Source organism: Scomber scombrus, chromosome 7, assembly GCF_963691925.1.
Source record: "Scomber scombrus chromosome 7, fScoSco1.1, whole genome shotgun sequence".
Lineage (NCBI taxonomy): Eukaryota > Metazoa > Chordata > Actinopteri > Scombriformes > Scombridae > Scomber > Scomber scombrus.
The window spans coordinates 16,450,616-16,522,228 of record NC_084976.1 but is presented as its reverse complement, the minus strand read 5'-3'; the positions used below and the strand labels follow the sequence as shown (position 1 = coordinate 16,522,228).

Below are 71,613 nucleotides of genomic sequence, written 5' to 3'. Positions count from 1 at the left end.
CTCCCATACTGAGACTGTTATTCATCTGTTTTGGAAATGTCAATATACCCGTAAACTGTGGCAAGATATTTGTAGATTCATTTTAGATAATATCTGCTATGATTTTGAGCTCCTCTGGCAAAATGTCCTTTTTGGATTTATAAAGAGTGACGCTCCAGCTGAAAAAGAATATTTTTTAATTAATCTCATTTTAATTCTTGCAAAGTTTTATATCCACAAGTGTAAATTTGCCAAGGTAAAACCCATTTTTTGTGTTTTCATGAAAGAACTGGAGGTGTATTTCAAGTCAGTTTCCTCTGCTAATAACAAGAAAGCTATCAAAACTATAAATCTGTGCTCCCAATTTAATATCTTTAATTCAAGTTAATTTCCATTGCTCATATCCCCTGGTGTGTCTTACTTTTTTTCTTCTCTTTTTTTATTTTATTTTATTTATTTATTTTACTATTATTTATTTCTATTTATGTATGTTTTTATTTTATTGTCACGTCTATTTGTTATCCAATTGTTACTAATATGATGCTCATATGGTTGTATGCACTGTTATTTTGTAAAGCAAAAATAAAGTTGTTAAAAAAAAAAAAAAAAAGAACATGAGCACCGCCTCATGAAAGTTCTTGATCGGCTTGAAGAGGTTGGCTTCAAAGTGTCAATTGACAAATGCCAATTTTGTCAGCCGAGAGTCAAGTATGTAGGCCACATCGTATCAGAGGCAGGTATCGCCACCGACCCAGGAAAAGTGGAAGTGGTAAAAAAAACTGGCCGGAGCCAACAGACCTCAAGTCTTTGAAGTCATTTCTCGGGTTCTGTGGCTATTATCGAAGGTTCATCTCGAACTACTCCAGCATTGTTCGTCCGCTAACTGAACTCACAAAAGGCTACCCACCAACTCAGACAGACAGAAAAGCCCAAGCAAAAGACACAACCAAGATGTACTTCAAAGCATCCGAACCGTTTGGAGAGCGTTGGGATCATGCGTGTAGAGAGGCTTTTCGAAAGATCATTGACTGTCTTATACATGCTCAGTGTTGGCCTTCGCTGACCCTACTAAGCCCTACATTTTACATGTAGATGCTAGCATGAATGGCTTAGGTGCAGTGTTGAACCAGGAGTATCCTGAAGGTCTTCGACCAGTAGCTTTTGCAAGTCGGAAGCTTAGCAACTCGGAACAACGGTACCCTGTCCACCAGCTGGAATTTTTAGCACTAAAATGGGCAGTTGTGGACAAATTCCATGACTACCTGTACGGAGCTAAATTCACAGTACAAACTGACAACAATCCTCTAACGTAAGTACTAACCACAGCCCGATTAAACGCAACAGGACATCGTTGGCTAGCTGCTTTAGCCACTTATGAGTTCAACATCCAGTGTCGTCCCGGTCGTCACAACATTGACGCTGACCTGCTGTCCAGGAAGTACGCCAAAGAGGATACCGAAAATTGGACCGATATCCCTCTGTAACCCAGATTATTTTCTGTAGTTTCAGTTACAGATTTCCCTAAATGCCACTTATGCAGATAATCGGTAAACCCTGAAAATTACTGATGTTCCCTGAATGCATCTCAGGCAGGTTGCCGGCTAGACGACTGCGTGCAGAGAAGTATCCAGTCTTCCCTCAATGCTGCAGCATACGCGACGCAGATGTGGTTTTCCTTGTTGAAAAGAGTGAAATAAGTATTTTAAAAATAAGATTTAGATAAGTTCAAACCGAACTGGTGTATCGCCAGAGAGGAAGAAAACTACTGCAAGCTGCAGGGTTGCTGTGGAAAGAGGAGCACGTGAGATGCTACAGCGGGTGTTTTCTTCTAATCACCCGAGTATCCTGGCTGGTTTATTGAGGGGCGATTCTATCTGGACATCGTGGAGCTGCTTCATCTTCTGGTCCAGGTCGCCAACGCTGTCGTGGATGCCTTCATCTTGTCAGGACGCTGACAAGTGTAGGTTGTGCCAGTCCAAGGGACGGTAGGGATAAAAATCAAAGGAACTCAAACTGAGGAGGATTTTTTCTATTTTATTTTGATACTTTTTTCCACTGAGATCTCAGGTCATTTTTTGTTCTTGAAGACAAGAGGGACTGAAAATTAAAGGAAAACTAAAACTGACATTTAAACTAATAACTGGAACATAAGTGTATTTTGGTCCACTTGTGGATACATTTAATTTGTGTATGGAGCACTGAGAATTTAATATTTATTTTATTTTCTAACCACTACAAATGTTGGTGAACCACTCATTTATTTTATCCTATTTTCATGGTATTTTGAGTTAAGATTTCGGTCAAACAATCTTGTCCTTTGAAGAGGTACTTGAATATATATGAGAAAGGTATCTGAGAAGTGATATGCCATGATATGATATTCTTTTTATAAATACACCTTTTTCTAAGTCAGTGGTTGTGTGTGTGTTGTGTGGGTTGGAGGTCTTGTGTCTCTCCTCGTAGAGTCTGCTACTGCCAATCTCCTTACCGAACCTAGTGAACAGTGAACCTAGAATCTGAGTAAACCTGAAATCATATTGAACTGTGAGGTTTTTGGTCTGAGGTATTTCAGAGAACCCCAGATTTAAATACTATAGATACGTAAGCCAAGATCAGCAATATAGGAACCCTTTCTAGAGGGGAAAGTGACACACAGGTTACACCTCCATCAGGCATTAAAGCTATTTGCAAGCGAGCTTGTGCTGTTGAAACACCTAATGCCCCTGGTAGGCTAGTAGATCAGCTGGGAGTCCCTCCAACAGCAATACCCGAAGTGTATGCTTGTCCAGTGAATTTAAGTGCAAGCCCCATTGATCAGTTGGGTCCAAAAGAGCTTAAAGTTGCCCAAGATCTGGATCCAGTTATTGGACCAGTAAAACAAGCCCTTGAAGCTGGTTTGATACCAGTTCAGTCCAATAGTGATCCACCTGATGTTGCATTGCTCAGCCGAGAGAGCTCAAAGTTAGAGTTAAAAGATGGAATACTCTACAGAGTAAAAAAGACACCAGCTGGTAGAGAAACTAAACAATTATTCCTGCCAGAGAGGTACCGAACAGTAGTACTAAGGTCATTACACGATGAGTGTGGACACTTAGGAATAGACAGAACCTCTGAACTGCTCAAAGACAGGTTCTATTGGCCCCGTATGACTGCTGAAGTGGAGCAATATATATAAACGTGCGGAAGATGTGTTTCCCGTAAAACACTCCCACAGCGTGCATCACCCTTGAACCAGATCACTAGCAACGGTCCCTTAGACCTAGTCTGCATTGACTTTTTGCAAATAGAGCCAGATAACAAAGGGATCACCAATGTGCTAATAGTGACAGACCATTTCACATGATATGAACAAGCATTTCCCACCAAAGATCAAAAAGCGATCACTGTTGCCAAAGTCTTGTGGGAAAAATACTTTGTGCATTATGGTCTGCCAGCACGAATACACTCAGACCAAGGCAGAGACTTCGAAAGTCACTTGATCAAAGAGCTTCTCACTATGCTTGGAGTCAGAAAGTCCAGAACGTCCCCATACCACCCTCAAGGTGATCCTCAACCAGAACGTTTCAACAGAACATTGTTGTCAATGCTGGGAACACTAGAAACTGCAAAGAAACAGAATTGGAGTCAACATATCAGTCAGTTAGTACATGCGTACAACTGCACAAAAAATGACGCTACAGGTTACTCTCCATATTTCTTAATGTTCGGGAGAGATGCGAGACTTCCTGTTGACATCTGTTTTGGTTCTGCCCTTGATGGAAAGAACGAGTCTTCCCACCTTCAGTACGTCAGCAGGATGAGGCAGGAGTTGCAGCAGGCTTATCAGTTGGCCACTGAAACTGCCACCAAAAACCATCTGAGAAATAAATCACGTTACGATCAGCGTGTAAGAGACCAACCATTAGTAGTAGGTGACAGAGTCTTGGTGCGAAATGTTGGCCTTACCGGGAAACATAAGCTTCAAGACCGCTGGAAAGCTACCCCTTATGTCGTGATCAAAAAGTTGCCAAACATACCGGTCTACAGAGTCAAACCAGAACATGGCATGGGAGTTGTCAAAACTCTTCACAGAGACCATCTCTTCCCAATTGGTTATTTGGTCAGAATGTCAAATCCCTCAGATAATGCGGAAAAACTCAAGAAACCTCCAGTCACAAGGATGCAGCATGCCCGCAATCATCAGAGGCATCACTTACCACTTGATCAGATATCCCATGATGCGTCCTTTTTGTCAGACTCTGAGCTTGAGGATGTACATGAATGTCAATTGGTTGACACAGATGAAGTCAGGAGATATTCCTCCATTCCTTACCAATACTCTGAAAATCGCACACACTCTGCTGATGAAAATTCTGACTTGTCAGAGAGTGAATCAGAGTTGGCATTACACAGTGATGAATCACCAGATGACACTGCCCTTCACGAGTCAGAAAATGAGGATGTGCAAACCGAGGATCATGCTGAGGACACTGATGTAGAGGCAGAAGCTCACACCACACCTAGTTCCCCGGTGAGAAACACTCCTACGACCAGAAAATCACAACGGGAAAGAAAACCCACCATTCGCTTGACTTACGACCAACCTGGACGTTCTACTGAGGAGCCTGTAACCATTGTGCATAAAGGCATGGTTATTCAGTTGAACCTTAGTCCCCAGGAACGAGATGTTAGTACAGCAGGGAAAAAACCCAAAACCTCCAAAAAGCTGTCTATCAAGACCAGAACACACCCATCCAACTTAGGTCAGATGAGTTAGATGAGGACATCTAGGCCTTTTAGAAGGGGGAGGGTGTAGCCCAGTCTAAATTACTTAATTTAGACTAATAAATAAATATGCAAATAAATATAATAATTGTAACTGTTAAGAAGCATTTATTCAAATCAGTTAAGTGGAATGTTAAAAATAGTTCATAGTGAGTTAAAATGCTATTTGCAGATAAACAAATCTGTGTCGGTGTGTATAAAGTTCAATGAAATTGAAATAGTTTGTTTGAGGTACACAGAAGAGAAACGTGGTCATGACACAACCAAATCTCAGAGAGATAAGGCTGTCTGTCTTGTCAAGTTGTTAATTGCATTGGTGGTTACAAACTTAATATCCCATCGGAAAGGTAGAGGGGCGGGATGTAGAGGTGACCCCGGAGCAGGCAGGCACGGGCACGTAAAACGACAACAGAAGAGCTGTGTGATAGCTGTGTAAGCAGCTGGAGCTTGTTTAAGTCCGTTACAGCGGTGGATGCAGAGTTTACCGAAGCGTAAGGGACATATTACAGATTGCAGAGGGTAAATACCTCTGTGTTAATGTTTTGTGACACTTCATCATAATGTAGTGTGGAAAAATGTGATGCTAATCGTGATTAGCGGATTAGCGCGCTAGCTATGTTAGCACATGTTTCAATGTAGCAGCAGCTAATGTTACTGTGTTTTGTGTGTTGATGTTTTCATTATTTTGTAGTTTGAAATGAAATATGTGACTGAGAAAATCTGTCATATTTGTTAGACTGAGGGTCAGGAAAAACTCCTTGGACTCTTGAGACGGTTAGCCATCTCTGGCTCGGATATCACATCATCCAGACTGCCATGGGCAGCTAGCTGGTGGTTCCCCTCATCACCTCTCCCCTTCTGAAGTTGCGTCAGGTTTTCCATCCGTCATCCATGTTTCCAACTGAAGGATTTTGTGAGTAACAAAAAACAGTACACTTGCATTTTATTTGTGGCTTGCTGTAGCAAGTTGAAGCGACCATTTGTTTTAGGTCTCACCGCTCCCAAGCAACGACTCAGGCCTGCAACGGGGTTTTTGTTTAATTAAAGGACACTTTTATTTTGGTTGCAGTGAGTGTGTGTGCGAGTGTGGGCCCTTTAGTTGAAATTAAAGGAAAGAAAGAAAAACCCTTTGATTGTGGTGTAATATTATTATACTTGGTTTTATTTTTGTTACAGATTTAAATATTTGTTTTCTATAACTAAAATTCATTATTTGGATTTAAAGTGTTGTGAGTGTGTTGTTTATATTTCATTAAGGTGTGAACTGAGGGAAGAAACATGAAGTAGGGGTTAAAAAACATTATTCTTAGTGAGATTTTAAAAAGTAGTGCTTTATATTACATTCTTGCTAAGTGGAGGCACCGCCATACATTGGAAATTCATAATAAGTAATAAGGAAAAAAGGGGTTTCAAACTGATTATATAATTTGGTTACACAGGTAAAACGGTAAGCCACAGGTAAAGTACCCAGGGCCCCGCCCATAGTACTACAACCCTGGTTATGTAGATAGTAACTTAATAGCTACATGGGTCGGGTGCTACACTCAGATGACAGCTATTTCTGAACTGACATATCTCATCTTTCAAAACAGCCTTTCACTTTCATTAAGGCTCTTACGGTCAAAGTTCTACATTTCTTTCAACCTCCATCATTTAGTTTCTTCAGTAACTTCTGGATCAATGAATCCCCAATCCCCATTACACAAATTTGTATATGAGTGATTCCCCAAGCTCCAACCTGGATAAAAAAGCAATGATTGAACAATTTGCTTACTGCGGTTGACACAGAGGGAGAGCCAGAATCACTGTTCATCATGCTGCAGTACAGGTTTTGACTATTTGTTTTGTCTGTATGAGATAATAATAATAATAATAAATCAAACTTATATAGCGCTTTATGCGGTGCTCAAAGACGCTTTACAATTTCCCTATTTAAAGCTATGAAACAAATGTTTATAAGTTATAAAAGGTTAAAAAAACAAACAAACAAAAGAAGACAAAAACAAAGGTTAAAACATGACGAGTCCAGTGGGAGCTAGGAGTTGAAGGCTAGTATGAAAAGGTGTGTTTTTAGTGCAGATTTGAAAGAGGAGAGGGTTGGGGAGATTTTGATGTGAGGGGGGAGTGAATTCCATAGGGTGGGGGCAGCAACAGAGAAGGCCCGATCACCCCAGGTCCGGCACTTAGTCCGGGGGACTTGTAGCAGGTTGGCAGAGACGGACCTGAGGGATTGGGAGGGGGCGTGGTGATGAAGGAGGTCAGCAAGGTAGGGGGGTGCTAAGTTGTTGAGGGCCTTGTAGGTGGTGAGGAGGATTTTAAAGTTGATTCTGTGTTTGATTGGAAGCCAGTGAAGTTCACGGAGGACAGGTGTGATGTGTTCTCTGGAGCGGGTACCGGTGAGGAGGCGTGCAGCAGAGTTCTGGACGTATTGGAGTTTATTGAGGACTTTGGTGGTGGTGCCGTAGAGAAGACAGTTGCAGTAATCGAGCCTTGATGTAATGAAAGCATGAATGAGTGTCTCAGCAGCGGTAGTAGACAGGTTGGGGCGGAGGCGGGCGATGTTTCGGAGGTGGAAAAAGGCGGTTTTTGTGATATGGTTGACATGGGGGAGGAAGGAGAGAGTGGGATCCAGGATAACTCCAAGGTTACGGATTTTGGTGGAGGGGGTGATGGTGGAGCCGTCAATGTTGAGGGAGAAGTTCTGAGTGGAGTGGGTGAGGGAGTCAGGACCAATGATGAGGACTTCGGATTTGTTGGAGTTGAGTTTGAGGAAGTTATTTTGCATCCAGGTCTTAATGGCAGTCAGACAGTTGGAGAGGGTTGAGAGGGTGGAGGCAGTGATGGTTTTGGAGGGTTAGGGTTAGGGTTAGTAAAGCTGTGTGTCATCGGCGTAGCAGTGGAACTGGAGACCATGGAGACGGAGGATCTGACCAAGTGGAAGCATGTATAGAATGAAGAGGAGTGGACCAAGCACAGAGCCCTGGGGGACACCGTGGATGAGAGGAGCAGTGGCTGATTGGCAGTTGTTGATGGCAATGAATTGGTGTCTGTCGGAGAGATAGGATCTGAGCCAGGAGAGGACGGTGCCAGTGATGCCGAGGGTGGATTGAAGACGGGAGATGAGAATGGAGTGGTGGATCGTGTCAAAGGCAGCACTGAGGTCAAGGAGGATGAGGATGTTGAGGGAGCCGGTGTCAGAGGATAGCAGAAGGTCATTTGTCACTTTGAGGAGGGCAGTTTCTGTACTGTGTTTAGAGCGGAAACCAGATTGGAAGAGTTCGAAGAGGTCGTTTGAGTCTAGGTAGGTGATGAGTTGTTTGGCAACAACACGTTCGAGGATTTTTGATAGAAAAGGCAGATTGGAAATGGGGCGGTAGTTGTTAGGGGAATCAGGATCAAGGCCGGGTTTCTTTAGTACGGGGGTGACTGATGCAAGCTTTAGGGAGGAGGGGACATGGCTAGAGGAAAGAGAGGAGTTTACAGTGGTTGTGATGAGGGTGGTGAGAGCAGGGAGACAGGCCTTTAGAAGTGCAGTGGGAAGCGGGTCAAGGTTGCAGGTTGATGGTTTCATGGTTGAGACTGTGGAGGAGAGATCAGAGGAGGTGATGGTAGCAAAGGTGGAGAAGGATTTACCAGTGGTTAGGGGGGGCCCAGGTTCGGGACATGGAGCGGGGTAGGTGGTCAACTGGCTGTGGATTGTGCTGATTTTGTCACTGAAGAAGGATAGGAAGATATGCTACCCTCTGTGCTTTAATGGTTTTCTGAACTGAGATATTTGTCATTTCAAAAAAAAAAAAGCCCCCTCTTTAACAAAGGTGGGAATAGTGTGCTGCAAAGCCTCACAATGGATTACCTCATATTTTACTGTACATCTCATAACTCTTTTTGCATAGGCTTTGGAAATTGCCTCTCTCCTTTTTTGTGCAGGCCACAGCATGTATGAAGAATAAGTGCTTTAGAAAAACACCCTTCACATGACATTTTTACTCATGCACAACCTAAATCAATTTCCTTTACAATGTCAGCACCAAAGTGCTCTGATGAAATTTCTCAATGTAAAACAGTAGAATACTAAGACTTAATTGGCTTATCTCACAGATGTGAATGTTAGTTTATCCATGCTTTGTTGAGCTTGAATAAATCAAAGTCAATAAACACGGTTCACAAAATTGTTACTTAAAAAAAAATCTTCTCCCCTTGCCACATTTTTTAGGTTTGCTGTCTTGACAACTAAAGCAGCAATTAATGCTGTGAGTACTGCAAATCATAATTTCAAAAACAGCTTCATAAATGAGCCACATCAAGCTGAATACCAGCTTGCTGTGTGTGTGAATTTTAAAGGTCTAACGAACACTACATTTATACATGGCCTTTTAAGGCACAAAATGTCACATAAACATTGCTAAATTGCTGATAAGTCATTGCAAACACTGCAAAATGATGTTGTAGTACAAGGAGGAAAAGTCTAAAAGAACCTACAGTATACAGGGAAACACACTTAAAAGAGAAGCCACTGACTGAAAACTATAAAGAAGTGTATTTTGTGATTAAATTTGTATTTCTATCGATGGAAGAAAATCACCAAAAATAAATGTAGAGACCAGAGATTATGAGAAATTATGTCAATCATCATAACTTGATTTTAATGAATATAAAGCATGGACATACGAGTACCACTTTCTGTCTGGGTTACTGTAGATTACTGCAGTAATTAGTTGTCCAAAAGGAGCTGGTCCTTGCTCCTCCAGTGCTTCTCTTTATTGACAACTGTGAAACATAAAAGGGAAAGTCTTTTTAGATATTCAGCAAGACTAATTAATGGATTCTAAGGGGTAAATGAGTGTGAGACAAAGTTGGAGGTGGAACATTTCTTTACCATTAATTTGAATAAACTCCATTTCAGTAAAAAAACACACATTTTGAATTTACTAAATTGCTTTTTAAAGCAGGATTACTGTATTGTATTTTGAGGTGCTTTGGTCATTTTGCACACCCCCTCCTATTGGTGATCCTTTTAAGTGTAATGATTGCATTAACCACTAGGTGGGACTGTTAGCAAAGACACTGAACAAAGGCTAGGTTGGACTTCTAGTCACACTAAGTGCAACTAATGACATCTTAGTTTCATAATATGAGTGGACATGATGGGATTCATGTGAAAAGTCAAGCCACTTGATTTCTCATTAGCTGGATAGTGCTATCTTAACAAATTGATATCCTCCTTGCCTCCTCCTACCATCTGTATGGTGATGGGACTGGACAGCTGGAAGAAGACATTTTACATAGTGGTCTCAAGGCACAGGGACTTTACAGCCATACATCTTAATTCATACTAATTTAGATAGCTCCAGAGTGTGTGTATTTGTGTGTATCCATAGTGTATATATGCGCATGTGTGTGTATTTGTAGGAGGAATGGCGATGTAATTTATGGAGAGAGCGCTTTTTAGAGAGACAGTACAGACATTGATCCATGCAGATATTACATCATTTATATCTGCACATTGGCTATATCTGCTGTACTTATTGCTTGGCTCCCCTCCCTGTCAGCTGTGACATCATTCACTCTCCTCCCCATCACTTTCCCTCTGTCTCTCATCCCCTCCCCCCTTCCTTACAATCTATAATTTTCATTTTTTCCTTCACCTGAAGCCCCTAATGAAAATGTTTTCTAGCAGATCCCTTATAAAAAGAAAGGAACACCAAATTCTTTCTGGGCCAGAAATAATTTCTACTCCTGTCATGATTCCAGTGGATGTGGATTTATGGCAACAGAAATGTGAAATAACTCTAACTGAGGCTGTAAGTGCACTTAGTTGCATATAATTCCTCTTTAGCAGTCCCAGGAGGAAGGTGAGGACTTTTTAATAACTCCTTCCATTCACCTCCATCCTCATTAAGAGGTCTAGTTGAGTGAAAATGGAGAGATCTATTGAGGAGGTGTTGAGAGGATTGATCTCAGCAGAGAGAAAGAGAAGTGAGGGGGCTGCACTTTTTTGAGGGAGTTGTTGGAGGCTCTCTCTCCAGAGCTCTGCTTAAGAGTTTGACACATTAAGAAGCCTTTTATGGTGTCATTAGTGCAACTGTTCCACCGAGGACAAATGATTCTGTGGGTTAAGAGGAGTTAATCACCTGCCAATCAAACCTCATCAAGCCGCCTCTACGGATGAGGCGCTATACAAATCTCATCATATTTATAGAGACTTCAATTAAGCAGATACAGGCAGGGAGACACATGCAGAGAGTAAAGAGTGACAGGGCAAGCAGAGGTCAAGCTGGCAGTGAAGGGAAGAGAAGAAAGAAAGAAAAGCAGAGATAGAAGAAGACAGAGACAGTGAGCAGAGCTGGCCGACTCCTGTCTGACACTAAGCAGCAGAAATGTAATGTCTTAAAAGGCCATCGCAGTCAATAAAGTTCCTAATGTGCTTAAAGCAATTACTGTGTCCGGAGAGGAGCAGAGTGCATGCAGGATATTAACCTCAGTAACCCGCTCTATCTGGTCCATAATTAAATTACCCTCACATCCTCATTCTCATACAGACACACACGCAAACAGACGTGCATTCATGCATGTTCGCAGGAAGTATGTGTTGAACTGTATGTCTGGTGATATCCTGACCTGACGGGACAAAAAAACCCTGCAAATACAAGATAAAGTAAAAGGTAGATGATGACGTAGGATCTTAGCACTTGTAATGGTACAAAGTGCAACTATTGTTTTACTTTCACATTGATTGACATGTTGTGTTTTGAGAGCTGTTTTGACAAGAAGACTGCCTGACTCACAACACACTGCAGGACAAATGAGCAGCATTCTGACAGTGTCAGTGGTGTCTCTTTTCTTTATTAGAATCTAAAAGTAATGATCTATTTTAAATGTCCTGTAGTTTCCTTTAATTTCCTGGAAAGGAAATGTAAATACTTAAAAAGGGTTCCTGGAAAGGAATTATTTCTAAATAACATGGAAATGATGTTCATTTGGTTCTCAAATAGTCAGTTCAGTCAATCAGTTAACATAGAGGGATACAAGTACATTTTCAATAGTAGATGAATGACAAATGTATCTTTTCCACCTATAATTTATACCAAATTAAATGGTTGGTTCAAAAATGTGCAGGATGTGTCATAGCATTTCCTTGCACTATTCCATCTGCAATACTTGTACATAATATTCATTTTCCTCTTTGCTCTCTATAATCATGGCTGACTTTGGGATCTGCTGACTGTGCCATTTACTCCCCTTCTCACTCCATGATGTATCTTCTAATTTAAATAGCTATGTCCAAGTCGTATAACTAATAAGCTCTTCAAGCTGATTTAATGCTGTTTAATAGTTGTCATACAAAATGTTATTTGAGAGCCAGAGAGAAATCATAACACTATGGACGGTAATTATTGCTTCTGAAAATAACTAACCACCCTCAAGCAGTATGCATGGGGCCTCAATGGAGCCCTCCTCAGCATCTGGAACAGTTTTTGTGGTTGGACTGGGCAGGAAGCTAATTTTGTATTTCTGGATGGTACCTCTTTGGCTTATTTTGTTGTTATATTTGTATTGTTAAATAATATTCTCTGGCCTTGCCTTGAGAATGCTAAGCTGCTGCTCCGGGTCAACATATTACAAAGCTATCTTCTAAATATGGACTGTGGGTATGATAGTGCATGCGGGTATGTGTGTGGGTGCTGGTGTCTAAGTGTGAATTGTTTACCATGCTGAGGAGGACTCTGGTGCTCTGGCGAGACGATACAGGAGGATAGGCTGTCTGGAAAGAAGGTGTTAGCCTATCAGCAGACTGTCAACCACACACACACACTTTTTCACACACACAAAAGAAAAAAAATACAGCCGTCAACTACTGACTATAGTCACTGCCAGGTTTGTGCATCCAGCTACCAGTATGTATGCATATCCAAGAACGCACTATGCAGATGGATTTACCCTCATGTAAGCCTTGTCATCAACACAACAATTTGTCACCCTGTAGTGTTTAAGCTGTCATGATGAACAGTGTGAATATCATGAACTGAGTTTGTCTGTTGAATTTAATCCAATCAACTGCTGCAAACCCAGCAGGAATTACAGCTTAAACCACATTACAGCGAGTAAGCACTTTCTGAAATTCATACATATGTCCTTGAGGTATTTGAATATCACGTGTTAATGAATATTTAATGATGAAAATAGTAACCTCTGAGCAGATTTGAATTTTCATACATGCATCACTGCATATTTAAGGAAATATTTCAGTATGCTGGTTGAAAATTATGATATTAATTAATATATGTGAAAGTATTTCTCATTTTCACTCTGCTGAATGCTGTTAACTGACAGCCTCCTTGTGGCATCACGAGAAAGTGGATAAAATGATGTTGCATTACTGGCTTGCTGATGTCACTTACATAATGAGAGGAGGATTTAATCTTTGGTACTATTATTCCACCTCTCAACACATGTAACGACTTGTATCCTCGTCTATCACAGAAACCTCTAACCAGTTTTTCAGAGTTAATGACACTTGACCCTGAACCTTGAGTTTGTGCTATTCTTGTAAGGTAATGTATTGTATAAGGGCGTACTCACACTAGGCAATCGTACCGTGCCCAAGCACGTTTGCCCCCTAAAATCCGGATTATTTGGCTAGTGTGAGTGCAAGTGTACCGTGCTTGAGTACGGTACACTTCCCTGGCACGGTACAGTTGGAAGAGGTGTGCTTGAGCACGGTACACTTGGTCATGCATGCGCACTAGGGATTAATATTTTTCCCGAAAATAAGACATTTTAAATCCCGGGAAAAGAAGCCAATTTTCCAGGGAATCCCGGGAAATCGACGATTTTTAAAAGGCAACACTAGCTGAGCCCTGGTCATTTTATATCGTTAAATGACTTCAATACAGTACCACGTGTGCTCCAACTCTCGGTATATTAAGCCTTAGGGTGTGGTGAAGATGCATATGTAGTCAACATGCTGTTCATGTTATATTGTCCAAATAGGTCTTTCAGTGTATTCCTGTTAAACTGTGAACTTTAAGGACAATGCAGTTATAGTATAAACATGTATGCTTGCAAGGATACAGAGTGAAAATAAAAGAGTTAATGTAAGCATTTTTTGTTTGCCTTGAGAAATGCTAGCTAGTATCTCAGTGAAGGATAAAGCCACTTAGACTGCTCCAAACTGCAAGTCTGTACTGTTAATATCCATTTCATGTGCTCTCACTGTGTGTTCGCTCTATTTTGTGGTCATGGATCATAGAAGGCCAGTGAGAACAAACAAAAAGATTTAATATGAAGTGAAAATGCATGACCATAGCCTTGGGGAGTAGGACAGCAGGGTATAGGGACCGTTTGTGTGTGTCTGCGTGCACTTGTACATGGGTGAGAGATATAAAGAAAGGGATCATTTCTCTCAGAGCCAAAATGAGGTTGGGGAATTGGATAGAACACTTTTGTTCATCCCAATGAAAGTGGCTCTCTCATATTCGCAGGAGGACATATGGGGTGTGAAGAAAAGCCATCGGATGACGACAGGGGGAGAAGAATGCTGGCGAGCCTGAAGAGATGACAAAAAAAAAAAACCCCAGCAAAAACAAGTTAAGGGGGAATCAGTTGGAGAGATTGCTTGGGAAACCTTGGGACTGGCACCACTGTAAACTTTAATGAAGAAACTTCCTGACTCTGTCTTACGGGATTCAGTGCAAGTGTTTCAACCATCTAAACAAAACACAGGGATTCCATCCAACATTGGCGGGCTGCATAGCACGTTCTAGCACTGTAGAGCACGACAATCGGTGTCCACCTCATTCGATCACCGTGAATGTACTGATGCACTTAGGTACACACATGTGCAGACATACAGCACATAGCACACACACATTAACAGATACACACACAGGCAAGACAAGGTAGTAGACAGTCAGTGTGGAGATAGATGGGGGAGGTAAATAGGGGTGTCATGGTAGTGTGATGGAATGAGGCAGAGGAGAATTCATCCTGTGTTTCCTCTAGCCTCTGTCCCCTTGCTGACAGCAACCTGAAATAGGGCCCACTGTGTCTGTATATACACCTGTGTGTGTGTGTGTGTGTGTGTGTGTGTGTGTGTTTGCGCATTTCTCTTTTGTATATGCCTCCTACTTTTCTCAGTGTTTCTTCCTCTGTGTGTATCTCCTCAGCTCTGTGGAGAAGAAAGACAGATACTGCATAACAGTTGGGAATGAGCGAGAGAGAGAGAGAGAGAGAGAGCCCTCTGGGGGAAAATGAAGCATCCTTCCTGCTCAGATCTGGTTTAAATTGGAATCCCATTGGACCAGTGGTCAGTAAAGTGTTATTAGATCTGTCATCTATGTATGTCTATGCTATGTACAGGTTGGCAATACCTGGAGGTAATCTTTTAAATGTAATTGCTGCTAAAGGTACTACAGATAGCTATGAATGTTTGGTATTTATGGTCAGTTTTCTTGATTTCAAACACCAGTGAGATAGGTTTGGGTTATTCAAATACAGTCTTTGTGAAGAAAAGAAAGAAAAACAAAACAAAACAAGAGAAAGCATCATTTGGGTGTGGGAGGATGTTGCCATGGCGGTGTTCCCAGCACATTAATGCAAATCTACCTTCTGTTACTTTTTTAACAATGACTATAAAATATAGATTAAATTCTGCTCTGAGTGTTATGTTTCACCAATACTCATTAAAGAATGATTTAAAATTTCAGAATCAGGCAGTAGACCAAAATTCACTTTTTTTCACTTGGGCCAAGACTGACTGTTGTGTTAATATGTTATTTCTGTTTGGCAGACATGACTATGGTCTCTTGGGACGTACATACTGAAAATCAGTATGGCAGAAAAAGGTTTTAACAGAGGGCTAAAAATGGCCAAAAAAAAAAAACCTTACAGAAGTAGTAAAGAAAATTGGCTTTAGGCAGTGCCTTGGGAGTGAATAAGAGATCCTTTTGTTCCACATATTTTAATACTTACTTACTTACTAATACTTATAGAAATGTTGGGTTTTTTGTCAACAGGTTGGTAGTTCTATATCTCAGCAGTGCAGAACACTGTTTTTTAGCATGCTTTGCACAGACAATTTTTTGTTTAGTGATTGGTTCGTCCAACCCGACCTGCTGGTTTTTAAGTGACATGTTTATAATTTTGCTGCCATGTACCTCATGAAATCTAAGATTTGCCTTTGACTCTGTTGGTGGAGCTCTGTGTGCTTGTCTGCACCTGTTATTTAGAAAGCTAAAGACTACCCATCAGTGAAATAGTTTCACTACTTTTCACTTTTTTTTCCCCTGGCTCTGTCTGTCCGCCTTTGTCTCCTACAGACTCTCCTTCTTTCTCCCAGGGGATAAAGACCCTCCCAGTCTTCAGCTCATTGAAGCCAGTTTGGAGTAATTAGAATTAAAGTATTAGTTAGAGTTAAAAAGGAGGATTTGAGTCTGATTATGATGAAGGAAAACTATAATCCAAATACTCCTCATGGGTTTCATAAAATTTCTGTGCAATCCACTCTTTCAAATACACACAGCTAAACAGAACAAACATTTTTTGTTTGAAACTGTCTGTGTTTTTATGTGTATGCATGCTTCATACTGTAGGTGTGTGTGCATTGTGCAGGTGTGTTGTGTGCACGGACGGAGGTGAGTGAATGGGCCTCATCCATCTGCCTCTCTCTTTGCAGCTGACTTTTCCTCTCGATTAAAAATGAATGTCTCCCCTTCTGCTCTCTGTCACTTTTCCTCGCTTCTGTTTCTGCTCTCTCTCTTTTTCACTGTTATCCCCCTATATCCTCTCTATTTTCTTCAAGCCATCTCTATATATCATCCCCCTCCACACACACACACACACACACACACACACACACACATACCCTTTCTTCCCTCCTGACTCCTCCTGGTTCTCTCCACCCATCTCATTCTCTAAGACCCCCCTCTCTTTGTGAACATATTTCATCAAAGGCCTCCTCACAGGTAACACTCACCCTGATCTCATTAACTGCTGCTAAGCGCAGAGGACTTGAAAGAACACACTGTCTCAAACATGCACAAGCACACGCAGACACACACAGCTTGAGTAACCCTAACAGTACCATATGACAAGAGAATCAAAGACAGGAACCTTCCAGAAAGCTCATGTATTATTCTTAAACTGAGGAGAGTTATAAGGATCTAATGATTTCAGGCTATGGCACGAGAGCTGAGATAAGCCCTTATATCGGTTCTGTCTGTGTTCATCTTGTGTGTGTGTGTGTGTGTGTGTGTGTGTGTGTATACCTCCCTCACTTAGTCTCTGTCCTGTTAGTAGCTGTATTAACCTGGGGTCTCTGTGCTCTCCCGATCAGTGTAACCCCATTAACTCCCATTAAATCTCATTACCACCCTCGTGAGGATCGTTACTGCTTGCTTTATCTAATTTCCGAAACACCACAGTATGCATTCTGTGGATGTCAGCTCAGTGCAACACAATTTTTGTCAGTAATTGCGAGTCGTTGTGTGTTCCGTTGGAGGCGGAACCAGGTGTGAATGGTGGTTTGCCACTCAACGATTGACATTAATTGAGCAATCCACTGCTTCCGAAAGAAAGGCGGCCCACACTGCTCTTTTTTCTTGAGGCCTGAAGGGCTGTGTGGAAAAACTACCAGAGAGTGGAGTGACAGCTTGACACAGAGTCAAATATAATTATACTTGACTGTCAGAGTGAAATATTCAACAGTGTGTGGTCATGTGGATGAATTATATATTCACTACCGTCAGGACTTCTGTTCCGGAGTGGGATTTGATGTTGTAGAGGCTGAGACGGGGTGGGACCTGGAGAAAAAACATAGAAAAAAAGAGTGAATGGAGTGATTAAAGACAGGAAGGGAGTGCAGATTAGATTAGACATGAAGGAAGTGAATTTGTACTTCTACAGCTCACTGAAGTCTGTAATCTTCCCAGGTGCACAGAAGATGTATGCCAGGCACTACTGACTTATAGCCAGCGGACTGTTTAAAAAAAAAAAACCCACATATTTTATTATTTTATTTATTTTAATTTAGGTTTTTGTTTTCAATATGCATTCAGCAGTGTATGTTAACATTTTATTTTGGGTTATTTGGAAGTTACAGATGGCAAACACTGAAACATGGTGATTCATGCACATCCTATTCTGCAAAACTGCTGAACAAAGCATACTACTTAGTTTCAGTTCCTGTTTGGCAAAAGATAGTTTTTGTGAAACACAAGAAATATATTCATAACATTTCAGAATAGGTTTGTCATAACTAGTTTCTAGAGGTGTTGTGTAATACAAACAGTACCTCAGGAGTAGAAAAAAGCCTACAAAGCTCATTTAGGGAGAGAATTAGAGTTGCACTGCCAAATTTACACATGACACACTCTAATTGCTGCAATATCCAACAGAACCTTTGCAATATGATTGAGTATTTAAGCTGTCAAAACCACAGGCTACACCAGAGCTACTGCTTTATGGCTCAGTTTGTAACCACTGCTGCCACAGCTGCTGCTGTTGGACTCCTCAAAGACAGAAATAGTCTCAACAGTATCGTGAGAACCTGCTCCAAGATCATCGGACTTAAGTAGAGAGACCTAGGTTCCTTATGGGAAAGTCTGAGTTTGTATGTTCTCTTCCTGCCTGCGAGGGTTCTTTCTGGGTACTTTGGCTTCCTACCTCTTGTACAAAGACAGCTGGGACTGGCTCCAGCAACCCGGTTAGAGGATAAGTGGTTTGGTAAAATAATAAGTGAGCAACAATGAAACTAAAAAAAACAAAAACATTCTTAGTTATGAATCGTTTCCCGCTAATCTCCTTCACGAGGAATGGGTGTGATTTGACCACACAAATAACATTTGATTATGTTTGAAATGTTGATAGATCATGATTGGTGCATGGAAATACAGTATGTGACATCAGCTTTTTATAACTGAACCCCAACCATTTCAAACCAGTCAGAAGAGTGCTGAGAAGAAGAAAATAGTCATACAGAAATCTCTTATATGAAATAACTTTTTCTGACTTGGAAAGAAAATTACATTTACGCATTGCTTATAGTAAGAACCTGATAAGGAAAATATGTTTTAGGGCCTTTGCAGTGGATGACGAGGTCAGAGCCTATTTTATGTGCATTGAAGATACATAATAAATGAGCAAAAGCCAAACATTATTTATTAAAAGCATAATTTATTGTTACCCAGCTTTAAAAAAAATCTAAAAGACAAAACAGTTAGTGACAGTAAGTCAGTTAGTGGTAAGGTAAATTTCCCCCCATTTTTTGTTTGATGTTCTCCACATTTTTTTTGTTTAGTTTTTTTGTGGATGTCAATGTATACACTTTGAGTGGACTCTTGCACCCAGTGTCCAGACTCTCAGTCCCTCAGGGCCCCTGTTAAATTGCGTACATCAGTGTTCCCTCATTCAGTCAGATTTTATAAGCGCTGTGATAAGACCCCTATAAAGCTGAGACCATGTCCTAATGCTGCTCTGCATTGTAAGAGTCAGAAAGAGAGACAGAAAGATGTGTGTGCGTGTGGACTGAGGTGTGTTACAAGGAAAGATTGGATCTGACCCATTAACTTTACAGGCCACTCATTGAGCAGCAGTGCAATAGGGGTCAGTTGGGGGATTTCACTGTAAATCTCTAAAACGATCACAGCGATAGACCGGAGGGAGAGAGTGCAAGCATGGAAGCGAGAGAGAGAGAGAGAGACATTTCTGTCTACAGGGAAAAAGCTGCTTGCAACACTGTTCCTGACTCCTAAAACTTCTAAAACCAAGACACGTTTCAACCAGGATATCATCTGCTGCCAACCAACCAGCTGGAATTTTTTCTTCAGTTAATCATTTAAACGCTCTACAAAAAAGGGGCTTTGACAACTCAGCCATTTTCTGAGCAGATGAGGGTATATGTGTGTGTTGTTTTTTAGCAGGGCCTCTCATATTTCTGCCTTAAGAAAAGCTGTTTTTAGATGTGCCCTTTCTGGTTGTGTTGGGTCATGGCCTGCAAACTCAAAACATAGCCTCAAAAAGACAGCCAAGGGGGCTCATATGAGGACACACGGTGCCTTGAGGAAAACACAAACAGCAGATGTGTCATGTAGAGGAGGTGAAGCGAGAAGAGGGAAAAGTCACTGTGCCAAACATCGGCCTCAGACCGGGATGTTTCTCGCTCTTGGTTTTTGCCCTGCAGCACAGCAGCTCCTTGGCTTAGTCTCACCTAAGATCCAACTACTTTTACCCACTAAACACCCCCCGCAGTACTGTGCAACCATTATCTAGCAGGACGTCTATCACACCCGCCCCCTTACTATCTACCATCTCCCTCTTTCTTTTCCACATCAAATCACACTCTACAACAAATCTTTCCACTGTAGATTATTAATAATTCATCCCCCCTGACCATGCTCTCTACTGAATAATTGCTACAGTTATTCATGTATCTCATAATCCATTACCTGGGGAGCATCTGCTCTGATAACCCCATCATCGTAGAAAACCCACATCACCTCTTCCTCCTTTTTCTTTGGCTCTTTATGGTCTAAATGCCGCCCCGGTCATAATAATACATTTATTATAGCTGCTTTAAAACATTTAAAATAGCACAAAACATTACACTTTACCAACACAACAAACTGCATTCAAACCTCGAGAAGTGCAACTAAAAATCAATCATTTTGATAGCGCAATGATCTAGAAAGCAGGATGTTACTGTATCAGTGAGCTTTATTTCATGCACCAGAATTCATTAGCATAGACTTGTGGCTCTAATGCACTCTGTGTTTTGCTTAGATAATCAGATATTGAGCAGTGTAAAGCCAATCACGGTAATGGCTGTAGCCTGGGAATACTGCACGATCCAATCATCACCCTTGCCTGAGAGTGCCTTTTTTCTACATCTGACATTTGTGATTGCATTCAGTTTTGTTTTGAACATCAGAAAGCCTCCCACGTTGCTAAAACCTGGATTGTTTGTTGTGTAGCTCACAAGTACTTGAGAGCAGCTGTGGTTAATCTCCGTTCTTTAGTGCATGGGCTGTTACTTGTTGATCTGTAAGTTTGGCCTCAGAGGGCAAGAAACTCAGGGTCAGTCATAACTGAGTGACCACTAAATAAAAAAAAAACTCAACTCACATCTCACCAGAGCACAGCACAGAAATAACCCTGACCTGCTGGATTTACATTTTCCATCAGCCATTCTTTTGTTTGCTTTTGCTTTTGTTCTAGTGTACTGATGCAACTACTGGGACTTTTCTTTGTTTATCAAGCCTGACCCCCATCTCATGAACACCATGCCGCTTCTGGCTTTACGTTCTTGTGGGAGGAAGAGTAAGCAAGTAATTGTTTACCGAACAGCAGATTAATTGCTGTTAAGGTCTCAGGCTAATTATGGCCCAAGAAACCAGATCAGCGACAAATTTCATTACATTATCTTGTGTGTGTGTGTGTGTGTGTGTGTGTGTGTGTGTGTGTGTGTGTGTGTGAGCTAGTAAAATACCAATATATTTGTGTCACATGTAGACACACACACACACACACACACACACACACACACACTTGCTACTTAGTGAAGCAGCAGAGCAGAGGGAGTAATTACAGTCCAGGACAGGTCACTAGGTCTGTGGTTCACCTCAACCCTGAGCACTGAAGCTATTCTGGACCTCTGGGAAAATAGGAGAGGCTGCACTCAGAGGCCATCTTCAGTTAAGGGACTAAGAACATTAATTACTCATGGGGTGACACAACAGCGCAGATGAGACTGTAATTGGTAGGTTTGCCAGAAAACTCCATGAATAAGCTTGTGTCTCTACTGACCACTGTATCAGTGACTTATTTTGAGGATTAGGTTCTTTCACTCCAAGTGCATGGCAAACAACCCCCTGCTAATAAAGATGTATGTTATTTGTTTTGCACACATGTCAAAGTAATTATATGCTTGGAATTTTATGCTCATATAATGAGGATTGTGTAGGAGAAGAGAGCAGGGGGTTGGCAGCATTCCAGTACATTATGTTTGCATACCGTGACCTAGACTTGGTCCAGATTGCATGTTTGTAGAGAGAGCCAGTGTTACTGCTCAACAGTTGTGATGAGATTATCATTAATCATTTTTCTGTGAACTGTCAAAGTTTTGTGAGTTTTGCGTAAATGCCTAAACTGGTTATAATGATCTTGTCTTTAAGCAACAGGTTAAAAAAAGTCTCCCTATGTGTTGGGTTAGGGTTAAGATGTGTATTTCCTTTATGTTCTTAAGAAAATTGGGACTTTTACTTATCACTTTCCTCTATGTGTGTTCCTAACTGCAAATATTCATTGGAGCAATTTGGAAATAACAGAAATACCCATTTATTTTGGAAGACAGTAAGCCATTTTAAGTTTTCTGGTGTTGCATAATCTGCCTTATAAAATCTACTTGTTTTCCAGGAAGTGGTCATACTTGAAAGTTTGCAGCAAGATGTCCTAACCAAACACAAGCACACACAGACATAGACAGGCACAGAGTTTGCACAAAGAAAACAGAACCTCTCCCTGCCAGAACAGAGACACATGCCTCCCACCTTTTTGTTTTGGAGTTTCCCAGTTTAGACACATCCCAAAATGGGAGGGGGTGGGTCATACAAAAACTGAGTCGACTGGAAATGTGTCAATCTAGATAGTAATGAATAAAAAGAACAGACACATGTGTTTGAGGGACAGACAGCAGAATCATTCAGAAGAGCGGGTTCTTTGAAGAGTATTATTTTGTTTCATCTCCTTTGGATCTGGACATATTACTCATATTTTATATTACAGCTGTCCAGGTTTGACGGAAAATCTGGTGGAGTGTTTTGTTCTTTCAAAACCACAGGAGATATCTTCAGTGTTTGTGTCTGACTGTGGCCATGTCGACTGACAGACTGAGCAGCATGTCAAAAGAGGTGAAGCCAGAGAGCGTGGAGCTGTGTCCTCTGGGCACGGCAGCTGCCCCTGAGCAAGAGCTGCTGTGTATCTTTGGGACGGGGGACTTAGGGCGCAGCCTGGGCCAGCGTCTGCTCCAGACTGGCTACAGAGTGGTGTATGGCAGCCGCAGACCTCACAGCTGTGGCCCCTTGCCTAAGGGAGCTCAGGTACAACACATGGCATGGCATCTTCTCAAACCTTTTCTGGGCTTTACTTTTGATGATTATTACTGAGATTTGATTCTTCAGAATGTGTGTAATGTGTTAGTTCTGAATTGAGTCCAATAACTGTGTTGATGAAGCCAAAGTGCAACATCAGTGCTGGGAAAAACGAAGCAGTTCTTATCAGGTTTTGAAAGCTGACTGAGCTAAACGAGGTCACTGATAATGTCTGTGTTTGTGTGTGCTACATTCTGCTGCATTTTGTTTTCATCTTTTGTGTACTATGTAAATGAATAGTTCATGTGCTTAACTAGTGAACTGTCACTGAACATGCTGAGCCAGTTATTACTAAGCGTACTGCCACAAGTAATGACCATGCATGACAACAATACTGTTTGTGTGTATTGTGCAGGTGATGAGCCATGCAGCTGCTGCCCAGTCAGCCAGTCTGGTGTTTATGTGTGTCCACAGAGTACACTACAACTTCCTGGAGATGCTTGCACCTCATCTGAGGGGGAAGGTACCCAGTTGCACAGTCAAATGCCATTGTGTGACATAGCAGTTTTCTAATTTTTATCTTTTCATCTACTCGACTAATCTCATTGATTGGAAGGTGCTGGTGGACGTCAGCAACAACCTCAAGAAGAATCTATACCAAGAGGCCAATGCTGAGTATTTGCAAAGGTAAGAGCAAATTAAGCAATAAAGCATTTACCTGAAATATAGGAAAAATGTGGTTTGGATCACCAACTACATGAAGCAAATGTTGTTTGTTGTCCAGGCTGGTTCCTGGATCGCATGTAGTGAAAGGTTTTAACACCTTGTCTGCCTGGACCCTGCAGAACGGACCTTCAGATGCCAATAGACAGGTACTTGTGTTGCTGTTGTTCTGTTTCCAAATAATGTCTCTCTATTTGAATTAAAAAAAATGTTATTATTGAAATTGAAATATTGATAATTAGATTTGTTAGAATACTGTCTCTTCGTTGGCAAAGTGTATTGGCAACAAGCGGAAATTTAAAAGATACCAAATTAGGTTTTCTTCTTCTGGCTTTTAGGAATTAATCTTTTTTTCCCCCAATGGTGACAGATCTCATTTTAGAATTAATCTGCTTGGTAATGCTTGTCAAATTCTTCCTCCACTGCAGAGCTACAAGCATTGACAATTGTCTCATGTGATCACACAGTGGGGTGCTGACCAACAAGTTAAGCAAGCATTGACAATTGTCTCATGTGATCACACAGTGGGGTGCTGACCAACAAGTTAAAAATAATAGTCTCTTGCAAACTGGAAAGAATTTCAGTCCAAATTATATTATTAACTCATTTTGAAGTTTTGATCAAACTGAGTCAAAGTAAAAGCAGCCAAATCTGAGGAGTCAGCCTTATGTCTTTGCTGTGAGTGCCATCTCTGATGTATCCTCGAATCAATTAACTCCACAGTCACTCTTAGATCTAAGCTTCCCATCGCATGCTTTGCTTTCTCGCAATGTACTGCAAAGCTGCAGCATATGTGGGTTTTTCCTGTTTCATTTTGATCTGTTTGTGCAATCCCAGAGGACAATAAAACCACACAGGTGTGTGTGTGTGTGTGTGTGTGAGTGATTGAGTGGGGTGTATGTTTATGTATTGGTGTGTTCGGTGTATTTGGAGAACCATCGACTACATCACATAGGTGTTGACTGAAAATTGTATATTGCTAGTTTCTACCTGCCTTCTTCAACCAAATTTAGCATTTTATACAGGAAGCCACAGCAAGTACTTTTATATTCGATCCTCTGGAGTCAGAGCCATCCTTTCATCATTGCATGTGTAAATCCATAAACATAAATGCATAAATATAAAATAATTAAGACATACATTAAGGTTTCAAAAACTATGAATGTTTGCAGGTGTACCTGTGTGGGAACAGTGCTGAAGCAAAGCAGGCAGTGGCAGAAATGGCCACCAAGCTGGGCTTCAGTGTTCTGGACCGGGGGTCTCTGTCAGCAGCCAGAGAGCTTGAGGACTTCCCTCTGCAGCTGTTCCCAGAGTGGAGGCTGCCACTAAAACTGGCCTTTGGCCTCACCACCTTCTTCTTCTTTTACCTGCTTATTAGAGACATCATCTATGCATATGTTGAACAGAAGAAAGACATCTCCTTCAGAATCATGGTGTCCCTGGCCAACAAGGTAAAGCCTGTTTAGTGTCCTGTAAATTGGTAGCTTGTGTTCCTCTTTCAAAGGTAGAAAGCATTCAACTCAAATATGGTGTCTGTTGTCTTCACAATAATCTCTTCTGTGTTTATTCTCCATCTTTCAGGTATTTCCCATTGTGTCTCTCACCATGTTGTCTTTGTGTTACCTACCTGGTATCATAGCTGCCATCCTCCAGCTCTACAGAGGAACCAAGTACAGGTCAGACATTAAACCTGGACAGTCTGATATTTAGTGCCTCTGCAGAGGTTTTCCAATATGATCTAAAATTGTATCATGTAAGTCAAACTGTGGTGTTTCAGACGCTTCCCTGACTGGTTGGACCGCTGGATGCTATGCAGGAAACAACTGGGACTGCTAGCACTTGGCTTTGCCTTTCTTCATGTGCTCTACACTCTCATCATCCCTATACGGTATGTAACATGTGCACACATCCTCATACTTCAATTCAATATATATGACATGTTTTATTACATTTGTGTTGTTAAATTCTACCAAAACATATAATAAAAGTTGTGGGAGCTTTAAAAACTTTTTTTTTTTTTTTTTTAAATTTAAGACAAAGTGGTTATCAAGTAATAAAAACTGTAACTGTAATTGTACTCAGTTGACACTTTGTAAACCGTAAGGTTACAGTGAAGGTTGCAGTATTGCTGAGAGGAGTTTCTAATATTTTATCTCCCCTCAGTGATATGAATCGGGTTGCAAGGTTGTTGTAGACAGAATAATCATAATGTAAAGACTGAAATTAGCAAGCAAAAGGTAGTCAGAAAATGATCATAATTATCCTTCAATTTCTTTGAAACCCCATAACTTCTGATATGGGAAAGTGCATTATCAGAGTAAAAGAAGTGATTGCTGACTAATGAAAATGTATTATTTCTTCTTAAGCTAAAAATGAAAAGAAAGAAAGCAGAAAAGAAAAAGAAATGATGATAGAGGACATTCAGACAGACTGTTAAAAATGGAAGTCACATGGAAAAGAGCTTTAAAGTTCTAAAACCTTGGAATCACAGTGGTTTGTTAGTAATCATGGAGATAGCTTAGTTGTGATTGTGTGAAATAAGCATGTGATGACAGGATGTTTGCAATGGTTTGTTGTGGGTTCGGGTTAGGGTTAGGGTTAGAGTCTGAGGTGTACCAGGGGAGTTGCAAAAGGGAGACTGAACTGGTTACTAGTGTGATTCAGGGTGGTTGCAAGGGTGTATTGTAGGGTTTGCAGGGTGTAATATACTGTATATTTGTAGCAGTCACAGATGCATTGCTACTAGTGATAGCAGTAGCAGCAGTACTTTTAATGGCATTAGTGGCAGCCAGAGAGGAAGCACAAATTATAGATAGTATGTTTGTATAAAATGGATGAGGAGCTGAATAGATATGTAATCTAAAAAGGAGTTCAAGCTTAAACATAGAAGATGGCAAATGTAAAGCTGAGGTTTAAATGAGTCATAGTTGTGTATTAAAATATAATGTATTAAAAAACTGAAGAAGGAAGAAGGGGACCAGGAAAATGTTCACATAGATTCTAGCCTCAAAACAATACTCATATGCATATGTACAACAGCTTTGAATGTTGTCACTTTTGTCTGCACAGATATTATGTGAGATTCAAGATTTCTGCAAGCACCATTTCACAGGTAAGACAACCACATAGTTAGATAACAAGCATGTTTGATAAATTTAAAGCTTTGTGTTTGCATTAACAAATACTTGCTTATTCATACAGTATATAACCATACTTTCAGATGATTTTGGATTTTGGAAACATTTCTATGCCTTATTTACTGTCACTTTAAGATCAAAGAGAACAAAACAAAAGAGTTTGACCCCACTACGGCGTGGCGCACTGACTCTTACTATGCTGTGGGGATTCTGGGATTTGGCCTATATGTCCTGCTGGGAATAAGCTCTCTCCCTTCGGTCAGCAATGCTCTTAGCTGGAGGGAGTTCAGCTTCATACAGGTGTGTACAGGCATGTGTGTCCAAGTCATATGATATGTGTGAGCTTTAGTGTGTCTGCACATTCACAGTGACGCAGAATACAGAACTCTTCTGTAGCTGTGTTGGCCATCAGCATTTGGCACAATCATCCTGTGAAATACTTGCAGTCACAACTGGAGGAACAAGTCTGGGATTTGTTATAGCCTTTTCCGATTAGGCACTGGTCTGTCAACCAGATTTCCCTTTAGGCATATTTTGGTGTCCGTGCCTGTGCCTGTGTGTTTACAGGAATTATTAAATGGCAGATTGTGTTTGTATTGCATTTCAGTTATAAAGCAAATTTTTGAAATGTTCTCCCAGAAACCAAATGTCTGTATTCTGATCACATCCTCACATACATATGCCCACAAATTAAGATAGTATATGTGGGTACTCTCCATTTAAATGTGCACTTAAATACACTCACTTTTAACAAAATGAGAGATAGCAAAGGCTTTCACACCTTTTGTAGCCAACAAATTTGTCACTCTGAGTCTGTAAAGGAAAGTGAATGGTAGGTAAGCACTTTGCTGGTAATATGTTTCTATTCCTCATGAGCCAGCTTTTAATAAAATGAATACAAACAAGCTCATTTGGGAAATTTAATTTTGGACAACTGATTATCTCACCTCTTCACTGTGGCCTTGAAAAGCTGCAAATGACAACTAGATTGATGATTCAGTTAACATAGTGATACATGCTCACACTATCAAACAGGCGTGGTTGGTATCCAACTAGAATGTGCCTGCTGGATATATTTTAAAGTATGTTATGACATTTCTCATATACTGCTGCTATACTATTGCACCTGTTTATGCTCTAAGCTGCTAAGGTTAGTGTCGAAATTGACGGAGAAGCTTCTGGACCTTTAAAGAATGTGGATACTGACAGCAAAATGAATTTCCCCATGTCCATTAGCCAAGATTCAAACTATGAGTCATGAGAAAAACTCAGCCCAGATGGAAAAATTGTTTTTAAAATTCTCTTAAAATTTCCAGCTTCCTAATAGAAGTAATCTGTTTAATGTGTGTTAGTAATATTCTATCCTTCCCTTTCACACTCATGTGGCAAGACAAAAATGTTTACCCTTTTCCGACTTTGACCAATTGAAAATATAATCAGCCTCACTACAGGGAACACACTCATTCATAAATGTAACTGGGTCATGTCAAGCTCATTTCCTCATTCCACACCCCTCCCCTTTACTCCAGCCCAAATTAGAGCAGTGATTTAAATGTTAAGTTATTCATCAAATGTAATTCGGGGAGGGATACATTATTCTAGCCACAGTCTTTAGGTTATGTTCATGTGTATGCAGTGGATCAACATGCCTGTAAATATGCAAGTGTGTTTGTATATGTGTGTGTGTGTGTTTGTGTGTGTGTGTGTGTGTGTGTGTGTGTGTGTGTGTGTGTGTGTGTGTGTGTGTGTGTGTGTGTGTGTGTGTGTGTGTGTGTGTGTGTGTGTGTGTGTGTGTGTGAGTGAACCTACAGTAGTTGAATTACCTCTAAGTACCTCTGTGCACACAAAGTAGATGAATGCGTGCACATGTGTAGGTCAAACACTTGTCTTTCTAAAGGTCAGTCTTTCACATTCCAGCGTATTGAGCCTATTACACAGTAATTAGACCATGTGACTGTGTGTATGTACACTGTGAATGTAAAGGTATGTGTCTTAACTGGTTTTCCTCTCTTCCAGTCCAAGCTGGGCTATGTGACCTTGTTCTTCTGCACCTTTCACACGTACTTGTATGGCTGGGACAAGTTTCTTCGCCCCTCTTCCTACAAGTGGTACACTCCTCCCGGCTACATGCTCAGTCTGGTGGTGCCTTCTGCGCTGCTGGTTCTAAAGCTGCTGCTCCTTGTGCCGTGTGTTGACCGCAGCCTCACCCGTATTCGACAGGGCTGGGAGAGGACCCAACCAGATGACGACAACAAGACAGCACTGCTAACATAGGAGTGTCACAACAGACACACAGATACAAAGACCATGCACTGAAAACGTGACTTGCCTTGTAAGAGTTCTGTGATCAGATAACTCCAGCTCATTTCAATGTCATAGATCCTATACTTTACAATGACACCTACTGTTCTGCTCTCAACAGAGAAATTAGACTGAGACTCCTGTCAGAGTCTCTTTACAACACCATTTTGGAATTGATCCATTTTGCAACCGTATTACATGATATAATGTCATTGTCAATGTTCTCAGCAGTTATAGAAATACCTTGGACCCACATACAGGCATAGACACACACATTAAACTGATATACTGCATTTCAAGCAGCATTACCTTTGTCTTTGTTAGTTTAATTGCCCCATGTATATAACTCTCTTTATGTTGGGCTATGTTTATTTGATTTATTTTTCATCCAGTTCTGTTTTTACTTTTGGAATTGGTACTCAGTATTTTTGTTCTTCTTAATTAATGTTCCAATATGTAAAGTGTAACCACTGTGAAATGCTTTTAAAACTAAAAACTTCAGTGCGACTGAATACCATTGTCTTGTCTTTCTTGCTCTCTCCCACCAACTATATCTTATCCTGTCTTGAAGCTCAGTCAAACAGAGTTTTTCCCCAATGAGTTGAGTGTGCTCTCTCTAGTCATCTTGGTCTGATCCCTTGCCGGGGTTCATCCCTGTGGCTCATCTGATGCTGTTCTCCAGGAAACATTCACTCTGAGCTGTAGGCTTCTCACCAGTCACTACCGGATCTCATCACATCAGTGGAGAGAGGACTGACTCCTCCATCACACAAGTTAAGCATTATGTCCTCTGCTGAGAGGATATAATATTTGGATGTGGCAGTATAGATAGGCCCTTGCTTTTGTGCTGCAGCAAGTCATTTTTGCTGATCGAGAACAGAGTGAATAAATCATAGCGCTCTGATAACTGGTAGTTGTTAGTGAGGCATGATCAAGCATTCATCTATACAAACTGACAAGCAGGCATGCACACTTGCAGGATGCCGTTATATGCGGGGTGTGAACTACAGGGGAGCCAGGGGGATTTGACTCCTCTTAATAAAAACATTATTTGTGAAATTTTGTTTCTAAAGCACTAACATTATTTCCATTTCACAGGTAAGACAACCACATAGTTAGATAACAAGCATGTTTGATACATTCAAAGCTTTGTGTTTGCATTAACAAATACTTGTTTATTCATACAGTATATAACCATACTTTACTTAAACTCAACTCCATATTACAAAATTGGCAGAAAGCTGAATATTTTTGATAGTCTTATCACGAAGGCAGCAAAAATTAATAAGAAAGTGATGATGTATATGATCAGTTGTTTATGAATGATAACACTACAATAAATATCAAAAATAGCTGGGAAAAAGACTTAGGTATTCACCTAGATGACCAGACCTGGCACAAAGTTTTGCATAATGCCAAGAAAATCACTAGATCAGACAAATCACATGAAACACAATATAAGATCATTAATAAACTGCATGTGACTCCTGAAATACGTAGTAAATATGATGACTCATGTTCTGCAGCATGTAGGAAGTGTTAAAAACAACTGGGGCCATTGATCATGCCCATTGATTAAAATATTCTAGGTTACTGTTCAAACAGAGATAGAGAACTTCTTGGGCATCAAAATAATAATGGATCCTAAACAGTGCATTTTTGGTATCAGCCCCGTGCCCCTGCTTGGTCAAACTGTAAAATTGTTAAATATCATGTTGTATGCTGCACACCTTTCGATCCTGCAGGCTTGATGTACATCCTCCTACGATATCAATGTGGTACGATAAACTACTATCAATTCTTCATTTTGAAAGGTTATCACATGTGCTGCAAGCAACCCTGGAGGATTTTGTCAAAGAGTGGTCCCCCCTTAGTATTTATTTTGGTAGTAAGTGGCCAGCAATAACAAGTATTGGAGTAAATTAAGATTCAGCATTAGCACCCCCCCCCCCCTTATTTATGCTTATTTGATTGCTTGTTTTGTTTTGTGTTTTGTTTTTGTGTGTATGGTCTTGTATTATATGTTATCTTTTTGTGACAGCAGAAAGCTGTCATCATATGTTGCCCTCTTGATGAGTATTTGTTTTGCTGTCTCAAAATGAAAATTTAAAATGAAAAAATGAAAAATAAAAAATAAAAAATAAAAAATAAAAAATAAAAATAATAATAATAACAACCATACTTTCAGATGATTTTGGATTTTGGAAACATTTCTATGCCTTATTTACTGTCACTTTAAGATCAAATTGAACCAAACGAGAGAGTTTGACCCCACTACGGTGTGGCGCACTGACTCTTACTATGCTGTGGGGATTCTGGGATTTGGCCTGTATGTCCTGCTGGGAATAAGCTCTCTCCCTTCGGTCAGCAATGCTCTTAGCTGGAGGGAGTTCAGCTTCATACAGGTGTGTACAGGCATGTGTGTCCAAGTCATATGATATGTGTGAGCTTTAGTGTGTCTGCACATTCACAGTGACGCAGAATACAGAACTCTTCTGTAGCTGTGTGGGCTATCAGCATTTGGCACAATCATCCTGTGAAATACCTGATGTCGCAACAAGTCTGGGATTTTTTATAGCCTTTTCCGGTTAGGCACTGGTCTGTCAACCAGATTTCCCTTTAGGCATATTTTGGTGTCCGTGCCTGTGCCTGTGTGTTTACAGGAATTATTAAATGGCAGATTGTGTTTGTATTGCATTTCAGTTATAAAGCACATTTTGGAAATGTTCTCCCAGAAAATACCCACAATGAATAAAAGTGACAAGAAACTTTAGCCTATCAAAAAGAGAATGAATAAAGCACAGAACATCTCTGATAAGTGAGAGGTGTTAGTCACAAGTGATCAACCTTTAATCTAAATGTACCGATAACAGTTGGTGCGTGTGTACACATGGATGAATGAATTCAAAACAGAACAACATATACACACGCACACAGTCATTTAGGACTGACTTCAGATAATACAGTATACTCATGTTGCAGTAGAATGATTGACACTGTGTACATTCAGTAAAAAAAGAAAAAACTGAAGAGGAAAAAAAGATTAAAGAAATTACTGCTGTTAGCCATATGCATCTGCAATATAGAACAATATGTATTTCAGCATTAGGATGACTTTTCAGTGCATGTTTTGTTGATCCAATGGAGAAATACTGTGTCTGTGGGGTAATGCTGACACTATAGGAATCTGAAAAGAAAAAATAGAAGTAGATAAAGGAAGGAAACACCCAGACAGAAATGGGGAAGCAGTGAGTGTACAAAAAACCCACTCCAAATCATTGTTACTCACACAATTCAGATGCAAAATTTCAAGGTAAGATCATCCAATGCAAAACATAGAAATTTAAAGTGATTGTGTTACAAATTAATTTCAACTGTATTTTATTTATTGCTGTAGGCCAAGACACATAACTGTAAGTTAATTTAGATACTGGATCAAAACTGGGTGTTTTTTCCATTGTGCCTTTTTGTCGTTGTGTTAGATGAAGTTTTTTCTTCTGCTGGTGACGCTGACAGCATGTGCTGCTACTCCCCAAGGTAAGAATATGTCTTCATTCAACCCAGGGAATCAAACATCATGATAAAGTTGCACATAAGATGGTTTATAGGAGCTTGTTGCCTTTTTGTATTTACCTTTAAACTCACTTTTCCTACTTATCTGTCACACAATACTCTTTTGGATACAAATATTTTTTCAAACCATTACGGAAATTCTGCCTGTCTGTTTTCAGATCTGACTGGGAAAATGTTCACTTTCCCACAACAAACCAACAGCGCTCATGTGAGGCTGACTACGTCAAGACAGGATTTCAGTGCTGTAACCGTCTGTCACAGGTAGCATCGAATGTGAAAAATACATAAAAGAATCTACTGTATCATTGACTGTGCAGTATCATGCATGATCATTTATTCTTGATGCTTGCAGATCTTTTACAGACCTCAAAAGAGACCACATCCTTTTCTCCATGTCCACACTCTCTTTTTCTAATGACTTCCTGATTTTCTGGGACAACACAAATAAAGAGATTGAGCCTCATATTAGGGACAGAAAGGTGGAATATGGAGGGAGGGATTACAAGCTGAACATGTGGCACTCTATTTGTTTCACATGGGACTCTGGGTCTGGACTGGTGCAGATGTGGTTTGATGGACAACCTTCAGTTAGGAAATTTATCATCTCTGGAACAAACATCACTGGACCTTCTATAATTATTTTAGGACAGGTACGGTTGCAATGATAGTTAATGGTTTTTCAACAAATTCTATATAAGCTAACTGTTTATTGCTTGTCATAGTGTTTACATTTCAGTAAAAGTGTAGCTTTCATTTACTGAGTCTCAACTCTCTGCAATCTCTACAGGAGCAGGACTCCCATGGTGGAGGGTTTGACATCAAGCAGTCGTTTATTGGCATGATGTCTGATGTCCACATGTGGAACTACATCCTTTCCCCCTGTGAGATCCAGAAATATGTGGATGAACTAAGCTTCACCCCAGGGAATGTGCTCAACTGGGGGGCGCTGGAGTTTCAGATTAGAGACAGAGTGCTGATAGAAAATAAACAAATGACCTGTCAGTAAACTTTAAAAACAACACTATCAAGATCTTGCAAAATCAAAATTCACATTCTTGGTATTTTTATGTCCAACACGAAGTGTAAGTTACCACTGTCAACATTTTGTGTTAAATCATTGTTTATTAAAAGGCTCTGATTCATTTTCAAGTCTATATTAATACAATAAACACTTGAAATGATTATTTTAGTCAATGTGATCATTTTACCTAACCTTAAAGAGATCTTTTTCGAACATGACTGTGCTGTAGAAGATGGGGGATTTTCCTCTTTTTGTGCCAAAATGGATTCCAAAGTTCAGGTTGGCTTTGATGCTGATCTTTCTCAGTAAAGTCACTCTCTGAAGGTGTCACTTTACCACCAGTTGTATACCAATATTTATTGAGATTAGAAAAAAAGGTTGGCAATTGGATTCCATCAATGTGATGCATCTTCATCGAGTGTGGGTGCATATAAAGACAGGAGACAGGACAAGGTGGTGGTGGTGCATTTGAACATATATATATAGCACAAAAAGCAAGGAAATTTGTGTTTGGTAGATTATTTCTTTGTTGTAACAATGCTTCTTGTTAATAAATCTTATACCGTTGGAAGGAACATGCATTTGTGGGATGAGCAGCAGAGCTGAGTATGTGGGTTACAACAGAAATGCTGGGAGGCTACAGATTGGGAACAATGGCTGAAGGAGTGTAAGGTAGGGAGCTAAAGACAGAACTGGGAGCAGGTGTGCGGGTGGGTATGGAGGTCAGGAGATTTGTAAAGGCAGGAACACACATGAACACACATGACAATCCAAGTGCCGGGAGGGAAGGGCAGGTTCTGAAATGACAGGAGTTAAACTGGCATACTGGCAACAGAACAAAAAAAAGAGAAAGAAAGTTGATTTTGCTGACACCTCGACAGTGAGGTGAGGTATACTGGATACTTGAAAAACCCCAAACCTAATCTTTAACTTACTGCAGTAAAAAAGCATTTTCTAGAGGTGGTTATCTCTGATGACTTATGTCTTTGACAATAATGTAAACTCCAAATAAAAAAGAGAAGTGCAGAACTTCCCTGGATATATTACCAAATCATGACGTTCAGCAGGACATTGCAACACGCATAGTTCTTCATTTAACGTCAGTCTGCAATCTGGGTGTGCAATTGTTTATGGTCACTAAATTTATTTACCGAACAGTTTTCATCTACTGGAACGCTAATCAAAGATGAAAAAAAAGACAAAAAACAAAACACTGATTTATAAAAGTTGACAAATATGTGACAGGAGTTGCTCTAATATAATCACACTGAGAGTTATCACGCTTCTACAAAAAATGTATCATTCTTTACCACAGTGTCTTGGTTTCCTGCACTTTTTCTGTATGGTTCCGTGTCTGCATTTTTCTCAGACTAAGGCTAAAGGCTATAAAATAGGTAATTGCTTTTTAACACATTAGCCATAACAACATGGTGACAATATCAGTCATCTGCCCCCTAGAGTCCAACAATGGGTAAATGCAGTTCTAATATTTCTATCAGTTTCAAAGACTTAAGCCTATTTGTTTTTTAGACACTGAAATAAACAATCTTAAGTTAATGGGACTGCAAAGTTACTCCCTATATGTGAAAGGAACTATACCAAAAATACTGCAGGCCACAGTTTCTCCATGTTTCATAATTTATTTGATAATAAATCACTCACACTTCCAAATGAACTTTTTATTGTTCATGTGAGTCATTGTGTGCTGACTGTTTCTGAATCAGTATAACTGCTATTGTCTCCCATGGATCCACTGTATCTGAACAGAAAGTGGGGCCTACAATCAGCACAGTCTAGGCTAATAATTAACAACGACGCTGTGGTTGTTTGTGGTACTTTGACACCTGTGTTAAGTATCTATGACACATAAATTACCTTACATTTTGTCTCTGAGTAATTTATCTGCTTGTAAAGCTCCAACAGTTAAGACGTATTGTGTGATAGAAGGTTAAGGCTAATGAAGAGAAACTGAATGAAACAAACCTGACTTTCTGAATCTCTACATTTTTAGCTCCACATACTTAATTACAATACAGGTACTGTGGATTTGTGGCTGTGATGAGCAACATGATTGAGATTGTTTGGGTTCTCAAGGTAACAGGCAACTGGTTTGATTGTATAGATCAGCAGTTATTCTTGCATGTAAAATGGTTAAATCAACTCAAGTAATAATTAAATAATACATTTTATAAATTGACATGCAAAACACTCAACTACATTTTAAACAAACATATGTTTAAAATATTGGTTACAGGCTTGTAATTTTTATAGTAACTAAATAGGTGCAAGTCTAAGTGTATGCCTTATGAGACAGTGTTAAGAGTACAATTCACAACAGCAGGAAGCAGACACATAGCTCCATGTACAGTGGCTGACAAGGGCAAACACACTGCAACCTAAGAAAACACATACAAATAGACAAAACACAAGCAAATTAAGTTTGCAGTGCTTAGAAAACACACTACAAATATCACAACACATTACTGAAATGACAATGGAAGCAATTCCAGAGGACACTTAAGAGTGTTGAACATGTCGATAACTTATAAGCAAAACATTGTTAAAACACAAATGATGGCTCTTTACTACTGTAGTAAGGTAAGGCAACAAGCTATAAGCTTGTTTTCACCCCATCGAGCCATCCCCCGAGCTGGACTAATAACTAATAACATTGTCCTTTATGTAGAGCTGGCTATGAGATGAGGATGCAGGAAAAGTCTAAAAAGTGTAAAATCAAAAAGAGATACTTCAAACAATATTCAATAACTTCACTTTTATACAGTATAGTGTCCCCAAAAACACTTCACACATCAATAGTATCCTGTTGGTTATACTACAACACTTACTTTGAACAAAAGGATTTGGGGTTATTGATTGATTCATTTTTTAAGGCAACCAGCTGTACTTAGAGACCAATTTTGTCCAGCTTGGAAGACTTTACTGTTGCTCATTTTCTATATCACTACAATAGTAGTAATACTACACAAAAGACACTTCCATGAATGCATACATTTAAAATAATTCCATTACCTCGAGAACTGGAAATACAAAAACAAAAGCAGCAGTCTACAGGCGGTTACACTACTGATTTCCACTTTAGTGAATTACTAGGTGAAGTACTTACTAGGTAAAGTACTGCCTAACTTTCATTTAACTTGGAAAAACTCCAATATAAATCTCATATTTGCATTACAGATAGTCCATTGCTCGCACACGTTCATTATACATCTATGTTGCTACTTTTATACATCTTTAACATTTTTGCTCACCTGGAATACAGAACCAATAGCACATTAGCTTAGTGTTGCTCATACTGCAGACTGACAGTGTACTGAATGATACAAAATCCTGCGCCTTGCCAAAAGGACTTTTAAGCTGCCCAAAGTGCCTGTGAGATAACAACTAAAATATTACAATTGCTCTTTCAAATGAACATGTATCAGATTGTGAATGAACACAATAACCTAAAATAATAAAAAATAATACATGAGAATAGAGGGTGAAGGGTGGTTTGCATTTGCGTTGCAGTGTGTTTGTCCTGAGGGAAATGAGGGTATATAAATCACAATCCTACACACTGTTGCACACAACAACCTGACACAAGATTCAATTTAATATGACTGCATCGTATACAACCATTCTTAACCTTTTCTACCTGTATTGCACGTTGAAGCAGGTCAACATAAATTAAATCAAATTTAATTATAATCTGTTAGACAGTGAGAGTATTAGCAACATCAAAGTATTCAGTTTATTGCATTAACTCTCAGCATTTCTCACAATGTGTATTTATTTGTCTTTGTATAAGATGGAGTTTTTGGTTCTCCTGATGATGGTGACAGCCTGTGCTGCCAGACCTCAAGGTAGGGGAAAAACTAATAAAACAAAACAAAATGAAAGAATTAAGATACGTGCAAGTGTTACAGGGTTCACAGGAGTTGAACTTGGTATGTTTGTTACCTTTATGCTCTCTTTTGTTTATGTACAATTTATTTTCCTCCTTATTAAACAGGAAATAGCCACACAACATGAGTTTTACATTAACAGCACCCTCATACAGCAAATTGTTAGAATATGTTAAATGTATGATAAATGACCAATTTTGTCAATAGGAATGTATCTTTTATGTTTGTCACGATAACACATTTTTAGTTTTCAATTTAAAAATCACAATACAGAAAAAATAGCATCTTAAATATGTATTCAGACAATTACTTGTTCATCAACTGGGGAGTCAGGATAAGTAAACAAGTCCAAGGTGCAAGGGCAGAGGCAAAGTCCATAAACAGGTAAGAGGTGACCAAACAAGGGCAGACATCAAAACAGGAAAGAAATATTTGAATACAAGTACACTGAACACAGTAACCCAGGAAGAGCCTCCAGTTTTATCATTATGTATGAGAAATGGTGAATCTGTAGGCATCAGCTATGGGTAGGTGCTGCATGGGGCAAAGTTAAGCTGTGAATTAAAGGGATGAGAAATGGTGACACTGTAGACATTCACATATATTAAATATATGATATTGAATTTCTCTCACTTTTTTAGATCTGTCTGGTAAAATGTTTACCTTCCCACAAGAAACCAACACAGCTCATATAAGGCTGACTACATCAAGACAGGTTTTGAGTGCTGTAACCGTCTGTCTCAGGTAACATTTTGTTGCAAAATAAATGAAACAACCCACTCTACAGTCACTATCTGTGACGGTAACAAGCATCATGCATGACAATGTCTTTGTTTTGCCTACAGGTCCTTTACAGACCTCCGCAGAGGCCACTCTTTTTTCTCTTTGGCCACACCATCTGCTTACAATGACTTCCTCATTTTCAAGAACACTGCAAACAATGAGATTGAGGTGTTTACCAGGAATAATGTTGCAGTAATTGGAGGGCAGGACTACAAACTGAACACGTGGCACTCCATCTGTTCAACGTGGGACTCTGCATCAGGACTGGTGCAGGTGTGGTTAGATGGAAAACCCTCGAGTAGGAAATTCGTCAGCTCTGGATCAAACATCAACGGACCCATTATAATTGTTTTAGGACAGGTATGCACCATACTTTAATGAAAAGTTTATATATTTTAGGAAATAGGTTTATTCGCTATTCTTATTCAGAGAGTTAGATGAGAAGATCCCGTACCCATTCTCTCAGCCCATTAGCTTATATTGGCACAAAGACTGGAAACAGTGGGAAATAGCTTGCCTGTTTTTTTTTTTACATTATAATAGAGAATAAAGTTTCAGCATCTTTGTATAATAAAGAGAGACAAACCTATCACCTCTGCTCTAGCTGCCATCCTGCTCCAATGTAGTCAGTCTGCGGTGAGAGAGGAGCAAAGCTGCATTAAATCATCTATCTGTTTCCAAAATTAAAATGATATTTGCAGGTTTTGAAGTTTTACTGTAAATGTCTGGCCTGAGACATATTTTGCCTTAACTCTCTTGTGTTGGGTCAGCACAAAATGAGACAAAGGATGTCCTTTTAAATTGTGTTATTAAAATGTTCTACCTCAGCAGCATTCTCTGATCTGAGCCTACACAGCACACTCTCTAAATGTTTTATTTCTTTCACCTCCTTTACTGGTTTCGTTGGCTCTAATTTGTGCCAATAATGAAGATTGAATATTAAGTTTGTTTTCATTGCCAGAGGGGTTCTGGAAAGTTCTCAACATGCAATGTATTACAGTCATTAACACAATAGCATTGTTCTGAACTGATGCATGTCAAAAATAACAAAAATACTTGTTCTCTGGTCTTTTATAAAATATATATTTGAAGGTAAGCAGTGACACATTTATAGGATTGACTTATGTTAATTTATAATGTAAAATTAATGTCTACTTTAAACAAAGAACTGTATCAGATTACATCATATCCCATCGAACCATACCGAATCGAATCATATTGTATCGTATCATATCGCATTGAAATCCTACTGAATTGAATCGAACCGAATCATTCCATTTTAAAATGTATCATTCCTGAATCATATCATACCCCATGTATCTAGATACGTATCGGATCGTCTTATATTGGAAAGATGCACACCCCTATTATTTATTTATTTTTATTGCAACATAAGAATTTAACAGTTAGAAATATAAATGGAAACCAATGGCTCAGTACATATTAAAACAAAATTAATTGTTATAAATAAATGAAAATATCCATACAGACATACAGACCAAAAATAAGAAAAATAAGCACACACAGTGAAACACAATAAAAGACAAAAATAAACAAAAATTACAAAAACCAACAAAAGAAAGACAGAAGCACATGCAAAAAGCAAAAATCTGATAAAACGTAAACTATATTAATCCATCAGTTTTATAAATTTCTTATTTTTAAGAAAGTTGACAGAAGTGAGTTAGGAATCTGTTTATGAAATGAAAAATATTTGGTGCACCTTTCGGTACTCTTTTCTTCACACTTTTCTTCACATTTCTTCACATTTCTTCGGATTTCTTCACATTTTCTATAGCAGGTACAACAGCCTTTACTATCTTTAAATTTAGCTGGAAACGAATTAATAGAATTAATCTTGCGGAAAAATTATGAAGTGGGTTTTCTTGCAATATTTGTAAGCTGATAACTAAGCCTTCTTAAAGCAAATAATGTCAATGCTTAACCGCCAAATTAATCTAACTTCTTCTGGCTCCAACTACATATTTAGACTGAACTTTCAGACTGAGTAGTAATAATCTTCTCATCTAACTCAATCAAAGAATTCTTGTGCAGTCTAGCTGTTGACTCAAATGTTCTTTTTCAGGAGCAGGATTCCTATGGTGGAGGATTTGACATTAAGCAATCCTTTGTTGGCATGATGTCTGATGTCCACATGTGGGACTACGTCATTTCCCCCTGTGAGATCCAGAACTATGTAAATGATCTAAATTTCACCCCAGGAAATGTGCTCAACTGGAGGGCGCTGGAGTTCCAGACCATAGGAAGAGTGGTGGTAGAAGGTAAACAGCTGATCTGTCACTAAAGTCACATTAAATCATTCTGAGTGATTCTCTAGACAAGATTTTACAAATCACAAAACTTTTACCTAATTTTGTCTTCTATAAATTGATTTCATTGACTGTGCAATTGTTAAATGTAATTATATGAATGTGAAATATCCGTATATTTGATATACCTTGGGTTATGTCTGCCGCTGGTTGCATTATTGTCTTTTTTTTATCTTTGTGCAAAATGTTTTAAAATGGCACTCTGCACTGCAGTCCAGTCTTATGTCCAATCTTTTATAGCTGAAAAGTTTAGTAATAAATAGCACTCAGCCTTCCATTGATGACGTCCTCAACAACAGCTCACCATATCTGATGCAATCCACACATACTTATACTTTATGCATTACATCTATCTACTTTAATCTGTAGGCAGTTATACATTCAGCACATTGATACTGCTGCACCAGCGTCCAGCACTACATACATAGTCTAATTTTCACCCCAGCGATTGTGCTTCACTGGAAGGTGCTAGAGTTCCAGACTACAGGAAGACTGCTGGTAGAAAATATACAATTGACCTGTCGCTAAACTTTTAAAACCAGACCATCAGTGTCTTAAAGACATGAAGTGATAAATCATGTTGAGATTGGAATATATTTTAAGCATATGTGTTTCCTGCATTAATTGGGGTTTAATCTTTTAAGTCCAGGTCATAGTCCTGGTCATAGTGTGAAACAATTGTTTACCTATTGAAAGCTAACTTTGCTTTTTAACTCATTAGTCATAACAACCTCACTCAATGACAATATCATGGCTGTGAGATCCGCTTATTTTGCAGGTCATCTGCCCACTAAGGTTCAAAAATGGATAAATGCAGCTAGGCCTATAATCATCACCGTCTAGGCTGATAATTAACAAAGACACGTGGCTGTTTGTGGTACTTTGACACCAATAGGGTATCAGAGAGAGATTGATATTGTTTGGGTTATCATAGTAACAGGCAACTGATTTGTTTGTATAGATTGTCAGCAGCTATTTTTACATTTAAAACAGTGAAAATCGGGCGTGCAGGTGGTACTTTTCTGCATGTCACACTCTCTAATTGCGGGATAGAGATGGGCTCTATCCCATAATTTCCTGTCTCTCTACTGTCAAATAAAGGCGACTATGCCAGAAAAAAATCTAAAAGGTGAAAATCCACTTTAGGGTTTAAAATACTAACATGTCAAACACTATACCACATTTTTATCGAAAATATTATTTAAAAAATATCAATACTACGCATTTTAAGTGTTAACTAAGAAAGTGCAAGTCAATGTTGGAGCCATCAGTCCAGTTCAACAACAGGAAGCAAACACATGCACCCAATGAGGGCAATGAGGAAGAAATGAGGGTATATAAATCACAATCCTACACACTGTTGCACACAACAACCTGACACAAGATTCAAGGTAAGATCAAGACAGGATACACATTGCAAACTACAGGAACTTAACATGACTGCATTGTATACAACAATTATTAACCTTTTCTACCAGTATTGCATGTTGTAGCAGGTCAATGTAAGTAAAAGTAAATTCATTCTCAGCATTTTTCACAATTAGTATTTATTTGTTTTTGTATAAGATGGAGTTTTTGGTTTTCCTGATGATGGTAACAGCCTGTGCTGCCAGACCTCAAGGTAAAATATATGTTTCATTAACAGAAAAAAACAGCATCTTAAATATGTATTTAGGCAATTGTTCAACAAGTGGGGAGTCAGTATAAGTAAACAAGTCCAAGGTGCAATGGCAGAGACCATCAGTGTCTTACAGACATGAAGTGATAAATCAGGTTTTCTATACACTTGAGATTGGAATGCATTTTAAGCCTATGCGTTGCCTGCATTAATTGGGGTTTAATCTTTTAAATCCAGGTCATAGTGTGAAACAATCATTTACCTAGTCAAAGCTACCTTTGCTTTTTAACTCATAAGTCATAACAAGCTCACACAATGACGATATCAGGGTTGTGATATCCGCTTATTTTGCAGGTCATCTGCCCCCTAGAGCCCAAAAATGGATAAACGCAGCTTTGACACAAATCTGTTTCTATCAATCACTCAGACCTAATATAAGATCAGTAGATAAGATGCAAATCTATGTTGGAGCCATCATCTAGTACAACAACAGGAAGCAAACACATGGACCCAATGAGGGCAATGAGGAAGAAATGAGGGTATATATATCACAATCCTACACACTGTTGCACACATTAACCTGACACAAGATTCAAGGTAAGATCAAGACAGGATACACATTGCAAACTAGAAGAATTTGACATGACTGCATTGTATTCAACCATTTTTAACCTTTTCTACCTGTATTACAAGTTATAGCAGACCAATGTAAGTAAAAGCAAATTAATTTGTAACCAATAAGACACTGATAGTGAATCGTGAACCGTCTATCATCTTTGGCATAATGACAAGTTTGGGGTTTTTTTTATTTTTTTAAAGCATCTTTAATATGTATTTAGAGAATTACTTGTTCAACAAGTGGGCAATCAGGATAAATAAACAAGTCCAAGGTGCAAGGGCAGAGGCTAAGTCCATAAACAGGTAAGAGGTGACCAAACAAGGGCAGACATCAAAACAGGAAACAAATGTTGGAACACAGTAACCCAGGAAGAGCCTCCAGTTTTATCATTGTCTATGAGAAATTGTAATTTGTAGGCATCAGCTATGAGAAGGTGCTTCATGGGGCAAAGTTAAGCTGTGAATTATAGGCATGAGAAATGGTGACACTGTAGCCATTCATATATATTACATATATCATTTTAAAATGTATTTATTTTGCAGTTTAGTATTAGCCAATGCAAGTGTCATGGCTCTAGGTAAAGTATACAGCAGATTCGACATGTTTCAGAATTGTTACCAATCAATAGTTATTAGTATTTTAGTTATAAAATAATCATAGTTTATCGTTTCCCAAAACATCTTTTTATGAAACTTTTGATAGAGTATGTCTAATGAATACCTGTTTTTGCTACTGTATAATTCATTTGTATCTTATATAGGCTAATTAACACTTTGCATCCTGATTTCTCTCACTTTTTAAGATCTGACTGGTAAAATGTTTACCTTCCCACAAGAAACCAACACAGCTCATGTAAGACTGACAACATCAAGACAGGTTTTCAGTGCTATAACCGTCTGTCACAGCTAACATTGTGTTGTCTATGCAAAATAAATTAAACAACCCACTGTACAGTATCTGTGACAATAAATGCCTTAATTATGCCTACAGGTCCTTTACAGATGTTGAAAGAGCCCACGCTTTTTTCTCTTTGGCTACTCCAACTACTATCAATGGATTCATGATTCAAAAGGGTAGTGCAAGCAATGTGGTTGAATTCTTTATCCAGAATAGTTGGGTAACTATTGGCGGCCAGGACTACAAGCTGAATATATGGCACTCTATCTGTTCAACATGGGACTCTGCGTCTGGACTGGTACAGCTGTGGTTAGATGGAAAACCATCCAATAGGAAATTCATTAGCTCTGGATCAAACATCAACGGACCCATTATAATTGTTTTAGGACAGGTACAGATGTGTTCTAAGTGTATTTCTAACATAAGCACCACACTGAAATGAATAGTTATACGTTTTAGGAAATAGGCTTATTCGCTACAGAGTTAGATAAAAGATTGATCAAACTCTCATGTCTAGAAAAAGGGGGAAATAGCTTGGCTGGCTCTGTCCAGAAGTCAAGTTAACAATATTAGCCTATCAGCACCTCTAAAGGTAACTAATTAACATCTTATATCTTTTTTTTGTTAACCCTTAGAAAAAAAACTGTAAAAATGACAAGACAGGATATTGCTATTATTTTATCTATTTATTTTTATTTCCAATTAAGAACAGAACAGGTAGAAATATGACTGTAAACAAATGGTTCAGTACAAATTAGTATAAGTTATTACAAATAAATAAATAAATAAATGTAAATATAAAGACAGACAAAAAATACAAAAAACAAGAAAAAAGACAGAGTCACATACACAAAACTTCATTTGTGGAGCAAAGTAAACTATATTAGTCCAGCAGTTTTATTGATTTTCTTATTTTTAAGAAAGTTGACAGAGGTAGGAGGAATCTGTTTATGAACTGTTAAATGTTTGGTTCACCTTTCAGTACTGCTCACTTATAGAGAGAATTTTGCTATTAGAACAAAGAAATTAACTATTAACCGAGGGTTTGATGCTTTGTGTCAAAATAACAGAAAATGTCTTTGTAGTTGAAGGAGTAAGTGGATTTGACTTCAGCAAACAAATTAAGACTAAGATCATCTCATGATTTCAAGGTTTTCTCACAGGTAAAGAACAGATTAACAGTTTCTACAGCAGGTACAAGAGCTGTCAGTATCTGTAAATTTAGCTGGAAATGAGTTAATGGAATTCATCTTGTGAAAAAGATGAAAGTGGATTTTCCTTTGTTGGAAATGCAATATTTGTAATGTGAAGACCAAGCTTTCAACCAGCAAATAATATGAATGCATAACCTCCAAATTAATTAATCTAACTGACTTCTTGCTCCAACTTAATATTTCAACTGAACTTAGACATGAGTAGTAATAATCTTCAAATCCAACTCAATTAGAAGAATATATTGTACCGTATAGCTGTTGTAATGATTTTGGGATTTTTTTCAGGACCAGGATTCTTATGGTGGAGGATTTGACAGTAAGCAGTCGTTTGTTGGCATGATGTCTGATGTCCACGTTTGGGACTACATCATTTCCCCCTGTGAGATAAAGAAATACATGGAGGGTCCAAATTTCACCTCAGGAAATGTGCTCAACTGGAAGGCGCTGGAGTTCCAGACCAGAGGAAGAGTTTTGGTAGAAGATAAAGAGATAATCTGTAAATAAAGTCACATTAAAATGATGCTCCATATATGGTTTTGCAAGCTTTTTCCTAACTGTGTCTTCTATAGAATTGATTTCACTGACCGTGTAATTAGTAACTATATAAATGTGTATATATATTTGTATGCAATGTCCCTAATACAAGAGAAGTAGCCTGTATATTTATCCTCTTTTTATGCCTTTTTCATTCCTATACCTTTTTTATTCTTTCTTTCAGTTATCTCCCAGTGTTCTCATTTGTTTAAATTTGTTGTATTTGAGGCAAGATCAAACAACTTCTTTCTGCCCCCCAATAACATTTTAATTAACTCTGTAGCTCAACAACAATTAACCACAATGTAATATTGTAAGTAAGGAAATTGTATAAAATAAATTGAATGTTGAACACTTACATAGTTTCACAAATGATTAAATAATTACACTTACTGTAGCAGCTTACCACTGCAGGAAAAAGAATGGATTTCTGTAAGTTGTTATCTTACTTAGGAGACACTTAGGAGTGCTAAGGTTCCAGACGTGTGAAGTTTAAATGGAGCTTTAAAATGGAACTCTGCTTACAGGTAGTTTGCTGTTTATCTCTGCTTGAGGTTAGCGGTTTGAGGCTACATTAGCCACTACCCTAAATCTCTGACCCAACTATTGGCTGCATTGTATAATGTAAGATTTGACAAGGAAGAAGAATGTATCTAGTTATAAAGACTGTTGTCTGGTCTAACTTTGATTTTGCACCACCACATAACACTTGTTTCAGTCATTATGCTATGGCAGTAATGCAGCTGGAAAGTGTATATATTTAGCAAATTATCCTGTTGAATTGTGTTGTCTGTTGCTGAGGTCATATTTATGGTTATCATTAGCTAAGTAAACAAAAACATTTCTGGGTAAGCCTGTATATATTTTTACTGACCTGCTAAAAATGTCTATGTACTACAGGGGAATAATTCATTTCTTTAAGCTTTTTCAGGCAATATGATGATTTTCCTTTGGTTTTCAGATAACTTTAATAAATAAAGGCAAAGACTGAAAACTAGTGGATAGTCATTCTTCAACATATCAACCTCAATATCAGTGTACCTCAGTTTGATTTGATATGAATGCCTTTATACTGTAAGTCTGTAACTTTATATATTATTATATTTTAGTTTTCTTTTCTTTTCTTTTTTTTGCTTGCTGAGATCCAACCTTTGATTTTTCTGTATTAACTGTGTTTGCCAGAGAAATGAGCTGAGGATTTGGATGGTTTTATTAGATACACTCACCAAGTGCTTTACCACCAAATTCTCACTATTCACACAATCTAACAAGTGTACATTCTAAAGATGAATCTAGGGTTTGTTTAAAAAAAAAAGGATCTGTGTCTTTACCTACAGCGTATATATGCTAATATTGAGGTGAGCACTCATGGCTTGACACACATAACATTATTACAGGTTTCAGAGTTGTCTATGTGTGTGAAATTAAACATGAGTGGAAATTATTAATAAGAGATAGCTTGTTTCACAGCTTTTCTGTATGTTGTTGCATCTTAATTCTTTCCCAGGGCAATATTGGAATACTCTCATTTTACATCAGCATGCACGCACGCACGCACTAACACACACACACACACACACACACACAGCCCAACACACCAGCAGGAAATAGGCTAAAATCAACAGCAGTTATTTGGTAATGGGAGAATAATACAATGCGAGAAGGTGTAAAGGATTGCAGATTGTGTGTGCAGATAATGTTGTTAGATGCTAGATAACAGGATGTTTCTGACTAAATGTTCTGCTTTGGGCAGAGAAGGTGCAGCATATTTCTCTCGTGTAGCAACAGTCTGTCATGGCGACAGCTGCTCTTTTCCCTCTTCTTCCTCTGGATCATCTGATTAATTTATGTGTTGTGCATACACTACTAACCTCTCCTGCCTTTCTGCACCTGTCCACAAGTTTTACCTATTTTGTCCAAGTTACTTGGCACTCGTTATTGGAGTGTACACATTGCACCATATTGTGTAGTTGAAAATAGTTGCTCATAAGTAAGACTTTATATGCACAGAAATCAGATTCAAAGGGTCCAAAATTATGCATTCACACATTTATATCAGTTCTCTATTGTGTCACTGTTTCTATTTATGTAAACAGGCTTGAATTGTTATGTTTTATAAATAAACTATATCAGATATAAAAACCTGTTCAAGTCTTAAGTAACAACTATGACTGAAAAGTGTTGCCTTGTTCCTCTGTCTCGGTGTCCACCAACTCTATCTTGTCCTGTCTGGAAACTCATTCAAATTCAGGGAGTTTGTCCCTGCTGAGTTGAGTGGTCTCTGTCTAGTCGTCTCGGTCTGATCCCTCTCCAGGGTTCATCCCTCCAGCTGATCTGATGCCTCTTTCTTGGAAACATTCTCTCTGAGCTGCAGGCTTCTGGAAAGAGGAGCATGCTGACTCCTCCCTCACACAAGCCCTCTGCAGAGGCCCTTGATGTTCTGCTGCAGTACATCATTTTTGCTGATAGAGAGGTTAGAACACCCCTGATAACTGATAGAGGTTGATGATGAGTGATCAACCTTGAATCTGTACACATGTAGGAAAGGCACACGCTGACATTAGAAAAGAAAGAAAGAAAGAAAGAAAAGTTTGTGATCCTGCGAAACTTTAAAAAATCTTGAATCTAACTTAATAACTCATCTTACACAGTTGATCGCTTCATGAAAGTCTGGATTTCCAAGCATTTTGATTCACTGATTCTCAATACACTGAACTAAATTGAAGAACACAGGTACCATGGGCATAGATTTGTGTATGGACAGTAGGGACATGTCTGTACTAACGTCAAGGTGTAAAATGTCAGTTGTCCCTTCCTAAATTTCTACAGATCTCAAAGGATTTTGTCTTTGTCCTGACTCCACATAACATTAATGGTAATATCTATGCAGAGTTTCATCTATTTCAGGGTTGTGTTTTTTTCTCTATGATAAAGAGTCATATTTATGGATATGCAGTGACTTGATGATCTGGAAGCCCTCAACTTCAAGCTGTACACACAATGTCAGCTAGCTGTACAGTCATAGTATAATCGATGGCGAACGTTAGGAAATCTGAAATGGTAAATGTTTATAGTTTAAACATTTCAAACATCATGAAAAAGTTCTTTCTAAACAAAACTATCATAGCTGCCATATTTAAATTTCAGACATTGTTTTTAAGGTGATTTTAGCTCATTTGTCATCGTTGCTCAGAGATGACTTCATTTTGTCGAACAACTTGTAAGTAAATATGCTTCCCAAAAGTGGAAATAAGATATCTGATCCTATTTTAAGATGAACCAAAATATCAGTACCTGCTGGTCTCATAAGTATGTTCTGTAATCAACACAATATTTGGCAGTCTAGTCTAGTTGCAGGAAACTTGATTTGTGGTCAAAATTAGCAACTGTAAGAACAGAGCTACTGAATCTCTTCGTACAGTAGAACGTTTTAACAAGGTAGCATGCTAGCTTTACATTTATTTTCTTGTAATATATATCATAAATATCATCTATTGTGTGTCAATTTTGACTACTGATCCTCAAAAAAGATAAGATAATGTATGTTTGTTTGTAGTTTCAATGAGCTACACCTTTGAATGACTTTGTTTTTCAACAACAACAAAAAGAACTAAAGTCATCACATGTAATCTTGATGAAGTATGCATGGATGTGATTGTAAAGGGAATGAGGAAACCGAGAAAGGAATTAAAGTCACAGTATTCAATGTTGCACACCAAATTCTGACACAGACTTCAAGTATCTATCAATTGTAATATATATAATATATAATCATTTCTTTTCGATATCTACAGATCCTTTACAAACCTTCACAGAGCCCACATCGTTTTTTCGCTGGCCAGACCCTCTGTTTTCCTTGACTTCATGATTATAACGCATGCTGCAAGTGATGTGATTGATCTCAATGTCAGGGACAAAAAGACAGTTTGTACTGGACTACAAGCTGAACAACTGGATTATTATGTCTTCCACGTGGGATTCTGTGTCTGGACTGGTGCAGGAGTGGTTAAATGGAAATGCCTCAATTAGAAAATTTGGCAGATCAGAAATCCGAAGACCCCTTATTATTTTGGGTCAGATAATGTTTTACTGTTAAACCTTACAGTTTATAGTACTCCAACAAATTCTGTTGATCAGTGATTTTGGATTCGACTCTATAGGACGCAACCTCTATAGGACCAGGATTCCCTTGGTGGATTGTTTAACATTAAGCAGTCATACGCTGGCATGGTATCCGATGTTCACATGTGGGGCTACGTCATTTCCCCTTGTGAGATCCTGAACTACATAGATGATCTAAATTTCACCCCAGGAAATGTGCTCAACTGAAGAGCGCTCGAGTTCCAGACCAAGAGTGCTGATGGAAGATAAACAGCTGATCTGTCGCTAAAATCATATTAAAACGGAACTGTAAGTGATGTGATGTCAATGACTTTGTAATTCTAACAAGTGAACATGACAGTGCAGTTTATGTGATATATCTCGGGTCGGTCATACTGTATGTGCTGTTAGCTGCTTTAATATATTTTGTGATCCTGAAAATGCATTAAAAATGGCAGCTCATATCCAATCTTTTATAGCCATTTGACATGAAACCTTAAATAATGAATAGCACTCTGCCATCTGTCGACAACGTCCTCGACAACAGCTCAACATACTTTGATGCACGACATGTCTACACTTATTTATAGTTTATTCATTACATCTGTCTACTATTAATATGTAAGTTATTATAAATTACATCCATTGAGTTGCTGCATCAGTGTCCAGGGCACATTTATACTCACTTAAACCTGTACTCAAATATTTTTTCTCCTTCTCCATGCAGTGTCAGATTCACAAGACCATCCCATTTCTACCTAGGTTTCCAGATGAATAAAGTTAACGAACGAATAAGAACCACTGCCTAAAACAAGAAATTGCACATTTTGGTTAATACATATTTTCACATTCTTGCCAAGAGATCGATAAGAAAATTGATACTACTCTGACGTCTGTACAGTATGAGTCTCTGATGGCCTAGAAATGTAACTCTTAGCCAGAAAGCAAATAGGGGTATTAACTATATAATGTATAACTATTTCTTTGAGACAAGGGAAATACTCATTGAGATTGTTTACTTGTGACTAATTAATGTAGCGATAACCTTGTGGTCATGGTGCCTGCATTAATGGTTAAGTATAAGATTGTCATCACTTTTGGACAACAACCACTCATTTTGCCAATGATTTATGATTCAATGGTTAATATCAGAACATAGGAAGATGAATGCCTGCATCTTAAGACTACTGACTCGTGGCTACTGTATATGCCTCCTCTTTTTATGGCTTTTTCATTCTTCTTTTTATGACTCTCCCTCATTTTAATTCTTTCTCCTAAGCCTTTTTCAGAGTAATACATCATAGTGGTCTCATTCGTGAATGCTCAGTATTACTTAGCACAACAACTGCAGTATTTAAAGCTTGACAATAAATACACCAGATAAAATATAAATATAAAATCAGAAAAAGTCAGTAAAAAAATGATGAACTCATTGACCTATGTACAGATGGCTTTAAGCTGATCTATGATTGCAGTAGAACAAGTAGAACAACCAGTCTTTCGTCATTTTTGACCACATTGATTTCTCTGAAGGAGTTGTAACATTTGATCAAACTATAGCACTGGTGATGCTGAATAGGCTACTTGCAAACCTCCAGGGACTTTTACAATACAATGGCTACACGATAGGAGGTGTAGCAGTAACTCTAGTACCCTAAACACCTCTCTTTTGACATTCCTGCTGAATCAATTAAGCGCTATGTTCTGCGTGAGAACTCAGAAGAGGTCCCTTGTGGGGAGCTATAGCTGCTTCCTGATGTAATGGAAGGCAACCTTTACCTCAACAGACTAAAGGTTTGAGAGTTTGTGTGAATCGTGAAAGTCAAATCCACAGGACAATGGCAAACACTTGGGATGAGATTTGCCCCTTTTATGCGCTGGTTCACGGTGCATGGACCCCATGCCGTGCTGAGTTATACAGTATTAAAAGCAACTTATAACCCTATAGTGTTGCACTGCGGAATATGGGGAAACACTTTTATTTAATTGATTTCAGGCAACAAGACTACATTTTTCTTTGAACCTAAAGGCTCATCATTTTAGAGTTCACAAAAATTGTCAGTGATGATTCCTTTCAAAACACTTTCTTTAAACTGTTTGCAAGGCACATTTATGCCAATGTTATATGTGTACACAGCCTTGGATTTCACAGAAGAAAAAACAATATTGGGAAAGACAAAACAAAGGATGTGGATGATGTTATTAGCGTATTAAGCCCATTGTGTCATTGGACATAAATTAATGTCTTAAAACACAACACATTTATGCCATATCTGCATTATTTATTGTGATCTGTTATTAGCTTTTCTTGAAAGAAAAAAACAGTAGTAAAATTTAGTAGAATTTAGTGGCACCTGATGGAATGGACTTGGCAAAAATGGAATTTAACATTCATAAGTATGTTTTAATTAGTGTATAATCGCCTGAAATAAGAATCATTGGGTTTCCGTTACCTTATGGGGCTTTTCCATTATACAGTTCTAGCACTACTCAACTCGACTGGACTGGACTGGACTCATTTGTTTTTGCTTTTCCATTAGGTATAGTACCTGGTACCTGGTACTTTTTTAGTACCTTCTCTGGCGAGGTTCCAAGCGAGCTGAGCCATGAGAGTCATGAGAGTCATGAGAGTCATGAGCACGACGTCCGACACAAGAATAAATACCGGCAACAGTGTTACAGCGATTGGCTCTTTTCTCTTGCTTTGTGTGTGACAAAAAGCCACATACAGCAGCAAGGACACCATCGCCTCCATGTCCTCCATTGTTTATGTGTTTGTGTCACGTATAAAACAAAGTCACGGCCGTTTCATGCAACCGTGCTATGACGACCCCGCCCACGTTGAGGAAGTACTATGAAGTAATGGAAAAGGTAGTTCCTGGTACCAAACTGAGTAGAGTCAAGCCAAGTCGAGCCGAGTAGTGCTAGAATTGTATAGTGGAAAAGTGCCATTAGACTGAGTCCTTTATATCTAGACGGAAAACAGGTCCTCTTCTGTAGAGTTTGCCATGTTGCACCACCATGTTTCTACAGTGGCAATACGGGAAAACCAAACACTGGCTGCTAGAGAGGGTCATGTTTTTCACAGTTTCTCCTACACACTTGGAAGAGGAGGGCGAGAGTTATTCATTTGCTTGCTATCTGCAACTTCATCACTAGATACCACTAAATCTTACACACTGATCCTTCAATACAACATTGATTACGAATATTTATTTGATTTTTCACAACAATAACTTAAAAGCATTTAGACAAGAAATTTTAAATAATTCAATGTAAGATCATTTAAAATGCAAAACCTCAAGCTATGTCTAAACTTTGACAAGCACTGTACAGTATTTCATTCAAGAACAATTCAAACATATTGGTGTTATATACCATTTTTTCTTGCTTATATTCAACATCCAAATACACATTTCACATATAAATCCTGGGTGAATTTTTCATTAAATGTGGTCCATGATCTGTGTATTTACTCACAATTTCAGCTGTTCATGCTCATATTGAAGTGAGTCTTCATGGCTGGACACACATAATCTTGTTATGGGTTTCAGAGTTGTCTAGGTGTGTAAAATTAAACATGAGTGGAAGTGATGAATGTAAGCTAGCTTGTTTCACAGCTTTTCTGTACATTGTTACATCTTAATTCCTTCCCGGGGCGATATTGCAATATTCTCATTTATATAGTACATCAGTGCACACACACAAACACACATACTGTACACACAGCCCAACACACCCCAACAGCAGGAAATAGGTTAAAATCAACAGCAGTTCTTTGGTAATGGGAGAATAATACAATGCGAGAGGGTATAAAGGATTGCAGATTGTGTGTGCAGATAATGTTGTTAGATGCTAGATAACAGGATGTCTCTGACTAAATGTTCTGCTTTGGGCAAAGAAGGTGCAGCATATTTCTCTCATTGCAGCAGAGTCTATCATAGCAAGAGCTGCTCCATTCTCCTCTCTTCCCTCCTTTGCTTCTGGAACATATGATTAGTGTCATTTGGCTACTAACCTCGCCTGTTATTCCACACCTGCCTTTCTGCACCTGTTCACCAGCTGTCACTATTGAGTTTCTCACATCTGACCATCACCTGATCATAACACCTGCTTACTCAGCGGCTACTTATCTGCTGTCAGTCGTAAATCATGAAGATCAATCTTTTTTTTTCCATCTATGGCCTTGTGCAATGTTTACATATGGGATGGATGTTAGAGATATGAAAGATTTCCATGTTAACACCTTGCAAGCATTACTGGACAGCTTGTGTGATTATTAAGTTGGTTTTATCAGACTGTGCATTCATAAATCTCTACACCAATTACATTGGGATTTTATTACTGAACAACATGCTTTGGCCGACATGTGGCAACCATGTGGGTTTGATTTTTCAGGCACTTTCTTTATTATTAAGTCAGATATATCAGAGCTGTCTTAAAAATCAGTGTTGTAATTACAACTTGGATGTTGACATGAACAGTTTTAACACTGATGATGAAATGAAGGCAGCATTTGATCCTCTGCCTGCCTGTACATGCTATGAAAAATCCACCCCTCTGTCTGAATTGGTTACTGAGTGTAACACTGCTTTAGATCTAGTCAAGACTCTTTTATCATACCTTTTTTGCTTACCTGGCCTGCCTTTTGGGAGCCAGATCTGTGACAGTGTTATACTTTTGGTGTTGGCACATTGGTGCATGCAGTAATGCTTCACCGTTCTCTCATTAGCATTGTGTTTGTGCATACATAAGCATATAGTTAGTGTGTATGTGTGCTAGTGTGCAGGTTTGTATGCCCTTAAGAGTGAGGCAGGTTTTGGCAGTGAGGTATTTGAGTTAGAAAACAGGAAGATCAATATCCTCCTGAAAAGAGAGTAACCTTAGGGATAAAATCTCACCACTTGAAGGGAGAGGAGAGAGGGAAATGGAAACTACTGCCTATGTTTATCAAAACAATGGATTTCAGCAGGGGATATCAATCTATTTTTCACCACATTTGGTGAGACAGACACAGCACAAACATGGAATTCCCCCCCCCCCCCCCCCCCCCCCCCCCCCCAAAGCTCAAAGGAAATAGACATTCAAAACATTTTTATCCACTGAGACCTGTCCATTTGGCTGAAATATACTATACTACTTTTTTCCCCTGTTTTGTTTGGCTATATCACAATTGAAAGTAGGCTGTGCTCACTGATCAAGGGACACAATCATACATCAGCTGAGCATGGACTTAATTATTTTTGGATCTGAATTTTCTGAACTGTTACTCATTCTACATACCAACCTGAAAATGAAAGGGTTTGCTCAAAACATGAGATTTAGAGATAGACATTTTAGAAATTGTATATCTCAGATAAAAACCTTTTAAATACTTATTTTACCATGCCATTACCAACAACCATTACACCACACCACACCCAGATAACAACCCAGATTATTTCAGAGCAGTTCATAGGTTGGTGGCCTTGATCTCATCCAACTCTTCCCTCGGCTGGGTCCTCTCCCAGCCCTGTCGAATGCGAGTGAGAGTGCGGTCCACACAGGGGAAGAGGAGCAGCGTCTTAAGCACCAGCACCACTGTAGGCACCACCAGACAGAGCATGTAGCCAGGAGGAGTGTACCATTTGTAGGTTGCGGGACTGAGAAATTTGTTCCATCCATAAATGTAGCCATGTGCCGTGCATATTAACAACGTCAGGTGGCCCAGCTTAGACTGAGAGAAAAGAAAAACAAAAGAAACATTTAAGTAAAAGAGCTAGGAAATAAGCTTATTCGCCTTCTTGCCCATAGTTATATGAGAAAAATTGTTACCACTCTCTTAGTAAATATGCTACCAGCTGCTGGCGCCAGCAGCCGCTTAACTAAGCTTAGTGTAAAGACTGGAAACAGGGAAACAGCTGGCCTGGCTATGTCCAAATGCAACATAATCCACTTACCAGCACCTCTGCCACTCACACAGTTTTACTTGATATTATATTTTTGAAAATAACGGATATTGCATGATAAACATCTGACTCTATTTAAAGGACTGCTGGTAACTGAAGCCTGTGTACTTGACATGCTTTACTTTTTATTTATCTTATACTGATCCTTTATACAGCGCCTCGGTTCTGCCTCCGTCTAATACAGGCTGTTTTAATTGTCAACCAAGATATCAACTTCTCAAATACATCCATAGATTTTTGAGCCAGAATCCAATCAAAATAGTGTGAACAAGAGTAAACAAAGCAAACAACACAATAAAAAACCTAAGCAACAAAGGCTTGCATGCTGTTAATAGTAAAATAAAACTACCCTAAAACTGACTTTAGGAAAATAAAATTATCCTATTAACTTTTCTGTGCTGTTTATCTTATAGATTTAAAGATGAATGTCTTGATATTTTTTTGTGCTTGTAGAATCCTCAAGTGTAACAATAAGCAAAAAACACAAATTGTTTCACAGCTGTTCCAGAATAATTGCTTTTGCAGCACCAGTGGCCTTTGAGGCTCAGTTATTGTTAATTACTTGGATAATGTGCTTTCATTTAAATTACAACATTTGACTGCTGATGTTCTCATCCAAAGCAATAAGTGCAAACAGCACAATAAGGAAACATTCATATTAATGTGGTGCAGTTGTGAACTGTAATAATAATCAAGGATTTATTTATTTATACTTTATACATTGTCATTAATCCCCCACCCCACCCCACCCTGCAATGACATGCACATGGCTTTGGCCTTGGACCTCTACCTTATCTAACCACTTCATAGTGGACTGCCTTAACTATGTTCATTGAATCACCATTCACCTACATATTAAAGAGATAGTATCATAATGTGTATAGCTTATTTTTGCATTTTATATATTGTTTAAATTTTCCCTGTATTGTGTTACTTGTTCATGTGCATGCCTCTGCGATTGCTTCTCGGGGACAAATTAAATTATTTGAATCGAATTGTATAGAATGTACGGATTATTTAACCAATTTAGCACAGCAAATACCTCTGCTATGAGCATTTACATGAATATTCAAAAAAACATATTCTTCAACTGTTATAACAACTACAGTTTATTTGAATTTTGTACCTGTTATTTTATGTCTTTCACAACTCTTCTCATAAGATCATGAGGATTATCTTGACCTATATTTATATGTCTGAGTTTTATTCCCTATCGGTCTACCTATGGACCTGACCTTTACACAAATGGACCTGTGACCTGTATTAAAAATCTTCTCACTGGGGATTATTTTCAGGTATCATAATTCTATTTAATGAATAACTTAACATTTACAATCCTGAGCTAAAGTCAGCCTGGTTTTCACTCTGTGTGCCTGTGTTAGGCTGTTAGTTAACTAGGCTCCAGGGAGATGAGAGCTGGTGACATATTGCTTCAGTTCTACAACAGTTTAATAACTGATAAAAACTTGGAGACTCTAAATATAGATTATCAAAAAGGCTCTGGAAAACATTCCACTTTTAATAAGCACATGACTGAAAACTAGATAAGACTAACTAACTAGATAACTGATAACATGACCAGTGTTTGACTTTAAGCCTACTGTATGCAGGCCTAAAGGTGAACTCAAACACACACAAACACACATATACACATATGCGCACATAACAGACTGTACATTTCCAACCATGTTCCGACCTGAATGAAGCTGAACTCTCTCCAGCTAAGCGAGCCTCCCACAGAGGGCAGAGATGTTAGTCCTAGGAGGACATAAAGAAAGAAGCCCAGGATTCCCAGCACGTAGAACGAGTCTGTGGCCCATGCCTCTTCATTATCAAAGTAAAACGGGGTGGTTTTATTGTTCTTCATCTAAGAAAAAGAGAGAGAGGAGGATAAACCATAACATGGTGAATATCCTACTTGCATTTTCAGCATGTTCCTCTATATGCAGGATTGTAGGTGCCAGCCCGCCATACCTCATCCACCACGCGTGAGATGAGTTTGTGCCTGACAGCATAGCGAATAGGAATGATGAATGTATGGATGGCATGGAGAAAAGCAAAGCCCAGTGCAAGCAGACCCATCTGCTTTCTGCACAGCATCCAGCGGTCAAGCCAATCAGGAAAACGTCTGGATAAGTGTACATAAGTTAGATGTGACACAACACATTTCACAAAAAATATGGGCTTTTTATTTGGCCTGTTTTGATGTCTGACCTGTACTTAGTTCCTCTGTAGAGCTGCAGAAAGGCAGCTATAACACCAGGCAGGTAGCACAGAGACAACATGATGAGCGACACAATAGGAAACACCTGAAAGATGGGAGATGAACACAGAACACACATTTTAAAGGAATGCAAAATGCATCAATCAGGACGCTAAACAAGAGGAACGGATGGACCTTTACCTTGTTAGCCAAGGACACCATGATTCTGTAGGAGATGTCATTCTTCTTTTCAACATACGCATAGATGACATCTCTAATGAGCAAATAGAAGAAGAAGAAGGCAGTGAGGCCAATGGCCACACGAAGAGGCAGCCTCCACTCTGGGAACAGCCGCAGGGGGAAGTCCTCGAGCTCTCTGGCTGCTGACAGAGACCCCTTATCAAGAACTGTGAGGCCCAGCTTGGTGGCCATTTCTGCTACTGACTGTTTTGCCTCAGCACTGTTCCCACACAGGTACACCTGGAGCAAGAAGATGTGGGTTATTTTAAAATAGATGCGCTAGAAAACATGAGTGGTTCTATATCAATTTTCAGATATCATGTCAGTAAATACCTAAACTTTGGTTTTAGCTCATTGGTTCCTACTGAAGATGTAAATCTTAAAAACTAAACACAAATGTTTACTTTCATTTTTTAAAAAGGCTAAATTATTTCCTGAAATAGCTGGTTACTGTAGTTTCTTAGCAAACATTACTTGAGTAAATAGCTGATGTGTTAGAGACTACTTTCAGCTGCGGATGTGGTGCACTATTTAGTATTTACAGGAGCAGGATGGTGCATGTGGGATTGACTCAAAATAAACAACAGTGCTATTGTCCATCAGTCTAACAGTGTGGCTTGTTGATGTGTTTTTATTATAATTAGTGGAGGTTTTTGGCACAGAGGAATAAGCTATATCAGGCTCCGGCTACACAGACAATACTTGTTACTGGGAAATGTAACGAAAAACCAAGGGCGATAACACATTAAATCATGTCTACACAAACGTGATCAATGCATACAAGACTGTGTCATGCCCTCACTTTGGACAGTCTGATCACCTCTCTCTGTTAATGTTGCCAGCTTACAAACCACTCATCAGCAGAGCTAAGCCAACTAGCAGAGAAGTTAGAGTGTGGCCTGATGATGCAACAACACAACTACAAGACTGTTTTGAGAGCACTGATTGGAGCCTTTTTGTTGATGCGGACCTTGATCAGTACACTTCATCGGTACTATCATACATCAACTTTTGTACCGAAAATGTCACAACTGCTAAGAAAATCAGTGAGTTTCCTAACCAGAAACCCTGGCTGAACAACAAAGTTAGGAACCTGCTAAGGCTTAGAGATGCTGCTTACAGAGCCAACGACACTACAGCCTATAGCCTAGCAAGGAGAAATCTTAAACATGGCATTAAAGAAGCAAAAAACAGCTACAGACTCAGGATTGAGGAAAATTTCACCACTAACGATTCCAGACGTATGTGGCAGGGCGTACGGGTCATGACAGACTACAAAAAGAATGGCAATCATACTGAAAGCAGCAACCCTTCATTAGCAGAGGACCTTAACAGGTTCTTTACCCACTTTGATGCAGATAACAACGCCAGGGTTAATGGACAGGCTGCCACCAGATCATCAGGCAATCATTCTGGACTCAAATGAGGTCAGGAGGGCACTGGGCAACATCAACACGAGGAAGGCAGCTGGACCAGACGGCGTTCCGGGGCGGGTACTTCAGGCATGTGCAGATCAGTTGGCAGAGGTCTTCACCAACATCTTCAACCTTTCCCTGAACCACACTGTTGTCCCAACTTATCTCAAAGCAACAACCATCGTGCCTATTCCCAAGCAAAAAAGCATTAGTTGTTTAAATGACTATCGCCCAACTGCACTCACCCCGGTCATAGCCAAATGCTTTAAGAGAATTCTGGCCCAGATTAAACGTTCCATCCCTGCCACACTAGACCAACATAAGTTTGCCTACCGGGCAAACAGATCAACAGAAGACGCAATCTGTGTTGCCCTCCACACTACACTGGAGCACCTGGAATGTCCTGACACATGTGTCAGGATGCTCTTCTTGGACTTAAGTTCAGCCTTTAACACTGTCATTCCTAACATCCTAGTGTCTAAACTTCATGGATTGGGCCTGAGCACAACAATCTGCAACTGGGTCCTGGAGTTCCTGACCAACCGTCCTCAGATTGTCAGGCTGGGAAAACAAACATCCTCCACTCTCATCCTGAACACTGGTGTTCTTCAGGGGTGTGTCCTGAGCCCTATCCTGTATACCTTCTTCACCCATGACTGTCAGCCTGTCCATGCAACAAACACCATCATAAAGTTTGCAGATGACACGACAGTATTGGGCCTGATCTCCAACAACGATGAGTCAGCATACAGGGATGAGATGCAAAACCTGACAGTCTGGTGCTCACTAATAATCTCATCCTGAATAATAAGAAAAGACAAAGGAGACTGTAGTGGATTTCAGGAAAGAGAGGAGAACAAATCACAAGCCAGTGTTCATTAATGGTGAAGCAGTGGAGAGTGTCTCCAGTTTTAAATTTCTGGGGGTAACCATCTCTGAGGACCTCTCCTGGGCTGCACATACATCCACCATCATTGGGAAAGCACAGCAGCGTATTTTCTTGCTGCGGAAGCTGAGGAGAGCCGGTCTGCCACAGAACCTGCTGGTTAACTTCTACCGGTGCACTGTGGAGAGTATCATCATATACTGCATCCCAGCGTGGTTTACCAGCTGCACCAAGAAGGACCAGAGGGCTCTGCAAAGACTCATCAAGATGGCACAATACATCACTGGGACCCAGCTTCCTGCAATTGGGGACATTTACCAAGCCCGATGTCAGGGCAGGGCCTTAAATATCATTCGTGACCCAACACATCCTCCTCCACCACTTCCAACTACTTCCCTCTGGCAGGCGATACAGGACAATTCAGTCACACATTACAAGACTGAAAAACAGCTTCTTCCCCCAAGCTGTTAATCTAATGAACACGGCCTGATCCCCTCATCCCACTCACCCACACACACTCACTGATTGTGGCCTACTGTTACAATGAGAATTGCTACTGTTTGCACCTTTTTTATTGCATATTGCACTTTGTTGCTCTTATAGATTGTTAATGTTGTATTTATGTTTTAAGTTGTTTTTAATTGTCTTAAATGTTATTATGGCTCAGGGAGTCCTATCTAAATTTCGTTATATTGTTGTCTGACCCTCAATATAATGACAATAAAGCTACTAATACTAATACTAATACTAATACTAATACTAATACTAATACTAATACTAATAAGCTCATTGTTAGTTTTGGTTGTTCATGTAATTGCAATTTGAAGAAGAAAAATAGAGAATACTGACTATATTCTTAACTGCAATTATATAGTTGGTTAGTCAATAATTTCACAAACCAAATGCACCTTTTCTTTAAAATGCCTCATAATAATTATAAAGATAGAATATTTCCTTTTGTTGCTTTATTATTTCAATTTTTGTTTTTCAGTTGCTAATAATTACTAAGATTATTGCTAGATGACTCAACAGCCCTGTTTGAAATATCTAGCACATGACTGCACTGTGTACACCTACAGTGTCTGTCTACAGAATTACCCTTGTTTGTTGTTCTCCCAGTGCTGTTTCAGTAATTTTGAGATGAAGCCTCTGGAAGTGTGTAAAGACACATGCAAATGATATATATACATATACTGTTCAATATGTAATCCAATTTCTATATCTCACCATACTGAAGCTTATTACCACACTCACAGCTCTGTGATAAGACGATTAAGTTGTTTGTAAGGGGAGAAAAAAAAATCCTGAATCGCATTAAAAGGGTAGAGAGAGCTAAAGAGTGCTAGAGAGAGAAAGAGCAGTTTGACAGGCATATAGTGGAGTCAGTATTTGAGCAGTTTTCCCCCAGGTGTGTGTATAAGTGGACCGGGCAGCCAGCCATGTCTCCCTACATTACTGCACCAGTAACAGCAGGGAACGGCCGACAAACTAAATCTCCATCTGAATGTAAATGTGACAGAGCCACAGCCTCGCTGTAGATCTAATCAAATTGCTGGCCGGGGAATAGCACACTCTTACAAGCATGTGTGTGTGTGTGTGTGTGTGTGTGTGTGTGTGTGTGTGTGTGTGTGTGTGTGTGTGTGTGTGTGTGTGTATGTGTGGGTGTCTGTATGTGTGTGTGTGTGTGTGTGTGTGTGTGTGTGTGTGTGTGTGTGTGTGTGTGTGTGTGTGTGTGTGTGTTGTGTATGTGAGAATATATACTGTACCTACACATGCACTGATAAAGACACACACTTTCAAACACCCCACTCTTGTTGTCTCACAGCTACCTGTTTTCAAAGAAAATAGAGCACTGCAGTTGTATCTGCAAGTACGTGTGAGAGCTTTTCGGTGTGTGTATGTGTATGTATGGGGGTTGTTTGTGTTGAAGAGGATTCGAGGCAGATTCAGGTTTGGTCTCCAGAGGTTCCTGCATGTTTGTGTTTCTCTTTGTAGCTGTGAAATGGAAGCCGCAATAAACACTGGTCTTTCGACTTTGTAACATCATAAAGTGTGTTTGTTTGTTTGTGTGTTTATACAAGCTCTGTCCTCATTTTCTCTTGCATTGTTATGGTATGACGGCAAAATCAATAATCTTCCCCAACACAAATAGAATCAATTCCTTTTTCTAAATTTTGCACTGTGTGTCAGTGAAGTGTTCATCTGTTGTTATTAACAAGTCTGAAATGACTTTCGTATTGTACCACTATGTTCTCGGAAGTGATGGAAGTCGTTAGTGTTGCCTGCATTGAAGTCAAACATTGAATGTCTCATCATGAAAAGCTTAAGATAATAATCTCTCCTGTTACTGATCTCCCTTTGTATCTTTACTCTAGTAAACCAAAGCCCTCCTTAAGGCTTGAAAGCTTTCTGGCTGTTTCACCTTGATCCCACTGACATCCTTTAACTGCTTCCTTATTTTCCACTCCTCTCTCACCTGTTTTCCTGCCAGAAGTCCATTCTGCAGGGCCCAGGCAGACAGCGTGTTAAGGCCTTTCACCACAGCAGCTCCAGGGACCAGACTGCAGAATACACAGTGAGGACTTTAGTTGCTATTGTTTCTGTCTACACAGATGGGAATGGAAGGGTCTCAAAATGTTAAGAATCAATGTTTCCACTTTAACTGAATAGACACACAGCAGGTCATTGTGCCAATGGAGCTACAACCCTGCAAATTCTTTCATTTCTTTTGGATGTTTGATGTCTTATGCTCTAAGTTGTGTTTAGGAACACTTTCCCAAAAATGTGTTATTCTCTCATATAAGACATTTGGCATTTGAAAAAATGGCACCTCCTGTTTCAAAATGATTGTAGACAACAGAATAAGATTTGTAGAAAAGTTAAAGTGAGAGTATTACAAAATAACCTTACTTGTATGAGGAGGGAAATGGTTTACACTTGTAGTATGTTTATGAATGATTCACTTTTCATTTATTTTCCACACTTTAACAGGAGTCTGTTACCTCTGCAGGTAGATAGCGTTAGCTTCTTGGTACATGCCTTTCTTCAGGTTGTTACTAAGGTCCACCAACACCTGTAATCAACCCACCAGCAATGACAGAGGCAATGAGACAAAAGGGGAAAGTAATTAAATTTCATCCCTGTTATCTTATCTCTTACAAATTCTTATCTCAATTCGAATAAAAGGAGAATGTTCAGTAACTCAGGAATTGTGATAAAAGTGTGAACAGAATAGACAACTGAGCTAATTACCACTTTTATTTAAGAACAACTGAGAACCTGAAAAAAATGTACAGTAGTTATGTACAGTGTTGGGAGTAATGCTTACAGATGAATTTTATACTGCCCTGTAACTCATATATTAATTATTTTTGTGTGTAACAATGTAAAGTGAGAAGAACTGCTACGTTCACTACAACTACAACTATTATTATTACTACTGTACTAGTTTGTATTGTATAGAGTTTATTGAGAACACAATGTAGATTTACAAATGTATAGGAGTTCAAAATAGATACTGGTTTGTTGACATAGTATCTTGAAGTTGTATCCCAAGTGATTTATATTTCTTGATTCAGCATCAGGAACTACTTTTAGTATTCCATTTCTCAATTGTTAATTGAGAATATGCCTTAGTAAAGACTAAGTATTTTGTATACCTCATTATTCATGATTGAATTCAGATTCAAACAATTAAACTTTTATTCACCTTTCCCTCCAGATGAGGTGCCATGGTCCCCAGGAATCCGTAGTGTTCTCTGTGAACACACATAAATATCAGTCTGGCTGACAGTGCTGCTGCTGCATGGCTCATCACCTGCAGAACAGACACACATTAAGGACATTAAAACACATGAAACTTCAAGTGGAGCATAATCACACACACACACACACAAAGCTTTGTTTATGCCATGTGTTTTACCTGAGCTCCCTGAGGCAAAGGGCCACAGCTGTGAGGTCTGCGGCTGCCGTACACCACTCTGTATCCAGACTGGAGCAGGCATAGGCCCAGAGAACGCCCTAAATCCCCCGTCCCAAATATACACAGCAGCTCTGGCTGCTCAGGGACAGCTCCTGTGCCTAGAGGACACAGCGACACACTCTCTGGCTTAATTTCTTCCGATACACCACTTGCCACCGTCATGTTCACACACTGAGTTTGGATGGTCAGTGTTCCCAGGTGTGTGGTTATATTGCTGTGGAGTGTGACCTCCTGCCTCTCCCTCTTTGCGTCACAGTGTGTACAGGGGACATGTGATTACAAACCTGTTTATTATTGCATGTGAGAGAGAGATGGGTGTGGGGGGGCCTTAGGTTTTATACCTGTAATAAAACAGTTTGTACAGTATATGTGATTGTGTGGTTGTGACTGTGAGTGTATTTATATCTTTTTGTGTGTGTGATGTGCTCTACAAAGATTGATTAGAGTAGGACTTTGAACTGTAACTCAGTGGAATGAGGAACCATCTATGCTCTACCAATGTCACATTAACCTCAGATTAACATTTTTTCACATGTTATCACTTCTTAAAAAACACAGACTGCTTTAAAGGCAATATCTAGTTCAGCCAGAATTTGACTTTCACATTTGACAGAAAAAGAAAATCTTATGCTGCTGCTTTCCAGGGCCGTCTTATTCTATTTCTTCTGCGTCCACACTAGACATGGTGCCATGAAGGAGATCCTGGCTCACAGATTCATTATCATTTCAAAACCCACTGTTCCAACCAAACGACTGGGGAGAGAATTTGTGCAAATTTAGTGTTCATGTCCCCATGTCTAAACATCTGCAAAGTTGTGACACGAACAGACTCAACAGAGCAGAAATGAAGCTTGGCACATATGTAAGTGTTCTGTGTGTGGCTGCTTCACTTTGTATGAATGTGTGGCGTTCATTGTTGTATGTTTGTGTGTGTGTGTGTGTGTGTGTGTGTGTGTGTGTGTGTGTGTGTGTGTGTGTGTGTGTGTGTGTGTGTGTGTGTGTGTGTGTGTGTGTGTGTGTCTGCCTGCGTGCATTGAAATGGGTCAGACGACCAGAGTTGAATAGAGTCTCAGCTGTGATCCACAGCACCTGGGGAGTTGGCTCTGCAGACAGGGTGACTACTTGGCTGTAGAAATGACACATTGCATCACATCAACTTTACTGACTATTTGCACAAAAATACACTTCTCGCCATAAAAGCAGCCTCATTGAAATCACAATGTGCATATACATACCCAGCGATATTTATGGCAGACAAGCAGTACATTACCTCAGGAGCTTTTACAGTCAAGTCCATAACTAAAGCATTAATGTCTACCTGGGGGGATATCGCAGCAAAATGAGAAATCATTTTATGCCTAACCTTTAAGGCATCCATTCACTTGTAGCGCTGTTAGAATAGACCTGATAGCAGATCGACTCCGATGACTCATTTACTAGCTCTGCCTCAGGGACATCTCTCTTTTCTTCTCTTCTCTCCCTCTTTCTGCCTAAAACTCTGTTTCTCTCTTCACATCACCACTCTCCTCCTGTGTCTGCCTCTCTTGCCTCCTTTTTTCAGCATTTTCCACTCTTCCTCTTGTTTTTTCTCAGTCCCTTGTGTTGTGCCACCTCTTTTTTCCAATATTTCTCTAAACGAACAACTATTGAATTCACTGAGTAATTCACTGAAGTTGGCTCTGATGTTGTCATCAAAGGCGTTGTTCTGTGTCTGTCTTTATGTTTGTCTGCCTGCCTGCCTGTCTGTCTGTCCATCTGTCCGTCTGTCTAACAGTACAGTGTAAACTAAAAGGATGTCTCTTTGCTCCCAAGGTTATCAATCCTCCTCTTCTTCCCCTGGAGGCTTAAAGGATGGGTTTATATTCTTTCAAGTCTGTTTTGAAATAATACTGACATGTCCATGTGTACATTGAAAGAGATATTGGTTGTTGTAATTTTTCCTCCTGTCCACAGTAGGCATATAGATATCCCTTTCTAAAGGGAATTCAATGCAAGTGAAATTCAACCAAAGCTTCTGCATTTTGAATCAGTTGAATTAAATTGGAGTCAAATGTTTTCTTAGTTTCAGATTTCTTCTTATTTTTCCCTGGACAGTGTTCCCTTACTGAGCTGCAATAGGGGGATATTAACAAAATGACAGAAACTTTGGAAGATACCCGCTCAGTTTGTCCAACTCAGACATCTGAAACCTTACATAAGCTTTTGCTGAACTGTGGACTTAAAAAAAATATATTATTTTCACCCATCACTTGCACTGGAATTGAAAATTGAATGTGAAAGAAGCCTGGTTTATTTGGTGTTTTTATAGGTTCCGGACTGACATGCAGAGATATGCACCAACCACTGGGGCCCACAGGCATGCATTAAGGGCCTGAACTTGAAGAAGTGCAACAGAAGAAAAGCAACTTTTTGTATTAGTTTATTTGTCAGGGACAGTGCATATTAATAAACATATCTGTAAATATGCCAGAATTAGCCCAAAGGCTAGTTTTCATCTGTTGTCCCTGGCCAGGTGTGAGTCGGCAGCCTACAATGAAGATTAGTGCAACTTTTTGCAGTGCACATAAACAAACTGTGGGCTGAAAAGATTCATCCTATTACACTGTTTGTCTTCCACATCACATTCAGTATGTGCATTCATCGTTTCCTGTGAATCCCTTGTGTGTGGATACAAAATTGCATGCGGCAAAGGTGTACCCCACCAGTAACAATAAACCTTTATGAGGAAGCATACTGTAGACAGAATGCAAATTCTCTGTGTCCCTTTCAAAACAACAAAATACATATGAAGCCCTGCATGTAGCCATAACCTAAACTTACAAAACATATTTCAAAGGTGGTGCTTGATGAGAGTGGAGCCACACACACACACACACACGTCTACTAGGTTCCTCAAGACTTGATCCCTGAGGGTTTTTCACAAGAAGTCCAGAGAGGATTTTAAACCATGTGAGTATTATCATGAAAACATCTTGCGACATTTAACAGTGATGCGCTCTGGGACATGTTTAAATCAAACACATGCTGAACCGCCATTTTATAAATGTCAGGGTGGAGTTGCAGCTTACAGCTCACGTGAGAAACTGAGCACACGTTTTGTCAGTGTTGTGTTGGATCAGCCTGCAGCGCATTATGAGCATCCCTGCAACTGAATGAACATTAAACATTGATTTTGCTAGCATAACAGAAAAAAAAGAAAAACTCTCATTTGCAACTTTCACTGACAAAACTGCACGACATGCACTGCTGTGGTGCTGGGGCTCAAATCCTGAGGGGAGTTATTTGGGAGTTTCCAGCTGTTTCTAGCCGTCAGCCAGCACACAGAATAAAATGAGGCACAGTTGTTAAAGACAGTTCTGATGTACAGTGTGCATTTTGTATGTAGTTCCATGCTGCTACAATGGACAAAGAACAGCCTTCAGGATGGATGAGTTCTGGTGGATTTCTGTTATATGATGGTTACTACTGTAATGCATTAGGTATGAGGTTCAGATTGAGGTTCTGACTGAGCTCAGGTTTTGAGTGTGTTGAAAAACAGTGAGGCAGAGGGAAAGTTAGGTAGGCAGGGGGAGGGATACTGTACAAGACACTAAGTTAGAAACAGAGAGAGAATGACAGAGAGACTAGGAGAGAAAGAAGGAGAGATGCAACTTAGGAAAGCAGAAATTATGCCTCAGTAGAACAAAGATGCTTGTTAAAACCAGAGTTTCCCACAAGTATTCCCAGAAATATTCTATAAATATTCCATTACCAGCTTTCCAGACAGACACACTTGGGATGTTCATTATGAAACACTTAGAATAGGTTTAAGGAGAATCAGAAACAATTTGGATGAAAGTGTAACCTATTTCTGCAGATATTTTTTCTTTGATGAAACATCTGCTATACGTAGGGCTGAGGGCTGATGAAATATAGCTATAGAGGGAGAGTTCATATGCTGTTGTAAAGTATGTGCTCATGCATCTCGGAAAATCGTATTAGCATGTCTGTCTGAGTTTCTGTGTGTCTATTGTGTACGTGTAAGAAACTGTGTCTGTGCAAGTTTATACTGAATGTTACATTATCAGCATCTTCTCCACAGGCCTATATACCATATAGAAACATCTCCCAACTCAGAGAGCCTCATCCTCTATCTATGCTTTAACAGGATGAGCATCGACTGCATGTTTGAAGTTCAGAATCTTATCTGGCAAGCCAAGCGGCAGAAATCACAGGCGGGGAGGAGCTGCATGAAACTGCAGATTTAGAGATTTTCCTCTTTCGTCCGACACACATCGCTGCTGAATTATGTGGCCTTGCTTATTTCAGAATTCAGCTTTTTCAACAACAGAGGGGACTGTGATGCTTTGAAAATATCTCCACAAAGACAATGCTTGCATGGAATTGTCTTATCCTCTCCTTGGAAAGCAAACTTTGATAATCTTTTTGCCTCATCTAACTTCTTCCTTCCCCCTTTCACCCCATGTCACTCTTCGTATGATCCAAGATGGATGACACTGAACAGAGCCATTTCGGTTGCCATGCTGAGAGAGTTGAGATTAAAATCTCTGATGTATCTGTGTCATTCTATATAATCATATCTTTGACAAACAGCTGTGGTCTGCAAATAGCATGCATCCGCGCAGCTCCTCCTTTGTGGCTGCAGGGGAATCGGCAGCCCATTATAAGGCTGAAATAGGCCTAAAGAATTTTTCGCCTCATCTCCTCAGCCTTAGCTCCAGTCGAGTGAAAGAGCTGACAAGGTAGGAAAAAGCTGACACAGAAGTCTAATTCTATAAGGATGAAAACCTCATACTCATCAGAGGTGAGACAATTTCCCTGTGCTTTTTACAGCAGGAAGGAAGGTAGGGTAGAGGAGAGTGAGCTAGGCAGCTTGCAATTTGCACAAATTTAATGAGCAGTATGGTGATTAATGGTGATTAGGAAAATTGTTGTTTCAATGTACGTTTTTTGCACCAAATCTACTGTTAACAAGGGGGAAAAATTCCACTAACAAGGGAGGATGACATTTGTTCTCATTCAAACTGCCCTCTGGGATACAATGCCCAAATGAGGCTACTCAGATAGACCCGCAATTGGTGAAAAATAATTATGTGCCAGCATGACTGTTAGATCAGCGGCATGGTAACAAAGTTTAATTGAGATCTTGTCTGTCATATCATTCTGAAACCTGCTTTTTTCTATAGTCACAGCATTTAAATACACTTTTTGTGACCTGTTCAATATAAAAAATGATTCTCTTTAACTGGCTACTTGTAGGGCAAGTCTGTCTCTCTGTCTGTCTGTTTATCCTCTGTTAGTTTGTCTTTGTGTCTGACCATCCTCAATCTCTGTCTCACCAATAGACGCTGTAATTCAGAGAGAACCATGATTTCCAGGGATTTGCTGTGAATTGAAGTGTATTGTGATGTAAATGTAAAAGCTTTGTTACTTAAATTTCTCCATAATTGCAAAAAAGACATTCTAAGTCACTCAGAACCATCTGGCGATTTCATGTCTTTTGCTTCCCTGGAAAATTACAACAATACATACTGTCAGTGCTGATAAGACACACCAGATTTTTGTACATTCTGCTGTCTCATGTAGGTTTTTAATAGAGAAAGAGAATTATTCATTGTCTTCTCCACTAATCTGTTATGTCTGTAAAACCGTACTTCTATGTGATTCTATTATGTTCTATTGTGCTCAACATTCCTACGCTTTCATTCAACATTGTGTTTCCAAATAGCAGATGGCTTGCTGCAGCAGTGATAAGTAACAGACATTTAGCAGCTAAATGAATAAATAAAAATGATGATTGGGTGTAATATCTAATATTCATATACTGCTAAGCTACTATGAAAGAACACAATACATTATGTGTCCTTCATTCTTTCTCCTTTTTTTTATTTTTATTTTTTGGTTTTTGTATATGTGTGTTTGTGTGTGTGTGCGTGTGTGTGTGTGTGTGTGTGTGTGAGAGAGAGAGAGAGAGAGAGAGAGAGAGAGAGAGAGAGAGAGAGAGAGAGAGAGAGAGAGAGAGAGAGAGAGAGAGAGAGAGAGAGGTTAACTAATGATAGATTCTTCCATTATGGAGCATTTCACCTGTAGTACATACATCACAGTTTATTGAAAAATATCTTTTAAAAATGAAATTACGTATTGAATGTATGCATTTGTTTATAACTTTTACAAATTTTAATTAAAAACCAGGAACAGGTTTGCAGTACATGAATATCATTTTTCTGCAAAACCACAATTATTTTTTTGGTAGGCCTAAAACAGACTTTTAGTGTCAGGCTGCATGAAAAAACATCTTTTTGACATAGAGCTGGGTTACAGTGTTGTGCATGGACATGTGTAGGTCTGTGAGTGTGAGATGGAGAGAGAGAGAGAGAAAAAGAAAGAGACCATGCTTGTGTATAGAGTGTCCTTGTCGTTTAGGAAAATGTATTTTGAGAGAAGCACAAATAATTAATGACTTGCGGCAATCACATATTAGAGAATTCAAGCATGAATGATGTGTGTGTGTGTGTGTGTGTGTGTGTGTGTGTGTGTGTGTGTGTGTGTGTGTGTGTGTGTGTGTGTGTGTGTGTGTGTGTGTGTGTGTGTGTGTCATGAGGCAGTGTCCTTGCTTGGAAACTGTGTGAAAAATGCAGCGCATGCAAACCTGAAATGGCAGGTGTCGGCAATAACAGGAAGTGTGTATGTACAGCATGCATTTGTGTCTGTATTTGTGTGTGTTTGTGTGTCTGCACGCCTGTAAGAAAGAGAGAGAAAGACTGTATAGGATGCAGGGAATATGTGAGCATGTCTGACAAAGGTACTTCCTGTACACACTAGTTTACATTAGATTATATTCCCTGTGTATGTGTGTGTGCGTGTGAGTGTGTGTGTGTGTGTGTGTGTGTGTGTGTGTGTGTGTGTGTGTGTGTGTGTGTGTGTGTGTGTGTGTGTGTGTGTGTGTGTGCGTGCGTGTGTGCATGTGTGCATGTATTGGAGTGAGAGACAGAGAAGAAAAAGAGGGACAGACAGTTTTTTTTCTATACTGTACGTGTAGGTTAATTGCTGTGTGACCATGCTGAGAACAATGAACTCTGACCTGTCAAGGGTCAGGCATGGCCTTTCTGATTGGCTTGCAGAAGAGAAAATGTATAATTAATTATAATTAATCTACATACCCTTGCTGATGACCTTCATATCCAGCTGAACATACACATAGAGTACATAGACACAGGCTCAATCACAGTCAGAACCACAGTCCAGGGTCCAGATTTCTCTATTTTAACCAGCTATTTTGAGACATTAACATCATTTACTGATACAATGCTACATGTTTCTTTTCTCTTGTTTAATCTAGCACCACGATAGCTCCTGA

At 39.3% G+C, this 71,613-nt stretch overlaps 5 protein-coding genes and 1 pseudogene across 6 annotated transcripts; 5 read left to right on the top strand and 1 right to left on the bottom strand.

The window, feature by feature from the left end:
• Positions 1–22,376: 22,376 nt before the first annotated feature.
• Positions 22,377–29,499, top strand: LOC133983261 (metalloreductase STEAP4-like). Its single transcript, XM_062422284.1, has 10 exons — positions 22,377–22,835; positions 23,242–23,349; positions 23,443–23,513; positions 23,611–23,698; positions 24,722–25,000; positions 25,131–25,225; positions 25,327–25,437; positions 26,619–26,661; positions 26,822–26,986; positions 28,703–29,499. Exons 1-10 carry the CDS (start codon positions 22,611–22,613, stop codon positions 28,958–28,960), a joined length of 1,443 nt encoding a protein of 480 aa, XP_062278268.1. The 5' UTR covers positions 22,377–22,610; the 3' UTR covers positions 28,961–29,499.
• Positions 29,500–31,372: 1,873 nt separating this feature from the next.
• LOC133983262 (C-reactive protein-like) lies at positions 31,373–33,840 on the top strand. 2 transcript variants are annotated; one of them, XM_062422287.1, is made up of 5 exons: positions 31,373–31,392; positions 32,470–32,524; positions 32,719–32,821; positions 32,913–33,210; positions 33,348–33,840. In XM_062422287.1, exons 2-5 carry the CDS (start codon positions 32,470–32,472, stop codon positions 33,564–33,566), a joined length of 675 nt encoding a protein of 224 aa, XP_062278271.1. In that variant the 5' UTR covers positions 31,373–31,392; the 3' UTR covers positions 33,567–33,840. The 2 variants fall into 2 exon arrangements, with proteins under 2 accessions (XP_062278271.1, XP_062278270.1); XM_062422286.1 differs by lacking the exon at positions 31,373–31,392 and adding an exon at positions 32,208–32,300.
• A 3,399-nt stretch (positions 33,841–37,239) lies between these two features.
• Positions 37,240–40,574, top strand: LOC133983685 (C-reactive protein-like). The gene is made up of 5 exons (XM_062422845.1): positions 37,240–37,257; positions 37,390–37,444; positions 38,128–38,230; positions 38,332–38,629; positions 40,356–40,574. Exons 2-5 carry the CDS (start codon positions 37,390–37,392, stop codon positions 40,572–40,574), a joined length of 675 nt encoding a protein of 224 aa, XP_062278829.1. The 5' UTR covers positions 37,240–37,257.
• A 1,591-nt stretch (positions 40,575–42,165) lies between these two features.
• On the top strand, positions 42,166–45,451 carry LOC133983634 (C-reactive protein-like). The gene is made up of 4 exons (XM_062422782.1): positions 42,166–42,220; positions 43,639–43,735; positions 43,821–44,124; positions 45,233–45,451. The coding sequence occupies exons 1-4, from the start codon at positions 42,166–42,168 to the stop codon at positions 45,449–45,451; spliced, it is 675 nt and encodes a 224-aa protein (XP_062278766.1).
• Positions 45,452–48,219: 2,768 nt separating this feature from the next.
• Positions 48,220–49,871, top strand: LOC133983425 (C-reactive protein-like; annotated as a pseudogene).
• A 5,163-nt stretch (positions 49,872–55,034) lies between these two features.
• Positions 55,035–64,418, bottom strand: LOC133983424 (metalloreductase STEAP4-like). The gene is made up of 9 exons (XM_062422499.1): positions 64,197–64,418; positions 63,984–64,091; positions 63,277–63,347; positions 62,751–62,835; positions 57,935–58,213; positions 57,745–57,839; positions 57,505–57,658; positions 57,227–57,397; positions 55,035–55,298 (listed from the first exon to the last, which is right to left on the bottom strand). The coding sequence occupies exons 1-9, from the start codon at positions 64,416–64,418 to the stop codon at positions 55,035–55,037; spliced, it is 1,449 nt and encodes a 482-aa protein (XP_062278483.1).
• Positions 64,419–71,613: the final 7,195 nt, after the last annotated feature.

Coding starts and splice junctions, on each gene's coding strand:
- LOC133983685 (XM_062422845.1), top strand. CDS start 37,390: ATGGAGTTTTTGGTTCTCCTGATGATGGTGACAGCCTGTGCTGCCAGA. Junction 37,445..38,127: donor CTGTGCTGCCAGACCTCAAG/GTAGGGGAAAAA, acceptor TCACTTTTTTAG/ATCTGTCTGGTAAAATGTTT. Junction 38,630..40,355: donor TTATAATTGTTTTAGGACAG/GTATGCACCATA, acceptor GTTCTTTTTCAG/GAGCAGGATTCCTATGGTGG.
- LOC133983262 (XM_062422286.1), top strand. Junction 32,822..32,912: donor GCTGTAACCGTCTGTCACAG/GTAGCATCGAAT, acceptor TGATGCTTGCAG/ATCTTTTACAGACCTCAAAA. Junction 33,211..33,347: donor CTATAATTATTTTAGGACAG/GTACGGTTGCAA, acceptor CAATCTCTACAG/GAGCAGGACTCCCATGGTGG.
- LOC133983424 (XM_062422499.1), bottom strand. CDS start 64,418: ATGACGGTGGCAAGTGGTGTATCGGAAGAAATTAAGCCAGAGAGTGTG. Junction 62,836..63,276: donor AACGCTATCTACCTGCAGAG/GTAACAGACTCC, acceptor TGTATTCTGCAG/TCTGGTCCCTGGAGCTGCTG. Junction 55,299..57,226: donor GAGAGTTCAGCTTCATTCAG/GTCGGAACATGG, acceptor CTTTTCTCTCAG/TCTAAGCTGGGCCACCTGAC.
- LOC133983261 (XM_062422284.1), top strand. CDS start 22,611: ATGTCGACTGACAGACTGAGCAGCATGTCAAAAGAGGTGAAGCCAGAG. Junction 25,001..25,130: donor TGGTGTCCCTGGCCAACAAG/GTAAAGCCTGTT, acceptor TCCATCTTTCAG/GTATTTCCCATTGTGTCTCT. Junction 25,438..26,618: donor ACTCTCATCATCCCTATACG/GTATGTAACATG, acceptor TTGTCTGCACAG/ATATTATGTGAGATTCAAGA.
- LOC133983634 (XM_062422782.1), top strand. CDS start 42,166: ATGGAGTTTTTGGTTTTCCTGATGATGGTAACAGCCTGTGCTGCCAGA. Junction 42,221..43,638: donor CTGTGCTGCCAGACCTCAAG/GTAAAATATATG, acceptor TCACTTTTTAAG/ATCTGACTGGTAAAATGTTT. Junction 43,736..43,820: donor TTCAGTGCTATAACCGTCTG/TCACAGCTAACA, acceptor CCTTAATTATGC/CTACAGGTCCTTTACAGATG.